General features: G+C 29.7%; 2 protein-coding genes across 4 annotated transcripts; one reads left to right on the forward strand and one right to left on the reverse strand.

The window, feature by feature from the left end:
• The first annotated feature begins 240 nt into the window (after positions 1-240).
• LOC113519113 (sodium/potassium/calcium exchanger 3-like) lies at positions 241-19,010 on the forward strand. Of its 2 annotated transcripts, none has more exons than XM_026904185.3 (10): positions 241-383; positions 6,553-6,666; positions 7,799-8,017; positions 9,431-9,567; positions 12,095-12,265; positions 12,587-12,803; positions 13,918-14,043; positions 14,122-14,346; positions 14,951-15,052; positions 15,911-19,010. In XM_026904185.3, exons 2-10 carry the CDS (start codon positions 6,585-6,587, stop codon positions 16,240-16,242), a joined length of 1,611 nt encoding a protein of 536 aa, XP_026759986.2. In that variant the 5' UTR covers positions 241-383; positions 6,553-6,584; the 3' UTR covers positions 16,243-19,010. The 2 variants fall into 2 exon arrangements, with proteins under 2 accessions (XP_026759986.2, XP_026759972.2); XM_026904171.3 differs by having other exon boundaries at positions 242-383; positions 14,119-14,346.
• Positions 19,011-19,844: 834 nt separating this feature from the next.
• Positions 19,845-60,398, reverse strand: LOC113517626 (calcitonin gene-related peptide type 1 receptor-like). Of its 2 annotated transcripts, none has more exons than XM_052896511.1 (13): positions 60,289-60,398; positions 53,447-53,740; positions 45,759-45,891; positions 38,975-39,065; positions 35,890-35,981; positions 34,044-34,170; positions 32,347-32,448; positions 30,724-30,842; positions 25,715-25,788; positions 24,870-24,976; positions 23,326-23,433; positions 21,657-21,765; positions 19,845-20,539 (listed from the first exon to the last, which is right to left on the reverse strand). In XM_052896511.1, the coding sequence occupies exons 2-13, from the start codon at positions 53,589-53,591 to the stop codon at positions 20,490-20,492; spliced, it is 1,257 nt and encodes a 418-aa protein (XP_052752471.1). In that variant the 5' UTR covers positions 53,592-53,740; positions 60,289-60,398; the 3' UTR covers positions 19,845-20,489. The 2 variants fall into 2 exon arrangements, with proteins under 2 accessions (XP_052752471.1, XP_031767530.2); XM_031911670.2 differs by having other exon boundaries at positions 53,447-53,673; positions 60,228-60,398.
• Between the last annotated feature and the right edge of the window lie 11,691 nt (positions 60,399-72,089).

Below are 72,089 nucleotides of genomic sequence, written 5' to 3' on the forward strand. Positions count from 1 at the left end.
AATTTGATGCTTGATTAAAAATCTTTTAGCATTAAATAATTTTGATTATACATCTATTTTTACTTTCATACATCTAGGTACATATTGAAATTTATATTTTAATACTTTATTTTAAATTTGCAGTATTTTTTATCAAAATGTCTTTACATGTAATGGTATTCATTAAATATAAAATTTTTGTCTACTAATCGGTATGTCTTATCAATTAAGATTATCTCTTTAAAAACCTCTGCATATGATATCAAACTTTCAGTATTGTGTACGAGATCTGATTGTAGAGTGTTACACTGGAATTAAATGTTGAATTACATTAATTAATGAAAATGTTCTTTTAAACGACACATTTTACTAAACATCGCTTGGAGTAATTATTTCAATAAAATGTAAGTATAAAATCGTATTTTGTGTTATTATTGTATTAATAGATATTATAAAGAATTAATATTTGTATAAATATCTACCTAGATGTAGGTTTTATTTAATATATAAAGTACTTATACTTTTTAAGTTTGCTGAATGTGAAATTATATGCTTTTATTTTATGTTTTTATGTGATATATAAAAGCGCAAGTATTCATTTTGTACCTATTTGTTATATATGTATTACTGATATTATTTGACTTAATTTTCATAATGATGATGTCTATATGCTGTTTCCGTCAGCTTGTTTGCCACTACAAATTGCATAAAAATGTTTAATACTTTTTGTAGTCTATTTAAATAAATATACGAGTCATTGGTATTTTTTATTATATATGGATATATTGGTGTATTTATTATATGAATATAATGTAACTTATTAATTTATTTTTATTACTAATTAACACTTTGTAATTTAAGCTAAAAATAAAAAAAGAGATATATATCAATGTGGTTGAATATCTTTTAGTATTTCTCAACAAATGTAATTTTGAAATATCGCATGTAAAACTATTTTGCAACTTACTAGCTATATATGTTACAAAGAGTAGACTCTTCTTCCACTACTCGTATTTTGTAACTTCTTATACTGTATTGGCATATGATTTTAGGACCTCTTCGATTAGTATTACGTTTAACTACTTCTTCATAATCGCGATCAAATTGTAAAAAAATATATATTGTTTGATTAACAGTTTGCTTCAATGATTTACACTTTTGTATTATACATTTAATATTATATATTAAGATATCAAATAGAGTATTTATTTAATGCATAATTATCTTTAACAATCGTAAAGGGCTAAGCAATATCATTATCTGTCTGTAATCTAAAGTTATTTGTCAACACGAAACATTACAAAACTTACATACCTACTGCCCCATTTTCATACATTCTTTTAACAACTTGGATAAATATAATCAATTGCTCTTTATGATGATAAGTAATAACTGTATACAAAATTGCAAATACAATGGAATTGTAATAATTTCTTTATCAGCTGTTAGTGTCCATTATCAGCTTTCGAGTACATAATTCATTATATTCAAGGCAATGAACTTAACACTGGTTTAATTGTAGTCGTTTTGAATAAACTACTATATATGGTAAACTAATAACGCATTGAAACAAAATAAATAAAAGAAATGAAAAATTTGATGCGAATTATTAATATTAAAGTAATTTTTTCACTCTGAAATATAACAGTCGGACACTCATCTTTATGTCGTAGGAGTACCGCACCATGTGGTTCTTTTCATCGTTTTTAATGCGAACTTCTTAGGAATGGAACGCTTTTCCTATATATGTGTGTTCTAGGATACAAACTGTCATGTCAGTGATATGTATTTTCTGAGTAAGCGTACGTACCATCTAATATTTTATTATTATTTACCATCAGATAAGGCAAGATTAAGGGCAAATACATTTAGGAATTAGCTCAATACTAAATACAAAAATTGATGTTAGTCACACAGTAAAAATTCTTAACTTATTAAAAACTTAGCTATTTTATAACTCCTGTTAAAAATATGAATAGTTTATTAGGTTTCAATGAATACCACAATTGTAAACGATCAAGTTAATAATTTTTCGACGATAAAAACAAAATTATTTTGGTCACTTACTAAAGTTGTGTTCTATCGACACCGTAGTAACAAAACAAATAATTCATTATTATATACGTACATTATCTAGAAGCTGAGTTAGATTGATTTGCCTTTCCTACCTAGATAGATACTTATGAAGTAGGTCCAATTTACAATAATGGATGTATTTGATATATATTTTAACGGGGAAGCTAGACTTCCTAAAAAGGCGTATGTGTAATATCGGTTATATCTTTGGGCATAGACGAAAGATAAGCTCCTGATAATTTCTCCTACTCTCTTCGGGATTGACGAAATGTGATCCTGGTATAGAATGGGCTAACCTTCTTTTTTCCGTAGGCGTTGTAAGTGATGATTAGGGAAACTTAGTGGTCAATGAATAGACATCCTATATTTCTATTGATTTCAAATTTGGTTTAGTTTTCATATTGTTGGTCCGCACATATTACAATGGAAATAATCGAAACATTACTATGAGCTCTATATAAATATTAGGTGTAAAGTTAATTTTATTTTTTATCTATCTATGTACAGAACCCTCAGCATGCGAGTTGAACTTGCACCTTATTTTTTTTAATAAATATGTAGGTAGGTATATTGACTGCTGTTTTTTGATAACATATGAATTAAATGTTTATTAGTAGAACGTTGAGTTCTGCGATTTGTATTCGAAATTAATTCTTTATTGATTACATTATTAAAAATAATTGAGATATAAACGATAACAACCGGATTTCTCTGCAATATCATTTCACGACATGTATATGATCAAATTCGGTGAAAAGAAGTCGATAATAACTATACATTGAACTCTTATTTACTTGCAGCGTATAAAGATAGCGTAGGCGATGTTACTATTTCTTTATCACCTTTTTATTATTTTTATTTTTATTATTACTGCTGGACATAAGTCCGTCCCCCGTAAGGGGAGTTTTACCAGTAGCTCCCATGATTGGCAGACGGGTTGGCAACTGCAGTTAGGCTTTTAGAGATGTTTTAAGAGGGACGCTGCCGCTCATCCGCTGCTACTCACCTTCCTTGAGATATTTCAAGAATAAGATTATTAAAAGATTTATTATTATTATTTCAAGATTTTCAGTATTAGATTAAGCTAACGTAGAAAGGGGAAAAATAAATATAATAAATATAAATATATACGGACAAATCACACAGATTGAGCTAGCCCCAAAGTAAGTTCGAGACTTGTGTTATGGGATACTAACTCAACGATACTATATTTATAATAGATACATATATAGATAAACATCCAAGACCCAGGACAATCAGGAAAAGATCGTTTTCTATCATGACCTGGCCGGGGATCGAACCCGGGGCCTCCACGTCGCAGGCAGGCGTGTTGACCGCTGCGCCATGGAGGACGACTAAATAATAAAAATAATGAAAATCATTGCTTTTTAATTGCATTAGATCAATGGATGTATCCTTACTAGTATTATTAATGTGAAAGTGAGATAGTTTATTGATTTATTACTTTTCAGCTAATAATGATTTACTAATCACTATATATATATATATATATATATATATATATATATATATATATATATATATATATATATATATATATATATATATATATATACTATATAGGATGGAGAAGGAGTTAGATAACCATTTTTTATCCCGGCATCTTTTATCAAGGTCTAGTCAAAGCAGGTAGGACTAAAAATATGAAGTATTACAGAAATTTTATTAATTTAAATTACAAAAGCGAAAACATTAAAGAATTTCTAAAAAGTCTCCGTAACAACCAATCTTGTGCGTGCAAAGCCGTGGGAAACAGCTAGCACTGATTACAGAAACAATCGTGCTGATTAATTTAAGCCCTACTATACAAATATGACAAATGACTGTTTTACAATTGTAATCTGCTAAGTAATATTAATAATTCTATTATAGTACTTATCGGTAAATGAAGTTCCTTTAATTAATGAATTTAGTACCTATGTATATGATAGTGATTTTCATGTTGTCTTTTTTTAGAGATCTCTAGCCAGTTTTATATTTCTGTAAGTCCTAATTACGAGAAGAGATTGTTAGTTTACAATATAGAACCTTTATAAAATAAAACATAAGAACATTATTAATTTTTAAACTTCTCGAAATAGTTCCATATTAAATGTGCAAGATTTTGAGAAAGAAACGACAACTATTATGTAGTTATAAAATGATGTATATTTTATTTTACCTTTAAAGTATTTTATTTATATTATTATTTGAGCCATTAACTCTCCACTACTGAACATAGTCTTCCTCATAAGGGAAGTTTTGCCAGTAGTTGCTACGCTTGTCAGGCGGGTTGGCAACTGCTTTTAGAGATGTTTTAAGAGGGACGCTGTTGTTCATCCTATGGGAAAGTAAGCGGTGGCCTATTCTATGCCGGGACCACATGGCAAAGACAACGACACACGTTACAATATATTAATGTCAGCTTTTAAGCACGATATTTTACGCGTGACCAGTGTTCGTTATTTTTTTAATGGATGATAATGGAATAATGGCTCCGCCTGCACTATCAGTATAGTGGGGCACCAGTGAGGGATGATAGGTGAAGATGAAGTAGGTCAATTAGCCCATCGTGACAAATTCACTAATGAATCAATCCCGATGGCATCCAGAGAAACCGTGAGGAGATCGACCTGATAGGGTATATTGCTAATAATAGGGTTACTAATCCCCATTTCTAACAATCCCTTTCCCCCACCGGTGTATGTTTATTGACCGGGATAAAAAATAACCTACATATACTCTTCTTCTTATATAATATATGTACACGTATTACATTCCGTATAATACGTGTATATCAAATTTCATAGTGATTGGTTAAAGCACTATAAGATAACAAACAAGTAATTTGTTTATTTTCTCACTTTTATGATTATAATATTAGTAAAGAAATCATTATGATAGAGTTAAATAATAAATCTATAAAACTCAGTCTAACTCATAGACGTGGTATAATGTTCTACATACTGACAAACTGGCAATAAAGTCTCAAAAAGGAGAATAGTTACATTGGTTTGCGTGTTTTATAATGGTATGTGTGTGACAGGTTTAAATTTATATGGAACTGAAATTGAAAAATAGCAAATATTTTACTTATTTTGTACAATTTTAATTTCAGTTCTTGGACGTTCAAAACTTTTTTGAGTCAAATTAGTTATATTTTTCTATCAATAATTATATAAAATATTTATGATTGTTCTATAACATTGCATTTAAAGAGATAAATGTTTAAAATGTAATTACGTAAAAAAAAAAAACAAATCAAAATGTAAAAATAATTAGAACTTGTTTTGTTCATACACGTACACCAAATACGATACTAATCAATACCAAATCAGCTTCGAGCTTGTATTGTGCAAAGAATATATAATTACTCTGTTTTTAGATGAATGCCCTATCTTTCTGTATATATGTACGTATCTCTATATATATTCTATTACGTGTGTTTTCTTTTACATTACCATCGTACATACTTGTGTATACTTTATAATCTAAAATCTAAGGCAAAAGTTTAGGTTAAGGATAGTATCTACCTAAGTGATTAGAGAGGAACGCTCATTTTTCAAAAAGAATATTCAGATCTGTTATTGCGAATTCAATCTTTAAAATTCGAATTCTAATTATCAGCTGGTATAAAAAAAAAAGACGGCCAAGGCTTTCATTATTAATATTTTACTCAGTAATTTGCGTCATAATTGATCGTATCGTATCTATCAGTTTAAAGACGTCAATGCTATAACATCTAGATCAGTTAGATATTTACGTACTTTGTTATCCAGTTAATGATTGTTTTCTATTTGATTGAGGTTGAAGATTGTTGTCAGTATTTAATTGACAATAGATATTACAGAGTCTTAAGAATTATCCAAATTAGCAGTGAGTAGATAAAGTCGCTTATAATTTCGACTAATTCTTTAGCGATGGTAAATATCACCCAGAAACCAAATTAATGCAATAGATGGATATTGCACCTTAATATAGAAGTATCGATTAAGCTCAGTGATATTATTAAGGCAATAGGTTTTTGTGATAAGTAGATATGTGTCATTCATTGCACTTGGCAACATGTACAGTTAAATATAGTTTTTATGCAGCCTAGAATGCATGAATGATCGATAGAAACGTACTAGAATACTTTATGGAAGCGGTAATCGGTGCCTACATATATGAATCTCATTCTCGTGCATTCTTGAGGGCGAAGATATTATATCTTACATTATAATATCTTTATTTTGTGTTTTGTGTAATTTCGCTGATTTATTTATTTAATTTAATATAAATAAGTATGGTATTTTAAATTAAATTAATTAAACTACTGAAGAGATGAAAACCTATCTTTCTTTATTTAATTTGAAATATATTTTTGCGTGCGTCTATGTACATATATAATGGAAAATTAATGACCATACCGTCATATAGATATCGCATTAAAAATGAATATACGTCTTAAAAATAATACAGATATATTTAATTATGAAATGTGACATTTTGTTTCAGTTTTGTAGATTAACAAATAGACCTGAGAGAGTATGTACGGGCATGGATCTAGCGTCATGTACGTGACATTAATGTTGCTGTGGGTCACTGGCAGTGGTGCTGTGGCACTATATAGTAAGTTTTTACTAGTCTGGATTATATTAATAACCGGAATAAAAGTAGCTAATGGGACCAATACTGAGGCGCCATTTTTCTAAAATTTCAATTTAATATAACGGCGAAATCTTTATATTGAGGACTAATTTTTTTCCTTTTTTTATTTTATTTTGGTATAAACAGTCATTACAAAAAAATATAGTTGTAATTTTTTTTTTGTTATATAAAAATAGACAACGAGTACCGAAATATGAATCACAATTAAACAACAATATTTTAAACATATAAATCCAAATTATTATAAATTTAGTTTATAACGGTCTATAAAAAAATAACATATAGATAAGTTTAAAGAAATGGAAACACACATTCGGCCCCATTGTCTTTCTCTTAAGTATAATGTGTATATCGTGTACTCTTTATTATGATTAAGTTGAGCAGTTAAGATGAAATAATAGACAAACAATTTTTTATACCTATAATATCAGTAAAGATAAGGATTATTATGGTGTTCCGAAAAACGGCAGAATGATTTCGTATGTATGTGTGTATGTATATAATGAACATCTAGATGGCGTATCAAGAGAAAAAATACTCGTAATTATAACAGATTTTGAGTTCACATCAGAAACACAACTGTGAAACCGCATCCAATTCGATGCAGTAGTTTTTGCGTGATTCCAGAACAACCACATAGACAGACAGATTGACAAAATTTGTTCTATTTTCTGTTGGTCTTATTAAGACCCCTAATATCAATATTTCTTAAGTATTTCCTATTTACAAGCATCGTCTAGTTACAATTTTATTGTATCAGAAATAATAAATAACACTAACGAAGATCTATTGAGGAAATTATTTACAACAAGTTTGGTTATGATAAAATTTAAGTACATATAAAATATAGTACTTTTTGATAGTGTTTTTTTGGAAATTGCTACTCTAACTTCTTTCGGACACTGTTTATTTTTATTTGTCACAGCTAATCAGTAATACAGTCTGGATTATTAATGGAATGTACGATAGATCCTTCGTTGGTTATCTGATTTTGCTATCTACGATATTTAGGTGTACATCAAATTTTCTATGACAATGTATAGATAGCTCGTGTTTATGATTTGTATTAAAGTTATCAAATGTTTTGTTACAGATGTAAGTGAAGAGCCTATTTATTCATCGATGGTCAACAAAAATGGTGAAACAGTGTATATATCCTACGAACTGATGAGCAAGTTAAGTTTGGAGCAGGAGACTTGGCATTTAAAGCCATGGTTAAGGACAAGGATTGAGGTATTGGATGGAGTTGTGAGGGAAGTTTCATGTATCGACGCGACTTCCAGTGAGAATTTTCCGGATGGAATATTTAATGGTAAGATGGCATTGATGTCTGTTTTTGTTGATTAATAAATATCAGGGTTTCCATTCTTCCAAATATTATATTATTAACTTAATTTTGTACATCATATGAATATTTTAATTGACGGGACCTAAAAGTTAAATACACTTATTTACCTATTACAGTATCCTTAAATAATTAATAAATAAATTTTTTAACCAGTGTTGGAGAAATGCGAATGCTTTCTTTTTTGAAGTCGGTTAAAATTATTAGCGTGTCTTTGTTATATTCGTACCTATTATATTTACACAACATAAAACAAAAAAGTACATAAACAAAAAAGCTAACTTGATTTGTCTTGATAATATTTGTGTAATATTAGTAAACTAATTTGGATTGAAATTATTACAAAAATAGGGCTTAATATAAATAACTAGATAATATGAATAATACCAATAATATTTACATTATCTTGTTTTTCTTTTTTTTTTAAACCAATGATTCTATTAATATATGTAACTTAATGTTTTTAAAAATTCTTTGGAATTAAATGGCAATAACATATTTGTAATTCTAGAACCGATATTGTAATCAAAGAATGCAAATATTAATTGAGTAACTAGGTACCTACATTTATTGTTTTTACTGGACGTAAACAAAATGAATGATGATATGATATACACCTACTTAGGTGTTGAAAAAATATTGAAACTAATTATGTACAACTTTATCTTTAAAAATTACAAAAAATATAAGTATAAATATAATAAAAAGAGGCAAATAACTTACTTAAAATTGTAATAAATAAAATATTTTTATTGAATGATTAATATCACAAATAGATAATATAATAATTGATTAAAACTTTAACCGTACTGCAGTATTACGATTAAAAAAATATTATTTGATTTAAATTCAGTAGTGTGGTGAAGCGCAGGATATTTTTCAATATAATTGCACTACGGCAATGTCGCCACATATGATAAGGCTTTCAAATTTGCAATTTGTGTTATTGTATATCATTTGATGAAAAAATTTTGAATATTGTAACACATATTTTTTAAATATCATTTTTTGCTTTTTTATTTCTCGCCTATTTGCAAAAGCTATTATAATTTCAAATTAAATTTATTTCGTCCATTTTATTAGATAACATATGAAATCAACTGAATTTTTATTGCGTCGTATTACACCTCTGTAGTACCTTGAGTATGTTCAGAAGGTGTCACGACACACCATTTTAGTGGAGTTTGAGCTTTATTATTAGTATATTTAGCTGAACATTTACCATTAAGAGCGACGAGAAAGCACATAGCAGTCATATTATTATTTAATATTAGACTTCTGTTATACTTTTCGTGATTTTATTATAATTACTGTTCATGACATTCTTCTATGCTTGATTGTTGCAAATAAATATATTTGTATAAACATAAATATTTTCAGAGGACCAGCTACGAAAGGGGGCGTTTTTATTATATGCATTATTTGGAATTTATACATTCACATTATTAGCAATTGTGTGCAATGACTACTTCATTCCGAGCGTAGAGTTCATATGTGAAGATTTGAAAATACCACAGGTTAGTTTTTGTCGATTTATTAATATGTCTCATTACACATTCATAATACAAGTAGTTTTCAAGATTCCATTGCAACTATAGTATATATTATTATACGATTTAAATATAAGTGTACATAATGCGAGACGGGTCTGATTTGCAAGCATTGCAGTCGCCTCTAAAATGATTTTTAAAATAACTTCATAAGTTTATTTTTAACCGATTTCAAAAAAGGAAAAGGTTATGCGTTTGGTGGGTAATTATTTTTTGGATGTGACATGTATAATGCATAAAGATTTCGACGATATTTCAGAGCAGAGTTGCGAGATTTTTTTTTATAATACTTTTACATAGATAACGGATAGGGTGTACTTTCTGATCAGTTTCGTTATAATGTTAATTGCACTTACACACATTACACGACGTTTGTATTAAATAAAAATAATATTCTTGATTAGTCATATTGTTGATTGTTAGAATTGTAGTGATAGAATACCTCTCTTTAACGTTTATTACATGAAGGTAATATTTATCTAAAGATAAGAAAACAAAATAGGAAAATGTTACAGTTACGTAAATCTATTAGATACATAGATTTCAAATGATTCATAGATGTTGATTCATCTATGTAATAATGACTGAAAACCAGCGCTGTGCAGCTGTTCACATTGCGCTGGGACGCTCACAGTATCAGCTGAGCCGGTTTATTATTGGGACATATTTTAATTCGTGAAAATGGAACGGTAACTCCATCTCCGCTATCGGTATACGCTGACGGGACACCTGACGAAGATGAAAACATGTCAGTTAGCCTATAGTGATGAATTTCACAAGAAATAACCACGATGATTCCCAGTAAGAACTGCGTGGAGGTCAACTTGACAGGGTATATTGCTAGCAACAGGGCTTCTAGAACCTATTACTAACAATCCCCCTTATTATTGGGACTTACCGCGGTGCGATTTTACGTATATAGTACACATACCCAAATAAAGTTGTCAACTTGGTCGAGATGTATTGCATCGGTTTGTGGCACGACAGGACTCAACTATGAGATTAAGTCTCGAAAAATGGGAATGCTACTTTGAACTTTATTTATTATCAATTAGAGTTAGAAATTTTGTTGTAAATTCGGTATATAAAGATAAGAAAACAAATGTTAGACATATTGTTATTGTAAATCGATATTTTTTTGGCTATTATTTTGAATATTAGATGAATCATATTTAATTAAGGAAAATCCCTTTTTATCGGTATCAGGGACTATTGATGAAGATAAGTAGTATGGGCCTATACAGGTTAGTTGTTATGAATATATCAAAACGGAATTCATTAATCTGAATTACTTGCTCAAACATGTATAGTGTAAATGTAAAGAAAATTTCCTTGACATTGAAATTGTACTACTCATATTAAATCGATCACCTCAGTTTATGGTTTCTTAGGGAATATTGTTTTATATTTTATATGCTATCACTGGATTTCGGTTTAGTACATATCCGTTATGACGAACCTTATATATTACCATCACTGTGCCTTCATGTAACCTTAGGGGGGAACTAAAACTGTCGTATAAATCTCAGAACGAATCCAATCAAATGAAAGTATAGAAGGAAAGAGAAACAATGTAAATTAATTGAATATTTTATTATAATACTTTGAAGTTTGAAGACAGGTGTTTGTAACACCATGCTCTCCTTAAATCCTTTATTGACAGTATTACACACTATAAATACCATCCGTTTCTATACTGGACATATTTCCTTGAATTATATTGATTGAATGTGCCACATCATTATGCAGTTTGACCTACTTTTGTTTTTAATCATACCACATCATAATGAGAGCGTCGTAGCCCAGTGATGTACTACACGGATTATATACGATAAAGGCTGTAATTTTGAATCTAACTGATACCAAAAACTTTGTGTATCTAGTTCACTCTTCGGTTATTAAGAACACCGATAACAAACTAAATTAATCCGGATGATGGCGGTAGGCTCGCTCTCTTCCTCGTTGGATTCAAATATGCTCAGTGTGAAATGTGTGCATGCCAATACATTAATGCAACTAATACGCAGTGAAATTTTACCAATATAAAAAAAAATGTTACTAGATGATGTATAGACATAGGAGATATTTAAGAAAAAATAATATTAGGAGTCTTAACAGAACCAATAGATGTCAAAACAATAATTTAAAAATGTTTTTTTTTTCTGTCAATATATTTATTCCGGCATCACGTAAAAACTACTGCATCGAATTGAAAACGTTTTCACAGTTGTATTATGGAAGGTTTATCTTAAAATCTAGTATACATGTTATTTGGATGCTTTAAGATTTATGCCATCTAAAAGAAGTCTACTTTTTTTAGTTTTCCTATTTCTGACATTAAGTACCGAGCAAAAAACCAGTGTTTAAATAAAATGAAGTACTCGTAGCTATATGTATTACCGGGCTGTTATTTTTAGATTAAATGATTTTTAATTATAAATTTAATTATGGTAAAAGAATAAATAAATTATTAAAATTTGTTATTGATTTGCAGAATGTGGCAGCGGCTACTTTCATGTCTGTGGCCACTTCGTTCCCAGAGTTTTTTGTTAACGTGATATCAACATTCATTACTGAATCTGATATGGGAATAGGGACTATCATTGGATCTGCTATATTTAACGCACTCGGTGTAGGCGCTATTGGTGGATTAGCTGCAGTACAAGTAAGTACAAATTTTTTTAATGCGCAAATTCGACTAGAAAATTTTGCCTATAGGAATTTTTGGGGATTTTGTACTTAGAATTTAAGTTACTTTCGAATGGAATATTATTTTCTAAATGGAATATTATTATAAGTGCATTGGTATATTATAAAAAAAAACTTAGATTTTAAAATTAGGCGTGAATGTACTAGTATATTTATTTATTTTATTTATTTATAAATGTAGCTATTGTCAACAATTAGAATGTACGAGAGCCACTGTTGGTGATTTTCTGGTTTTAGAAAATATAAATCCTTTATATTTTTGTTTTTTTTTTTACAGTCAATTACAATAGAACCTGGACCGGTAACTAGAGATGTTATTATCTATATGGTTAATGTCGGTGTCCTGGTAGCTTTCGTGTGGGATGGACAAATAGATTGGTATGAAGCAGTGGTATTGGGCATCCTCTACGTAATTTACTTTGTGATAATGTTTAATAGCCTAAGAATGTTTGCTCTTTTTGGCAGACTTTTTGGAAATTGTACCAAAGGTGCTAGTAAGTACCGCATTTATTTTTTACTGACTTTTTCTTTTATTAAAAAAACTCGTGTGGTATTTAATAATGAGGTTTATACATAAAAAAAACATTAAAATTAATTAATTACCTTACAATCATTTTTTCTAGGGGAATATGTGGCTTAAGAGGTTTACCACTTTCCCTAAATATTGTTGTTAAATTGGTGTCAGCTTTAGCTAGAAGTAACCATAATGAACAATAATGCTTATGGTCTTCATATAAAACAGTAGTCATGCATGCATGCAAAACATATTACACAAAGGTGTAATATGTTTTGCATTATTTATTTAATAAATTTTAATTTACTAAAAAGGGGATATTTTGATAAAAATGATTGAGATCTCACATTCATTTTTATCAAAATTTTTATTGCTTTTATTTGCATTGCCATTGAGATTAGTAGCAGTTATTTAGCTATTATTATGGGAGTATAAAATGGGGCCTGAGATGATATTTTGGAATGACATATTATAGAGAAAATATTAATTTCGAGAGAAAGATAAATTTTATCTACAGAGCTAAATAAATAATAGAAATTCAATGGCAATTTTTCCTGCAATACATTTATGTTTTTTTTTTTATACTACTTAGAATGGCAAACAAGCTGACGGCCCACCTGATAGAAAGTGGTAACCGTCGCCTATAGACATGAGCAGTACCATGGACATAACAGAGTATACTGTTTCGCCCATGATATCCCCCATGCGTTGCCATTCCTGAGGACTTAGGTGTTATTCCTCTGTACCCTGTAAATTCACGCCATATCCCACCCTTCAAACCGAAACACGGCCATGTAAATACAACTGCTTCACGGTTGAAACACGAATGGGACAGAGGTACCCAAGCAATCGACTTTTGTACAAAGTCTCCCTCTGGTAAAATGTTAATTAATATGGCTGTATCTATATTTATACTCGTATATATCTTGCTATGTATAATTATACTTACTAAATAGTTTCATAAAAGCATAACATATTACTGTAAGGTATTAAGTTTATAGTAGATTTAGTCAATAGAGCTTCCAGTACAAGGACGTTATTGTACATGTAAGTTTAATGCGATTGTATGTAAATATAATAAATGCTTGTTTTAGCCTCAAGCGACATTATTAATGATGGCGGCAAACCTGTAGAGGAAGGAATTGATAATAAGGCTTGCAATGAAGCTAGTAAAACAGTTGATGTGTCTTCTATTGACAAAGTGTTAGTTGTTGAAAATGGTAATGATAGTATTAATAATAATGTGTTCATTTCAATTTGCTTTAAATTAAAGATATGAATATTTTTATTTTTAGTAGATGAAACTGAATTGAAACCACCAAAAAGTATATGGCGATTCCCTAAAGAAAAAACGTTATTTAAAAAAATATGGTGGATTTACACTTGGCCACTGAAGTTAATTCTTGGAGTAACAATTCCGTCTCCGATAAAATACAGGAAATTATATCCATTGGCTTTTATCATGTGCATAGTATGGATTGGAGTAAATTCATATTTCGTTACTTGGAGCATGACTGTTATAGGTTTGTTTTGCATATTTAAATTAAATAAATTTTTAGTATCAAGGATAGCACGTTTTCTATTTTCACGTTATTAAGTGTATGAACTTGTATTGTAGTCCTATTAATATTATAAATGCGAAAGTTTGTAAGGGTTGATGCAGGGATGGATGTTTGTTATTTTTTTACGTAATAATTATTATAATTGAATGAATGGATCAATAGAAATTCGTCGTGTGGTATCGGCATAGAATAGGCCACTTCTTCCTTTCCCGTGGGCGTCGTAAGAAGCGACTAAGGGAAAGCGAGGGATGGGCAGTAGCGATTCTCTTAAAACATCCCCAAATCTAACTGCGGTTTTCAATCCACCTACCAAGCGTGACAATTGCTGGAAAATACCACGAAAGGAAGAGGCTTATGTTCAGCAGCGGGCAGTTAAAGGCTAATATTATGGTGATGATATAAAAGTGAATGATTGTATATGTAATCTAGTTTATTTAAAGCTATGTACGTAAAACATAAAATCTATCAATTTTATCATTTATATTAGATTTCTAAATAAATTGATAAATAGATAATACTTGGCAATAACGATATGTTTATGTTTAAAGTTTCATCGTGATTTTAGGTGAAACCTTCTTTATACCTGAGTCAGTGATGGGAATGACATTCTTGGCATTCGGTGGCTGTTTGCCTGAGGCTTGTTCTATTTTCATCATGTCTCGACGAGGTAATTACATTTTATTATTTTAATTTTACTTAATATATAAGTTATTAATTACATGCAAATGCTTAATGCGAATTTACTATGTATTTTGTGTTCTCATTTTGTTACATAATTTTTTTAAAATAGGTAAACTTTCCTATAATTTCTATAAACGATCATGTGCCAAGTTCTCATGTTCATATAATCTTTTTACAGTAAAATCCAGATTGTTTGTACTTTAATATCACAGTTACAATATGGGAACTTAAAAGCTAATTTAATAAATTATTATAAAGGTCTTTAGTCATTATAACGAAGGCAGATGTTTGACATAATGTCTCAAATTTGTTTTTTAAAACCCGTCATGTGGCAGTCTATAAAGTGCGAAATATGGAAGTGCGATGCTACTGAATCGCGAGTGTATAGCTTGCAATTATGTATAGTTTATTATTATAAATATATTAATATATTTTAAGTTTGAAATTTTGTGCTTTATGTTTTTTTTTTTATAACGCTGAGCAATAAAAATATACGTCCATCTAACAAGATGGACTGACTATCCAATTTAGTGTAATCTTTATTCATTCTTGTTTTAAATTATGGAGTTTATGGAATCTAATTTCATATCACACAAATTGCTTTTTAGTGCAGATGTATAGATAAAATAAGTATTTATCTATGTTTAACATTGCTTTCTATTATAAATTATATCAAATAATGAATTGTTTGGTTTTAATATGCTAAATTATTTTATTATCTGCGAAGTTAATTTGTAACTTATGATGTTATGAAACTTGTTAATTGACATTTTAACATACGTAATAATTATAAAACATTTAAAAATCTCAGAAACATTAACACCTACTTGATCGATTATTTCAGGCGAAGGTGGCATTGGAGTATCAAATGCTTTGGGCGCAAACTCGTTGGCGATATTGTTCGCATTAGGGCTTCCATGGCTGATCAAAACTTTAGTTAACATCGCCCGAGGTGCTGATGAGACAGCTATACTAATCAATTCGGCTGGAATTGACTTCATTGTGGGGTCATTGTTGGTGGCTGTCGTATGTTTATGGATCACTTTGTTCTTTGGGAAGTTTAAATTAAGAAAATCTATTGGATTCGCGTTATCGGTACTCTACATTATATTTATCACTTTTGCGATTCTTGTCGAGATGGGTGTAATTTTGGATAGAGGATTCGAAGCTTGTTGACCCAAGGTATTTATTTTGTATTAGTGCATCGCTGAACTCAAATCTCTATGATGAGTAATATGATTTACAAGATTACATTGTAGAAACAAATCATTTCTCAAATGTAATTACAAGAAGTTTGGTCGCGACGTAAAACCATGTCGAATTTTAGAGACGTTGGTCATTAAAAATAGTACAGGTAGGTTGAAGAAAGAGATATTATCTATCTTCACGACACACGAAATATATGAATTAAAATTTCTTTAAGTGACACAAAATGTTAAATAAACAGTATCGATTAATAGAAACAGTATGGATCAGTAAAATACATATAAGAATAATGTTATTAAAAAGTCTCATGTAGATGTTGTTGACTTTATGCATTTTTACTATTATTAATTCTTTAATTTTTATTAAACGTATGTTTTCACTTATCACAGCAAGACTTACATACAGAAGTTATATATATATTTGGGTACCTTGTCCCATTCGCATTTCTGCCAATAAGCAGCCATGTTTCAGTTGAAAGGGTGAGATGGATGAATTTATACGTTACGGAGGCATAACCTTAGTCTTTAGGAATGGTTACGTATTAGCTAAACTATGGGTATCATAATGTATTATGTGGTATATCAGTTATCAAAGATGAGTGGTAATATTATAATGGATATCTCTGTGATGTTTGTACAATGTGACATGATCCTGAGGCCGTCAGCTTCCTATTAAGTACAAGTTGTATAAAAAATCAACAGAAATGTTTCAGAAAAAAGTATGAAATGTTTTTGTGTATAACAAAATGACAATAAAGAGAGTGCCAATAATGTCTGTGATGTTAGAAAATAAATTAGATCTGAAATGCGATAGGCATCGTATACATGAAACATGCATCAGCATGTGTGAACATAATGTACTTATTTGTAGGTTGCGTTATAATATATTCCGTACAGTTGCGTTAAAAATATTTTGTTACCTATTAGTTTTAATTTACATATTTTTGTACGTAAATAAGTGAGTGAGCCAAGTTGATGTATGTGTATATTGAGTTACATAGACAGGCTGGTATATATACTCCTTTGGAAAAAATGAGTACGTTAGCAGTAAGACCAAGGACGTTGAAAATAGTTTATATTAATAATATCAATAGAGTTGTAAATGGCGTAAAAAATTGTAAATAAACATTAAAACCAATCTATATATATTATCTTTTATATATACGTACTCTTGGACTAGTGAAAGAAAGTTATGGAGTTATAAATAACCAAAGACTAGGTCCTAAGTAACTCCGTTACTATTTTGCAAGGATGTGGTTTGACCAAAATTGTGTTATATCAACCCTTATTTTTAGCTCTAATTTAAAAAGATTAAAGTTATTCACTTTAATGAAATAAATAAAATAATGAAATAATTAATCACATATTATTTTATTGCGCAGAATATATTTTTAATTAATATTTAACATATCGCACCGCTCACAATCGATAGGGAATTCATCCTTACACGCTTAAACCTAAATGGTGACGTACAATGTGGTTTCAAAGAAAATTTCTCCTGCGAACGCTTAGGCTAGGTAGATAGAGTCAGGTAGATAGAGCTCCCTGCTGAGGTTTCTCCTAGAGACTATAGTATATAAGAGTTTCTTCAGAGACGGCAAAGCGCACGTGACACCCCTGGTTTTGCAGGCGTCCATAGGCTACAGTAACCGTTTACCATCAGACGGGCTGTAGGCTTGTTTACAACTCTCATGAAATAAAAAAAAAGTAATTTCCCGTTTCTTGATGAATATTGAACAATTTATAACTAAATAAATGATAAATGCAAAAAAGTCAAAGCCAAAGAATAAAACACAGACTGTGTTTTATTCTTTAAAACTGTTTGACATAACGACAAAACTATATCTTGAGGCCTGGACTCTCATAAGTTATACTTACGTCTATTTCTTTAATGTAAAATAATTTCGTTTATTTTTTACATTTTCTACCAAACTTCGCATATAAATTCACCTTTTTGCTTGTTTATCTTATTTGCCTTTTGTCGTTATGTCACCAGATGATCTTCATTATACTTAACATGAAACTGTATTTAAATTAATTTCTTAAGGATATTAGGTATAAGAATAACACTTAAAAAAATTTAATATATTTAAACACCTATTTTTATAACAATTTACTGAAATAGGTTGTTTACCTAAATAATATTACATACTGTAGAACTCTACATGAGGTACATATGAAATATAGAAACAAACTTAAGTTATAGTTTGGACCCCAGACATATTAGCGTCAATATGAATAGCATCTGATATGAACAAAATAATACTAATAAATAAGCTTATGAATTCCTGTATTCGATTCGAAAGATGAAACAGTAAATTTGTAATTAAGTACAGACATTTTTCTATAACACTTAACACCCAAACAACAATGTATAATTAGAAACCTCATTTCACTACAAATACCTTAATAATATAGGTGACGAATAATTTTCATTAACATTATTAAATCGATTTTAACATAAACTGTCTTACGTAGGTACCTAAAGGGCGTTTATTTACAATTCAGTTTGTCCCATTTTAATGACCTTACGAATTGTGGTGTGGAAAGCTAGTACAACATATCTGGACATCAAAGCATTCGTCACATTACAAGTTCGTTAAAAATGTTTCAAAAGAATATATTGTTACATCTCCTCAAAAATATATGTCGGTAACGAATGTTCTTTATGTATTTTTCTTCATACTTGTGTAATCGGAAATAAGATGAATAAATTTCACAATAAGATATGCTTTTAAATTGGTAAATGTATACATAGCTCTTATAGGTTCCTACTTACCTATACATATAGATAAGATATTATAGAACTTACAATTATCATCATCATTTGAGCCGTTAGGTGTTCACGGTTGAACATGGGAATATTCCCCATAGCCTACCATAAGGAACGGTCCTTTAGCATCCACTGATTCCTTTCAATGCATTTGATGTTGCTGCGCCATGCAGTGGGTCGTCATGCACTCTGTACTTACTTACAACATAAATGTAGAACTTACAATATAAATATTATTTATATAAGTATGATACATGCACAAAACCTATATAGCGAAATGTAACGATTCATTGTTTAACTTATCAATTTAAAAGTTTACTTCATCATTCACATCATTTCAGCTGTTAATTGTCCACTGCTGATTGACTGCACCATAAATGGCCATAAGAAACGATTCTAGGTCACCTGATCTATATAGTTCAAGTTTATCCTAAAATTTTGTTAGTTAGTTTAAAGATAGATAACTAATGATTTATATACATGCACTGTTTTGATAAATAAAAAAGACATGCAAATAAAAATTAATTAAAACTAAAATCAGAGAGAGAGAGAGTGGCGTTTCAGAATTGTCTCTGTATTTGGTTCTTGATAATGCATTGTATAGTATAATAATTTATAAGATAAAAAAAATAAAGATAAAATGATCTAATAAAACAACATCTAGTGAAACAACATTTCTTCTAAGAACATGAGCCTTTGAACGTTTCATAGAAACTACATACGAGTATTTAATATAGTTATATATAATAAACACAGACATACATATATATGTGTATGTATACACACACACACACACACACACACACACACACACACACACACACACACACACACACACACACACACACACACACACACACACACACACACACATATATATATATATATATATATATATATATATATATATATATATAATTATATTTTCATCAAATTAACAGGGCATCAGATATCAGATATATACTTAACATGATTGGAATAGAACGGATACTTAACTAGAATACACTTTTTTCTAGTTTTTGTATAAATTTTTCAGCATTAATGTCTAACATCATATTTTTATGTCTTTTTGACCAATTTCGATAAAAGTGGCAAAACTATTTACTCAATATACCATGTATAAATCAAACAGATGATACATAAATTATTATAGACTATTATTATAATAATTGTTGCTAATGCTATTACATAATATCTTCTTAGAGAGAATTCGTTCAGTTCCATAGTAACAAAAGTTGGTTTACAGTTAAATATATAATTTCTGTTACGCCTTATCAGTATATATATATATATATATATATATATATATATATATTTTAAAGTTTTACTGCTTATGACAGTATACATTTAAGCTACTAATGAACATATCTTTCCTGGGAGTATTAAAATTTATCTCAGAAAGCATAATATTAATATTTATACACTACCGTTTAGAGTTGGATATTTTAAACTGCGTTTTCTCTCGTATTTACTAAGCTATCTCCACCAGTTATTCCTGGAACAAGTTTAGAGCATACATGTAAATAGTGGATTACTATTTACAACTGACCATTGTATAATTTACAGTAGAAATTATCAAGAAGCATCTCTATGTATTTCATGAAGGTTAGTGTATTTGCATATCTCAAATAGTAAGAAACTGACTTTAGTATAGTTCCATTAGTTTATATAAATATTTTTATGTATTATTAAAGGTACAATAAATACTATAAAGAGAGCAATATTTGCTAATAAAGTGTAATGGAATTTTGCAGCTGTTTAACATTAAAAACTGCGGTTATTGTTTTTAAAAAAGTTATTTCATTTCTATGATGTATGAATGCCAAATTATATATATAAGAGGAAATATTAAAATACTCCTTTTGTACCAAAAGATTATAAATATATGCCAACATATTTGTCAAATTATAGTAGACTACTTCTTGATAAAAGATAAAATATATTCCAGATTTTAAGTTACACCTTCAGAAATATAACTGCGAAACCTGCATCCATGCATGCATTTTGTTATTTATTGGTCTTATTAAGAACCCTAATATTTTTACTTAAATATCTCTAATGCACAGATATTGTCTATTTATAATCCATATCTATGCTATATTATAAAGTAAAATTTCCTGACGTCATCAATATATAGATTTTTTTTAATTTACACATGTCTTAGAAAAGGGATGAAAGTTAATGTAAAGAATAATTTTCTACATTGATTTAACAGTAAAACTAAGAAAGTAATAATAATTATGAAGTCAGACCAAAATTAAATGTTATGATGATTTCGATTACTTTCTTAACAAAAGATCTGATCAAGTTAAGGGGGGAGAGGAAGAGTTGTAAATTAGGGGATGAAAATTAATATGGGGTATAGTGTTTAGAGCTGATTATATAAAATCAATTAAATCGGTCTAGAGAAAACATAAATATAATTACCTATACATGTATGTATTAGTATGTATAGTAAATGTCATACATAATAATTGTTATTCTCACAATAAAGAAATAAATATGAAATATGCTACATAGATAAGCTTAATCCTAACTTAACATAGTGGTAGGATAATCTATATATTAATTAACGCGAGTAAAACCGCGGAGTGCATCTATTTTTGTATTACCTGTCATAGCTATGACATCGCTGGTTCTCAGGATCTTAGTTAGTGCAGCTTTGGTAGTGGTCAACACGTCGTGGTTAGTAAAGCAGAACAGGACGGCGACGCAGAGGCCCTGTATGTACAATAGAACGGTAAAATAAACACTAAAATTAAAAATTTGTTATACTGGGACATATATTTAACATTTAATTCTAAATAGTTACTTTTTTATGAAAAAACAAGACCCAATATGAATAAGATATAAATAAGCTTTTGATTATTATTCATCTATATTTATTAAATTGTATGTCCTGGCTGACTTCCAACACAGCCAAAATTATCAAGTCTAGAAAGGTGAAATTTGGAACATAGTTTTGTTATAGATAGTATGTATATACATATCGATAGGAAATTCACCATTCACCTAGATTCGCGACGACATAGTAAACAAAAAGAGACTCCACCAGAAATTTCTTTTAAAATAATTTTGAAACTTTCTTCCTAAATAAAAATAAAAAAAAGTTATTTATGTATATAGAAAACCATATATTAGGTAGTTACCTTTAAAACTCATTTTGTTAATTTATTTATAAAAAATTTATTAACATGAAATTACGTTACGAGAGGTATATAAATGGGTTCTATGTTGGTTCTGATGGTATATTGTAGGGGCTAATTTGTGAAACTTGAATAAATTCAACACGTATCGAGAAGTTAGCTAGGTAGTGATCGGAAAATCCAGCCACATTTTTATTTAGAATAGTAGAATAGTTTAGTAAGTGAGCCAGCAGCACCAACCACTGAGAGTAGAAAAATTTTTTTCCTGTTGATCGCATTCATGAAGCATATTGTTCCTGTGTTCACTTAGGATGTTCGGGTCATAGGTTGTACTATTATAAAAAAAAAGCAAATTAAAGTGATCGATACAATGTGCTCAATAAACTAAAGTGACAATGGGCTGGGCTCAGGGAATAGACAACTGGCATAGCCGAAGGGACTCGAATATACTCGTACAAACAAACGCAGCATAATGGTGGCCTTCCAAGAAAAGGAGTTATTAGCTTAAAATTGTTGTAGGTTGAATCGTGGTCGTAATTTGTGATAAAATATTGGGAAAAGATATGTTCAGCAGTGGAGTGATGTTGATGATATTTATTTATCTATTAAGTTCACCAACGACTATAAATACAGTATATTAAAATATTATAATAACATTTTTGAATATTATTCTAGTCCTTGAATGTAATTTGTGTTTAAAAAAAGTAATAATATTGGTATATATTTTGTAGTTTCTTTATAAGGTTGAGCATTTTATCATTTATTTATTGACGTAAATTATTGAAATAAGTATTGTCAAATATTTAAATATCGTTATCACTATTTCTATCATGTTTTCGATCTAAATTATATTAATTATTATTGATGACTGATACGATATATTTTGAATTTGTATTAAATATTTAGTATGATAAAATTTTGAATGTTATTAATTAATAACTATTTTTATTTTGCTGAAATCTATATAAAATTGTCACTATTATGAATATCATTAATATTTCTAGACAAAATTTTGACAGAAACTCTATCAATTTTTTTTATAATTTAATCTAAAATTGTGAAGCTTATAAGGTGATATGTACAAAAAAATTTCTTAATACAATGTTAAACAATTAAATAGTAGTAATCGCCTCACCTGTAAACTAGTAAGAAATGCAGAAACTATCTGATAGACCCTCTCTTCCTGAGTACCAGAGGGTGGCCGCAATGGTATAAGCACGAAATGAAGTCCGAAAAGAGGTATCTGTGTAGGAAAAAAGAATGTGAATTATAATTTAAAACATTTACATCTAGTATAACATATTTTCATATAATGATTTCATATACTGTCAAAGATCGAGACTAGGCTAACCTATCGTGCCCAGATAGAGGTTAGTTTCCTACATATATTTCTTGATAAACCAAAATATATATAGAAATAGAATTCTTTGACACTTGGTTGTTTATAAATACCTCGTAAGAAAATCTGGTATAAATAGAGAGCTAATGAAATAAATATATAATAATAATAATAATAATAATGGAAAGAGAAGGAGTTGCACGGAAGGTTCTTCAAAGCCCTTCACGGGCCGTACGTAAACACGAAGACCTCCGTGCACTGGCTACAGTTCGGTGATCTCTTCGGAGAGACCGAGGGTTTTGTCTGTGCAATACAGGATCAGGTGGTTAAGACGAACAATTACCGAAAGCACATTCTGAAGAATGGCACTGAGGACATCTGTCGGGCATGTCGCCATCCCGGAGAGTCACTCAGACATGTGCTTTCGGGTTGTTCAGCTCTTGCCAACACTGAGTACTTGCACAGGCACAACCAGGTAGCCAAAATACTCCATCAAGAGCTAGCTCTGAAGTACGGCCTCGCGAATGAGAGGTTGCCGTACTATAAGTACGAGCCCCAGCCGGTCCTCGAAAGCGACAGCGTAAGGCTCTACTGGGACCGATCCATCATCACGGACAGGACCGTTCTTGCGAACAAACCTGATATCGTGGTGATGGATCGGGCACTCTCGAGGGTGTTTTTGGTGGATGTCACCATACCGCATGACGAGAACCTCGTGAAAGCCGAAACCGAGAAGAAGAGAAAATATCTCGACCTGGCTCACGAGGCGACCGAAATGTGGGGGGTGACATCTACCGAAATCATCCCAATCGTTATGTCGGTGAACGGTCTTATCCCAACCAGTCTGGAACAACATCTCAGACGGTTGGGATTCCGAGGCGGCTCACTCCCGGGAAAGATGCAGAAAGCGGTGCTCTTAGATTCTGCCCGCATTGTACGCCGGTTTCTCTCCCTGGGGCCCTGAACCCCGGCCGACTGTGCTTCTGCCGGGGGTTAGTTGCCATCTCCTCTCCTTAAGAGGGGAGATGAGAATTTTAGTGAAATTTAAAAAATAATAATAAAGAGAGAAATACTAGCTTAATGTTTCAAATTATATGAAACTTACGTAACTTAGCAATTGAGTATTCAGTATTAAATTATTTACTTTGATAATTAAAAAGCTATTTATTATTAACAAATCTCCTTTGAAAAAATTACGTCTGTGATTCTGTTTTCATTTATTTCTTATAGTTCTGTTGCCGAACTCAAAGAGGTTCTTTTAAGCCTAATTTAAGATTAAAAATTTAATAATATATAAATATCTATTAATATTAAATTATTAAAAAATTAATATTACTAACCAGTATAAGTGCAGCTCTCGTTGCTTTTCTAGCAGCTAATGAAGCATGTTGGTTCGGGACCGGGTGTAGTTTGGTGAGCAAAACTCGAACCACGTTGATCAAAAATACTGTAAATTATAATTGTTTAACTTGAATTAAAATAAATATTGTATTGTTATTTACAGTTACTCCGCCCCTTCCCCTACCTTTTAATCCCCTGATTCCTTAGCTTATTTATTTGGGAAGATTATGAATTTCCTTATTTTCGGACCTACTAAACGGTAGATATCATAGCATGATTCATTTATAAAATTTTACAAAGTTTTCTTTTACTCCTCTTATATATGTTTGTAGTAGTGAGATTAATGGTATTCAAAATTAATAAATAAATATACACATTGGAAGAAATATCCAAGTTATTATTTACATATATTAAGTACAAGGAAGTGAAAAACACTAGAAAAATTAGTTCGGAATGCTATTTATTGTACCATAGATTTTACCCAGATTGAAGCTTATATTGTTACACGAAAAGTAATGGCGGGAGTCCTATACTATTGTGATATAGATAGGCGACGCACGTGACCTTTATTCCTCCTTCGTCGTCCTTTGGAAGTCAGCCTAATCTCTAAATTCGCCATCTACGTGATGGCTGAAATACAAATTACTCATGTATGTTAACTGATTCTTTCCGTGATAAAAGTGTAGTTTTTAAAACGTAGCGATAGGGGACAAAACAAAATTCGTCGGGTTAGCTAGTTATAAAACATAATTTAAATCTTTCACAGAAATACCCAGAACTATTAACTCGTAAATTAACCACATTGTTCTCCATTAACTGATTATATTCTGGAGCGTACACTTACCAAACGAAGCCACGAGCGATAGGAGCACAGGTACTATAATAATCCAGAAAGCGTCGCTTTGGTCCATCCAGCATCTTTAAGAGCAGAATAATAATTGCCTTAATAATTCATATTTCAGTTATGGGATGGCCAGAAACTAATGTTTGTGATATACATTGAAGATAGAAATCTGAACATGATCTCGTACAAGTGTATTGGCGTACATATTATGACTATTTTATTCCTTTTGAGTCACCTATCAGCTTTACCAACACTAATTAATATGTATTCATGGAGTCACGACTAAAGTTACTGTAGGAAGATAGCAAAGGTTTAAAATCATCATCATCATCATCACAGTCGTTAATTGTCCACTAAGGAACATAGGTCTCATCCATGAGGGTTGGTTTCCCACCAGTTGTCACACTTGACAGCTATTTGTAATGTTTTAAGAGGGTCGCTGCTTGCCATCCCTCGGCCATTCAGTTTTTTAGTCGTCTCTTACGACACCCACAGGAAAAGTAGGGATGGCTTATTCTATGCTGGAAATGATTTTATATACTAATATAAAATGTCTATTTCCTTGTAGAAGAGTATACGTATTAATTATGAATACCATTTTTAGAACACGTGAGTGCTCAGCCACTGGCTATGGCTAGTATATATATAATACATATTGTTAGTTATATTTTTATATCATCGTGAGCATAATTAGTTTTATTTTGTAAAGAACGTAAAGGAATATTTACATAAAGGAGTTAAGTACATTAGACCTTTAATATTCAACTTAGATTTCCCTATGGGCCTTAACGTAAATATTTCATGTTTTGCTCTTTGCTACAGCTCGATAAAAGGGACACTCGGTGTTGCGACCTATTTGAATTAAATCATATAAATAAAAAAGCGATTATTTTATGCAACAGTCAGCAGCTAACAAGATGATAGAAATGAAATATGCTTTATTTTGCTAAATTACATTAATACAGGTGGTGGGAACCTCATATTAAGTATAAAGAATTTTCGAGAAATCTGCAAAAATAGGTTTCTCTAAATGTATAGAAATACATTTTTGTATATTCTTACAGGTGTAATTCTTACAGGAGTATAAATATGACTAATAAATTCTATTTGTTGCACTGCGATTTCATAAAACGTATATAGGTATATACAGATAAATGTTGAAGAGGGAGACTTTGTACAAAAGTTGATTGCTTGGGTACCTCTGTCCCATTCGTGTTTCTACCGTGAAGCAGTTATGTTTGCAGGGCTGTGTTTCGGCTTGAAGAGTAGGATATGGCGTGAATTTACAGGGTACAGAGGAATAACATCTGAGTCATCAGGAATGGCAACGCATGGGGGTATCATGGGCGAAACAGTGTACTTTGTTATGTCCGTGGTACTGCTCATGTCTATAGGCGACGGTTACCACTTTCTATCAGGTGGGCCGTCAGCTTGTTTGCCATTCTAAGCTGTATAAAAAAAAGTAGGTACAGCGTGTATCAAGTTTCATACCTGTATTGTATTTATTACTTCTATAAATATCTCGACAATAGTTTTCATTAACAAGTAAATACAATAATTTTCAACCGACTTTAAAAAGGACGAAGTTTCTAATTCGATTGCATATTTCTTTTATGTTTGTTACCTTATAACTCTGTCAGTTATAAACCGATTTGTAAAATTCTTTTATCTAAAAGGATAGGAGGATACTTTCAGATTGGCTCCATGGAGATTTTATCAAAATTGGTTTTAGTTGGTTAAGTAGTTTAGTTTTTAAATAAAATAACTTGTTTTACCATAATTTAAGTCGGTTTTTGTGGAACACAATTTTAAATTATTAAAATAACAAAAATTCAACACGTTTTGCGACATGTTATTTTGTAGAAACTGATTGAATTAGTACTGCATAATTATGCTTTATTAATTAATTGTATATATCCTATACTATGTAATTACTAAAACTAATTGAATATATTGTATACTCTCAAATAGAAATTCCATTAGAGAATAGTTTTAACTGTGGGTAATCCACTTTATAAAACAGATTTGCATAGTTTCAAAATACCTAACCATTCTCGAGAAATTTATTCTAAACTAAATTACTCGTATTTGTAATAATCAGCACAAATATATTTACTTTAAAGAATATAAAATTAATATATTAAGGCTTTTTACAGTGCTATTTATTAAAATATTCACCAATATGACCAATTTGTAGCTATTATTTGTAGATAAAATTATTTTCTACCTTGAAATTCAAATAAAATGTAATTATTGATTACGACTTTTTAAAGTAAGCATTTGTAATTAACTTGCTATGGTAACCATGTTGTATTTGTGGATATATGCCATTGCGTGGAATGTTCATGTTACAAAACTGATATACATATAATGTTTTTCTTTTGGCCTGGTATTATTTGTTTTTGTCGTGTAATGTTTTGGTGTAATTACACGTTCATGAATTTAAATAGATACATTTTTATGAATATAATATAATATTTAATAAAATACTCGTGCCTATATTGTTACAACTAGTTTGTGTATACGTAAATATACGCATGTATGTAGGTGACGATTACCATAATTTGCTTGAAGAAATGATTCCATTACACTTTCTTTATACTATAGGTATAGTTGTATAGACAAACTAGCATTCGTTTGCTCCTTCGAGCACGTGGATTTTTGAGGTAAGTGCCTATCTACGAGGTTTGTCCGGAAAGTACGTATAAAAGTTTTTTAAAAATTTTATTTTACAATTATTCAGGTAAATCAATTTTATCCCCTTCAAAGTACTCCCCCTGTGACATAATGCACTTGTGCCAACGCCGTTTCCACTGTGAGAAGGCTCCTTGAAAGTCCTCTGGTTGTAGGTTTCTCAGCTGCCCCGTCGTAGCTTTTTTTATCTCATTTATGTCCCCCAAATGCCGCCCCCGAAGTACCAATTTGGTTTTTGGGAACAAGAAGAAGTCACACGGGGCCAAATCCGGCGAATAGGGGGGGTGTTCGGTCACCGTAATGGAATTTTTACTCAAAAACTCACGGACAACAAGAGAGGTGTGGGCAGGGGCATTGTCGTGGTGAAGAATCCAACGCCCCTCTCGCGCCAATTCTGGACGAACTCGTGCCACACGAGCTTTGAGGCGTCTGAGCACATCGACGTAGAATTTTCCATCAACTGTCTGGCCTGGAGGGACGAATTCTTGATGGACAATCCCCCGAACATCGAACTCTTTCTCGGCCCTCTCTGAATCTTTTTAGCCACTTGTGGACGGTTGGTTCCTTCACAGCATCATCCCCATAAACTGTTCTGAGATCGGCAAAAATTTCACGGCCATTCTTGCCGAGTTTCGAGAGAAACTTGATTACGACGCGCTGCTCTTCAACGGAAGCGGGCTCCATGCCGACGGGGTTTCGTTAAGAGGTAACTTCACAGATGGCGTGACAAGCCAGTTCGCACCGCACGGCGGTCAGACCAGAACTGAAGCATTGTTAGGGACATAAGGAAGGGGTCCTGCGCTTACCTGGCCTCCCCACTCCTCTTTCTCGCATTCCAGAACACTTTTATACGAACTTTCCGGACAGACCTCGTATATACAAAATCCACGCGCTCGAAAGTATAATTTACTTACCTTTATTTAAAATATATTTTTCGTTTACACATATAATACCGACCCGATTAAACACATAATAAATGACATAATAAATCACATAAATAAATATATTTACTACTAACTGACAAAGACTGCGCATCGAGTGATTTCCTATAACAGCAAATAATGCACGAACACTTTGGAAACAAAATACATAATGTTATTGTGCAATAGCTAGATGGATTAAAACCGCTTGCACTAGCAGAATCAACTTTCCGCTTGCTAACGTATTAACAAAATGGTACCTATTATGTAATATAACTATTAATATTTAGATTTTCATAATGCAGTATGGTTTACATTTTATAAAAGTCAGTAATTAACGCGATAATTTAAGTAAACTATGATAACTTACCTGAGTTATCACAACGTTTAGACCAAGTTCATCGGCCGCAGTCACGAGTGTAACGCTGTCATACTTCCGCTTCGCTCCCTCCCTCCGGCGGTAGAAGCTTTTTTCTTCTACCCACTTATTGTCTCATATCACACATATATCGCATTAATTTTGGCCTCTTATAAACCATACTGCTTAATATTGCCGAGTACATCAAATCTAATCTATCTAAACTATTATAAATTTTGACAGTTAAGAATTTAACCGATAATCGACTATCTATTTTTATGTGCACCGTCAAATATAATATGTGTGTGTGTGTTTTTAAGTTAGAATCTTAGAAATACGACAATGGAAACCGCATACAATTTGGTGTAGAAGTTTTTGTGTGATGCTAGAACAAAGATACAGATGGACAGACAAATAGAGAGAAGAAAATTCTAAAAAATTCTTTTGGCTTTTATTGTCCTTATATTTTTATGGAAATTGGTAACCGTCATCTATAGACATATACACTACTATGGACAACAGAGTATACTGTGTCGTCCATTATACCTTTCATGCGCTAGCTCTCGCCTACGACTTCGAAAAAGTGGATATTGAAAGATTTACCCCCTTAGAGATTAAGTTTTTAGAATCCTTTTTTGTGATGTAGACACACTCATAAATTTCGATACATTACATCTAAAGTCAAAATATACAAAATTTTAATTGTGTTCAACTTTTAAATAATAATTGCTAATAGACTTAATTAGTTATCATGGTCTAACTAAATAAAGATAACATAAAAATAAAACATATACAATGATTAATAATAAAAATTATGAACGAAATACATACGCAGCTATTTATTATTCTATAAATATTTCTATTTTCATTCGCATAAGCTAAAATTAGTAATATTGGTAACATTCGCAAATAACAAGCGTAGTAATAACAATTCGCATGTGCTGCAAAAATAATAAAGTCCGTAGGTGTCCATGTGCACGCGATTAATCAAATTGGTAATACTAAATTAAATAAACAAATTGTGATTATATCCAAACCTTTCTGTGTCTTCGGGTGTATTATATCTGACGATAGCGTAAACCATGACGATGATTAGAGACAGTCCCCAACCGACCGCTAGGAACCATCGCATTGCTATGTCTTCCTTCACAAAAACCTATAAAGAATTATATTTATTTTTTATTTGAAACATTTTTTAGCAACAAATCGCACGAGCGCTTAAGGCATAATTATTATATTGGATACAAAACTTCTAAAATTCCATAAATCTGTTTATAAACAAAGTAATATTTTTTTATTTAGTTATAATGTAAATTATACTAGTACTTTGTAACCACAGAATAAAAATATGTTGGCATGCATTACACATAAATGTAAAAATATCTAGGTAAATAATAATATATAATCTTATTACAACTTTAAATTAAATTATTAAATAAAATTAATTGGTAATACTATTTAAATCAATGAAAATTTTTATGAAGGATTTGACTTAACAATGATTAAAGTACATAATTTACCTTGTTCTTCAAATTCCTACCAGTATTCGTTTATATTATACATGACTACTTCTAAGCGAACCTTGAATTTTGTTCATATTTGCCAAACCGAGATTAAACTGGAACCTACATACTAGCTAAGGAATATATGGTTAAGTCGTAGATGTATATCTAAATAATAATTATTCAGCTAAGGTTAACAGTTCATTTAAGAAAAATACCAACTTTTTATTCAATATTATAGCTTAAGAGGGTTACATATTCCAATGAGATTTTTCCAGTTTACATTATTTTTTTTTAATTATCAAAGTCTAAAATATAATCAATGGATTTCATTGCTGGAGTAATATAACATTTTTAGATGTAACTTTCATGCAAATTAGATATTTATTAAGATAATTTTTAATTTAGGATAAATTTAGTAAACAGTTTAAGATGTTTTTACAAGTTATTTTTAATAAAATCTAATTATTAAGAATTTATTATATGAAGTTTAAGCTTATATATTGTATGTAATATAAAAATAAATTAAGTACACGAATAAAATATAATAAAAGTTGGTTGATTTAGCTTAGCATAATCGTGAGATAACAATAGTGCAAAAAATATAGGAATATTAAAATAATCTTATTTTAAAATACTTCACTAATTTAAACGTGAAAGTGAGTTTATTTAGGTACCTTTGAGCATCATAAAGCTACATTTTATCTCTTAAGTTGTGGGTGTAACGAGAAATGTAATAATTATTTCAACTTACTTACAAAGCACTTCACAGAATGTGTTTATCTTAGTAAATATACTCATATATATGTATGTATTTGCATGCCAGTGATGTGGCATCTAGCATATGTGAGAGCTAGGAAAACTAGGAATATGTTGACTATTTAGTAAAGCAAAGATATATGCGATAAGTGTAAAAGATTAATAACCAGCAAGAAAATCTAGCCGAAACCGACGTTAAGAAAAATAAATAATAAAAAAAACATAAAAAAATCTCTCACTGATGTTCTTTCGACGTCTGTTCTGTATATGTATACAAAATAAAAAATAAATGTATGGGTATATTTAGGTAACTAGTATTATAATAAATATACAGTATGTATTACGTTTATAAATTTCAAAAGAGTTTATAATATAATAAATTTGTAAAGCAGTACTCACTACTACAAGAGCAATGTGCAAATGTAGACCTTCACAAAACATCCATATGTAACTGGAGACCATGAAGAAGTTTGTTATGACGTGAAGAACTTGACACCAAGCCTGAAGAACATATAAATGTTGTAATAAATTGCTTATCTTTGGTAAAATGTTGACAACGTAAAATTGACAAATTTAGTTTCAGTAAAATAGCCATGCATTTAAAAAGGAACAGTTTGCACAACCTAGGTGAAAAAAAAACACATTAAAGTTATTAGGATTATATAATATATTGTTGATATTTCATAATATTATATATATATCTGTTTTTGTTTGATACCGCTTTAAATAAATTTTATACATGTTCGAACATTGATAGGTTGGTAGGTAAAACATTAGAAAGCAAAACAAATGGAAGATCTAAAATCTATTATTTTAATTATTTAATATGTAAACCTACTTGGTTGTCAATAATTGCTATTTAATTATTCTCTATACAATAGACACCTAGAAATTATAGGTACTGAAGTCTTTTCAGAGTATGTTATTTTTATCATTTGTTGATATCTAATCTTTTCCGAGAAATAATGTATTTCTTTCTTATTTATTTTTTATATCCTGTATTATATACAGAGTATTTATATTAGGGTCCCACAATATTTTAATAAATAAATAAAATTGTTTCATGAGACGACATTTATAAATTTAAAGCATTATATAATACTAAATGCCTTCTAGGTACTCCTTCTTAGGCCTTTTAATTAAGATTTGAGATTGTCGATATTTTATTTCAAGATTGAAATATAAAAACATTGTAATTTGACTATAAAATATTAATAAAATTTATCTTGTAATATTATATTTGAAAATGAAAAGTCTGGAAATAAATTAGTTGTTTCTATTAATTTGTTGACATTATGGAGTCATTTGGGATAATTTCAGTATTATGTTTGGATATGATTCTATCTTAAACTATTCATGTATAATAAAATAAAATAAAATCATTGAAAGTATTTATGAAACTGAATAATTTTCTACAAGGAATATTCCTGAATTGTAACAATGCAATAATGTGATTTATATATAGGAAAAATATGAAATATTATTTTTACAATCCATGTGAACATGTGAATGAGTGGTTCAAAAATTCAAAAATATTTTATAAATTCCAAATAGCTGTACAATCTCGGATTTAGCTTGTTAGGTATTTCCGCTGCAGTGCACGTAGCATAGTGTATACTCCACTGTATAGTTCAACTGATATTCCCTCTGACAATATGTTGGGTAATATCATAGAATATACAATAATATCTTAATAAATATTAATATGGCACAGTAATAGATAAGATTTTAGAAGTAGGAAAAGTAATGATTTGGACCATTTCTAGATGACGTGTCACGATAAAACATACGATACAACCTTTAGAAACAAATCTATGGTAACTGCATCTAATTTGATGCAGTAGTTTTTGCATGATGCCGGAATAAACAACTTACAAAACAGATAGAGAGATAGATAGACAGACATAGCTAGACAACATTTCTTTTAAATTTTTGTTAAATATCTTTTATGTACAAACATGATGAGTTGAAAATAAACAAATATAGAAAAATGCCCCTAAATTAATTATAATTAATAAATATTATAAAGATTAGTCAGGTACTTTCATATTACAGTATAGATACTTTTTACACTTACAATGAAATTAAAATATTACCTCATTATTTTGGACAACATCAACTTGATGGACAACCGTCTTGTACCACACGATCCACAGGATGTTGTTCAGTGCGACGGAAGTGAAGAGGTGTATGTGAATACGTATACGCGTACATTGAAGTGTTCTAAAATAGAGATCTAGGTTAATGTATCAAATTAGATATGTATCTAGGAGCTGATGAGATCGAAATGGTAACGGTAATAGCATCGTCTGTAGCCTGTATAGCAGTGTATGCAAATTGAAATTCCATAGACATTTTCATCTCTTACGGAACATATTGTAGGAGATCAATTGTTATTAATTATATACATTTATATGCACACGTGATTAAAAAAGTTCCTTTATAAAATTACGTGCTAGTATAATATGCTGTGCGTTTTGTGTCATTAATAGAATGGTTTGAGTTTTATTAAATATATAATATATAGGCATATATACAATATGGATTCAAAATATACGTACTTTTTTTAAAGTAAAAATTTTAGCCAATAATGGTTTTATTGAAATTCTAAGATATTGAGACGTAGAGTAAAAATGCTCGCTCATGATAGTCCATTATTGAAATTGCCTTTCTTTTACTAATAGCTACGACAGTAATTTTGCAATTGCGAATGGCAACATAATTAGTATGTTGTACAAATGTATATTTTAAAACTTGCAATAAATTATAGAAATTTAATAACTAAAGCATTATCTTTACAGTAATGTACAGTAGAAATGGCGTAATAATATAATAAAAATTCGAACCGTAGAACGAATAACTGAGAATTTTACACTCTTTTTTTTTCCTGAATATCATCACTTTTATGTTGTTCGATAAAAAACCACAGTAAGTTATTAACATGTTACTAAAATGCTTCTTACCTTGATAGGTGAGGAGCGTATAGTAATATTGAGAACATATTTTTTTTCCCTAATAATTAGATTAATCATACATATACTTATTTGCTTTAAATCAAATATAAGTGCACTATTATTCTAATGAATGTGATGGTTTACAACTTATCAGTATTAAAGCAGTCAAATAATTTGGTTCATTAGATATTGATTACGATTTATAATATTAATTACAATTTTAGAATTGAAGAAAACACAATTTTCAGTCGATGTCAAAAAGAAGGAGGTTCTGAATTCGGTTGTATTTTTTTATATTTGTTACCTCATAATATTATTTGCAAGTATGCACTTATAGATTGGCCCTATGGAAATTTTATTAAAATTGGGTTAGTAGTTTACTTCTTAAATCACAATAACTTGTTTTGCCATAATCAAACTTGGTGGTTTTTAGGTAACACAATCTGAAATTATTTTACATTAAGTTTGCTCCTTTCTTTAGATCAACGTTCATGTTAATGCTTTACCATAACAGCTCATTAACATATCATTACTGATTATGGAGATCTTTTTATGAGAAGAGAATATTAGACCATTGTTACCACACTGGACAAGCGGCTTGGGATAGTGTTTTGTTTTTTATTATTTATTTAAAAATTTCTATTTAATTATTTTATTTCACAATATATAAATTATAAGTTAACAAAGATTAAATATAGATTCCGTTGAGCACAGCAAGTAGGTATACATTTTTATAAAAGAGAATGATAAATACTCATACTTATATATTTTTTATTCAATTAAACAAAGCATTTTAAATAGTATTTTTTTATGAATTTAACGCTTAATTTGGAATTAAATTTTCAGCTCAGTAGAAAATTAATTATTGATGCATAAAAGATTAAATATTTTTTCTTGCGTTATCTGGAAGTTGAAAAAAGTGATAACATTGTAATAATACAATATCGTAGCAATGATACCAGAAAAATTGAATATGAATTATACTTACTTGAAATATAGGAAAATAAATATAGACAGCAACAGTGCGACAACAGAAATCGAGTATCCTCCGATGTAAATATTGTTAACGATGTTTCGGAACTGTAACAAGACAATAGGTACTAATATCTAGAATATTTTCTGTGTTTAGTTTATCCATATATTACTCAATTTCAGTAGTACATTATTCATAAGGTAGTTTATAGAACTCATTTTCAAAAATTTTTAAAAATGATTTACGAATTTAATTGGAATGTAACTACCATTGTTTTATTAATAAGTGTGATTAAAATGTTTTAATCTTAGTCATAGAGATAATTTTTTTTAAAATGCTAGTAATATATAACTGAATTCAAAAGTATCCAAAGAGTAAGAAATATGCTTACAAAGAATATACTCTGTTATGTCCATGATAACAGTACGAGTACATGAAGAGTCATGTCTATATGCTATGATTAAAATTCAAAAATAATAATATTCAAAAACTATCTCCTAATACTTGAGTGATTATGAATAAATTACTTTATTGTTAAAATTTGTCAAAAATAATGAAAACAAGTTGGTATGAAACCAACATATTGCATAGAAAATAATGTAAATCTAAATAATGTTCATATGCCAAACCTAAAATCATGAAATCAAAAGTAAAATATACATTTACATGTTTTATATTTATATTATTCGTACAATTCCTAATAAAACCTTTTGCGTTGCGGCGTTATTGGTAATTTGATATTGATTTTGTTACTGAATGTAAAATTTTGTTTTTTTTAATGAAGTACTCTACTACTAAAAGTTGAAATCTTATCTACATTGCTTACACTAGAACAAAGAAGGCTAGTTAGTAACTTTAAATAAGAAAGGCAATTTTGAATTAGAAACTTTCACAAGTTAGGTGTAACAAGTTTCAAATTATAATAAATATCTGTTCAGATGGATTTCAAGGCAACGTGATGAACTATTAATTAGAAGCAGTAGATCAAAGTATAGACTATGTTATCCATAAATCCGTGCTTGTTTGTCTTTTATAACCTATTGAGTACTCTGACCTTGAAAGTTACACCAACAAATCCTTCTCAATTAAAACGAAAGCTCATCGTTTCGTTATTGGGATATTGTAATAGGTTTTGCGTTATATCAACATTTGGCTTGTGGAATTTTTTTGTTTAATTAAATGTAACAATATCTATATATCTTATTGCCTCCAATTTCTCTAATATACTTGTTTCTGTGCAAACTAAAATTATCCTACATCAGTAACGGTTTATTTCTACTTAAGATTATTTCTTATTTTATTATAATTTTTCTATCAACTGATAAAAAATTATAACTTTTATATTAAAATTTATAATGTAGTCACACATTAATATAAGTTTTTATAACTGATGTGAAAATATTTGACGACATTTTTTTTAAGCTTGCCATATTATCATTTTGAATTATAAAACATTAATTACGAGTAGCACTTATCGTGGAAAAAATAACGCGTTACAGTCGACAAATGACCACAATTAAAAATAAAGCTTTTTTTTAATGTTATACTTACTCGTATTTTTAAAATGCTTTCATAACTAATTGTAGAATAACATTAGCTGCATCGTTTTGTACTTATATTTTATTGAATTAACAATTCCGTTAGCAATTGGTATACATACGATTATATCAGGAACTGTAGGTACACTGGCTTGGATTTAAAAAGTGGAACGTTTTTATACATATGTAAAACTATCTGGAGCTTCATGTTTTACTGTTTTTATTTACTGTTTACGCTAACTTAGAGTGTTCAGGATATGAAAAGTAGTGACTACTTATTGTGTTCTTTCTTCGTATAGCAGTAAGATGGTTATGATAACTAAATATCTTCATCATCAATATTATTTCAGATATTCATTGTTTTGCAGATGGCTACATTTTATTGAAATTTGTCTTTGTGTTAATATCTAACATATAAAATCGATCTATTGGTAATATTTATATATAGAAAATATAAAATGTTTAATATACTTGTTAGTAGACCAACCTCTCTTATTTTTTTACATAAAGAAATAATATCGTTTGTGTTGTGATGTAGTTATTTGGTTGAAATATTGTAGGAAAATAGATTCTGTCTTTTTATCTGACATTATCATTAGAGTTTGTTTTATACATTATATGCTTTTATATCAGAGTCAGGTAAACCGAGTGGAATAATTAATATTCTTTGAAAATTTTGACAAATATTTGGAGGCTCACTAACATTCGTTTGATTTAAAGTAATGACTAACACAGTACCTACCCAATATAAACCTACATTTAAAATATCATATTAAGTGTTTTACAAGGCATGAATGTTTCACATAAGAAATATTAAATTCTTATTTTATAGTCACTAAAAATAAAAAGCAGCGAGAATTATTGGATGATTGATAGTTTACTAGAAAAATGCTCAGGGGGAGTGTAAGTGACACTAATGTTGTTCCTAGAACCGGTAACGTCATGTAGCGGGTGTCATGATATCCAGTGTAGTAAAACATTTTCACATTTACTGTTTGACAGTGTTCTGAGTATTTACATAATCATGCTTGGCAGAGTAAAAACAGAAGTCCTTTTACACAAACGATTCAATAAAGAACGATATATTGTTTTATTGGATCCGGCTGTTTTTCCAGTTTCGTTTTCGTTTGAAAATACGAGCGTGATTAATAAAATGCCCTATAAATCTATGTAGATATTATATTTACTTATGTATATGTTTTTAAAGTTGTAAAATATATGAATAATATGCAAGTATATATAGTTCTCTGCAATATGTACAGTTATTTTATATATTCATCATTACAATACAGCCTATTAATTTTCTATTGCTGGGCGTGGGTCTCTCCCCAAAAAAAGGAGGATATTTTTTTACTACTATTGTGCTGGGCAGACAGCTTGTACAAAGTTTAATTTCGTGTTTGCTTTTCTAGCAGCGATTATCATGTTTATTTTCCTAGTTGTTTCATTCTAGAGATAATGAGAGCGATGATGTTTAATATTTTTAATTTACTCAGAAACGGAGTTAGAATACATTAAGAATAATATTTATAAAAAATAACAATTGGGGGTTAGATACTTACGTTTAAGTCTTCAATATCAACGCAGGTTGTATAGTTGGTCCAAGACCTATCAGTCACTGGGTGCCTGTACCAAGTGCCATTTTCTGTACATCTGAAAAAAATAATTCGTATGTAGCATGCTTTTTAAATATAGCCAATATAAGATCTCTACTGCCTTAAGTTTTTGTATAATATTTTTCAATTCTGAATATTAGAAAAATTTATTTACTTAACGAAATTATATTAAAAAAAAATCTACAGTCGCTTGTCAAAGGACTACTCTTTTAGAAATGAAGGCTACAATGTAGAAATATACAACATATATATTGCATGATGTTTTTTTGGTTTATTTACAATTAGGTAGAAAGCTTAAAGAATATAAATATATAAATTTAATTAGTATTTAAAAAGTACATAATATACGTTTCCGTGATGTTTTATTTATACACACAACTATATTAGGGTACTAGTACTGTCGAATAATTCGATACTACTAAGACAAATAGCGTACGCGAAATGAAGTTACAATGTTACAAAGTTAAAGGTTATTTTATACCTATAATAAAGTTGCTATAGTTTTCTTGTCTCTTAATAGATGTAACAAATAGACAAAAAGTCAGTTCAGACTTCAGTGTATCGATATTAGTTTAAATTATGAAAAAAAGTTAAATGTATCTGAAGCTAACATGTCTACATTGTTTTTGTCAAAACTTAAAATATTTTATAACTTTTTTCAACAAAGATAATTTTGTATAGTAGTTGATTGATTTTTTAATATATATTTATTTTAATATATATTATTTCTATTGCACCTAAATTCAAGTAAAAAATGGATAAGCATAGTACATCTATCGATGGGCTTTTATATTTATTAAATATGCTATTGTAAAATTATTATTATATATATATACAAATTTATATACAATGGAGTCAAATACCGAAACTCAATGTGCTTGTATTGAGACTATCCAATTACAAATGTCTTCCATTAGACAGAGTCAGTGATAAGAAAATTTAAGCAGAAGCCCAAATAATAATTTATTATCGTCAATGGTGCTGAACAAATAATTATTCTTCTTTATCTCTTTTTTAGAACGTTTATCACAAAACTTTTTGTTTGGTATTTATCAAGAAAGTTTTAAATTATCACATAAAACAATCTCGGAAATGTTTTTTTTTGATCAATTAATAATTTTTAACATAATATATGCTAATTACATTTAAAAAATATTGAAGAAAATATACTTATCTACCCTGCTGGGTTAATTTCGTTAAAGGATGAATTATTATCTTGTAGTAAAAAAACAATTTCTAATTATGTTTACGTTTTGAAGTTAAATTAATTTAAAATGATTTAGTTGGTTAGAAATGAGTGTATTGTAATCTGGTAATGATATAAATAAGAAAAAAGAACCACAAAATTACATATTTTTCACATAATTACTTATACATGTATATATTTATCTCTTTAAATAAAATTATATAGAACAATGAGAAATATTTTGTACAAGGATTTCTAGAAAAACTATAATATCTAATTTACCTCGAATAAAGTCTTGAATGTTTACAAAAGGAATTTAAAATTATAACAAATATATGCGTTTTGCTATTTTTGAAATTTCAATTTATATTAATATTATAAAGAGGAAAGAAAACTACTCAAACGATTTCAACAATTATTTCAGCTATAGAAATATATTATTTAAAAAAATCTATTTACCTGTGTGAAGCCGAGCCGGATCACTAGTGTGACATATCCCATTAGTGATCCAGTTCGGCTTAACTTTCCTTTAATATCTTTTCTTAAATATCTTTAAGAAATAAAATGTGATGAGTTTGTCTGTCTGTTAGTTTGTTTGTTCCGGTATCATACAAAAATTACTATATTAAACTGGAATTATACTGGAGTAATATGCCAAAAGATCGATGTTAAATACTGTAATAGATAGGTATTCTGAGATCATAGGTACTATTACTTGGTCTATGTTAGTGATGTAACTTATCTTGGTAAATTTAATTCTAGTTTCCATGACTACTGTCCTTGTTGAAATTGAGACATAGAAAATAAAGTTTTTTAAATTTTATCTCTTTTTAATTATTAAGTTAAACGCTTTAGAGTGCATGAATGATCTTATAATCCACTGCGTCTACCTTTGCGAAGTTCTAAACTTCAAATACTGATATATGTTTTATCGCCGTGTGGTCCCGGCATAGAATATGCCACCCCTTCCTTTCCCGTGGGTGTCGTAAGAAGCGACTAAGGGAAGGCGAGGAATGGGCAGCAGCGTCCCACTTAAAACATCTCTAAAAGCCTACCTGCGGTTGCCAACCCGCCTGCCAAGCGTGGCAGCTACTGACAAAACTCCCCTTATGGGGAAGGCTTATGTTTAGCAGTGGACAGTTGACGGCTGAAATAATAATATGTTTTATCTTGATACGTTATCTTGAAGAGATCTATTTGATTGCTTTTCTTTTTATATCCACGCATATGAAATAACGTGCAAACAGCCGGCCGCTAATAAAAATATACCAAGTAAGTTGTTGTCTATGATTTAAAGTAATAGAGTCATAGGGATCATAAACTTAACGCAAAAGACATTTTAATTCATGTAACGCAAAAGTAACGCCATAGAGTCAAAAGTAACGCAAAATGTTAACTAAAGTACTGTGACGCAAAACGCTGATTATTGGACACTTCATTGTCTTACAAGGGATAATAGCTACATGCTTGTCTCAAGCGACTTGACCGTTTACGGGGTCCATTAAATGACTACTCGTTTATTCTCCACGAAACCTTAATAATGGCGTAATATTTTCAACGTTCAATGGAGTAATGATCTAGTAGATGTTGTAACTACTTACAGATACTCGGTAAGTTACCGATGTAAATATTTATTATCAGATATAATCTTACGTTTACGTTATCATATTGTCGTATTAAGCGTTTATCATAATATATATTTCTAAATATAAATATACAGAGAGTTTATCAGAGCCTGATTTAGCTATCTCTTTAGACATCTATAATATGAAATTATTTATTATTAGAGTGCTTCGCTCTTCTATGGTTGCGCTATAAGGAAAATAAATGTATAAAGAATAAATAATATTTTGGCTTTTAAATTTAGTTTTTATTTTAGGGGTTATGTCAATTATTTTACTTCGGATGAATTTTATGTGCGAAAAGCTGAAAGAACTTTTATAGTTATAGCCAAAATAAAACACATAACAAAAATAGGTGGGCAACGTGCACGTGATCCCCGATCTGTTATAGGCGTCCATAGGCTATAGCGATCGTTTACTATCAAATGGGATATAGCCCATTCAATGGTAAACAGTCATTGTTTTCAATCTTCGTAGTATAAAAAATCAGTACTTAATATTAAAATGTTTAATGCGGTAGTTCAATTCTGTATAAAGAAACTTAATTTTTGCGATATGCACACAAAAAGAATAAAAAATTAAGTTTAACTCTTCGGAATTGAACTATCGCAATTAAGAGTATAATACTAGTTAATAGAAAGATGATATTAGGCTTAAGGAAGTTCGAAATAAATAGATATCAAAGCTGCTGTCAATACGACAGAAATAATGTCATGCCTCCTGTCTCTTTTGAGGTAACGTATCTTTTAAATTAAACTTTTCGAGTTGAATATCTTAGATGCCTGTTAACCACTTGTTCTGGCAGTAATGGTTTCAGCTGGGATTGAAACCAGGCGCGAAAAAACAAATATATTGAGCACTCGACCTGCTGCGCATCCATTAAATTTGCTTTCTAAATAAACATCAAGAATATTCAGTGGATTATTTTATACGCACATATATATGCATATATATTTACCGCTGATTTTTTGACGGGTGATTTACTGTAAAAGCCGACCGAGAGCGTATTAGTCACACATAATTAGGGTACTGTAGCTGTTGAAATTTTTAACCAGGTTGGTTATTATATCTTCAAATTATTAATGTTCTCTTGGCATTCTCTACCAGTCAACCATTACGTTAAATAGAGTGAGTAGTATTAGCCTCTTATTATATAATATCTTGGAGCTCTGAAAAAGCAGTAAAAGGTCATATGTGTCGAAAAGATGACTCGTCGATTTATATAAAAACTGGTGCGCATTTACTAGTGGCCATGTTAGGTGGAAACAGTTGAGGGAGGGGTTTACTCAAAAGTGATATCACTTTTTAGTACTAACAGTGATATCACAAGGCTTTGAACGACTGAATGAATAAATGAATAAATAATAATACCGGTTCTTTATGTTAGTGTCATGACTCTTGCAACTGAATAGAAATATTAGTGTGTTCAAATAATGTGGTAAATTAATGTACTTAGAACGCACTAGTAGTAGTTACCTATACAAAACAAATTTAAACAACCGTAAAAATTTAAAAAGTATATTTTAATTTTCATTTTACGTTTAACACTTAACGCGACGCGATTGCAGGTTAATTAGTACCTACATACCTGACTTTTATTGTCGATGTTTCGTCATGGGTCACCAGAATATAACACTGTCCATTTCACTCCTACCGTAACCATGATGTGGTGTAAACCTATGTCGTATTTTTGCGTTGTTTTCACATAAAGTTAAAATCGTGAATTTAAAATATGTGTAAACAACTAGAAAATTTATTATATATTTTGTTGATATACTGATATGTACGAAAATTTATATTCATAGTCGTTTTAAATTGTACCGATGTTATAACAAACATTGTATTATTAATTATATTAACATTGTAAATTGTTAACATAATTGCTACTTAATGACAAAATTGCTTGAACATCTACTTGAAATGGAATAAGATGAATCATTTCGACGTTTGTTTATTACTCTCAGTAATCAGTAGTCTACATAAAATAAAGAAATTGAGAAAAGTGCTCATATTTTTTTCAGTTTCGTAATCGAATTTATGTCTTGCAATTTAAAACAAAATGTATTCATCTATTATGACCTTTAAAGCGTAAAAAATGTCTCAGTTTCTGCTTTAGAAGGTTAAATTAGAATTCCTACTATACCACAAATATTACTTATTCAATCTATGGTAGTACTTATGTGAAGTATGTGAGGTCAAACTTGAATAATAAATGAAATTTACCGGACAATTTCTAAGAATGTGTAATGAAAATATGAAACAGCAAATTAATATTCTGTTCATACATACGAGTATTGTATATAATATTTCAATTAGTTTTAATACATTGGAGATGCGAATAATTTAAAACAATTGTAAATTGTTTATGCTACTCTCTGAAACAGCTCCAACTTGAGTGATAATATCTAATTTTTATTAACCTATAGGGCTCAAAACAAAGTTTGTCGCGTCAATATGGTAAATCTAGTACAATATAAAACAATAAAAACTATGCAAGTAAGTATTGTTTCTAAGATTTAGGTACACAGAACTATATATATTCACTTAAAGTAGTTGTATTCTAGTTTGTTTAGAGCGTTCTTACTGGTCGTATTATCGATAAAAAATTATAAACAATTCTTAATATTTAATTGTTTTTTGATTAGATGAATAGAGTACTGTAAATAAATAAATATATATAATAAATAGATAGTGCAGTAAATGATAATTATGAAAAACAATTTCACATAAACCTAGCTCAGAAAATTTTAGTATTATTGTATATTGGTTTATTTTTGAAATTTTTAAGTACTTAGCATCAAAATTTATATATTTAATGTAATTTAATAAGAATATTATTGCATGATTAACGTTTTAAATAAATGTATGAACATTTTTTTATATTTATTCATTTAAAAATATTGAATATGATTTGTTCTTGAAAATTAACATATAATGTAACTGTTGTCAGATTTAGATTTTAATGCTCTTAAAGCGTGGAGAATAAGGTTAAGCTTAACTGCTAATTCTTGACCACACCAAGCACAGATTCGCTATCAAGCGTAATTTAAAATAACTATGTAGTTATTACATTTAACAAGTATCTAATGAAGAATCGCTGTTACTGTTATTACTCAATCTTTAAAAAAAACTTTCATCTATAGAAAGTTGTATTATACCAGCGAGTAACAGAATATATATTATTTTTGAAAATTTTGTAAAATTCGAGTAGCTTACCCATGAGCAACTGAGCCGGATTACTAGTATCTTATAAATATTTATAGTACAGACCTGGTAGTAATATTATTCGCAACAATTACTGGTTTATTATCCTTTTAAATGGTTGAGGTAAAACAATTATAAGGATTAAGCCCATTAAAAAAATATAAATGTCGCAATTAATTGCGACATTATATAAACACATTAAAATATATGAACGAAGATAGAAAAATAGAGTATGGGATAAGAGGAGAGCGTAAAATAAGTTGAAAAAACTGAAAGACGACACAAATTTGTAATTGGACAAGAGTTGAAGTTGACAAAAATTGTATCGTCCTAAAAATTAGAAAACAATTATTTAATATTATATATATTTAATATTTGGCCAAAAATCAAAATTCGCATCTGGCGACTCTGAGTGACTTCGACGTAGTGCAATCCATGTTGAAACTTTAGCAATAAAAATCAGGTATATTTACCTCGTCGTATTAAGTACCGACCGTGAATTGAAATATTATATACTTATCTTTAATAATAAATACAAAAAAATGTTGCATATATTTGGTATTCCACCACTGTATTCCTATTACTAAAAGCTGTACTATGACCTAGGTTATAAAGGTTAAAAATAGTAGGTAATGTTGAATGAAATTTCCATAAGAATGAAAGATAATTAATTAACGTTGTTGTTAATGTTGCAAGTTAAAAAAATACAATAACTTGCCTTTTAAAAGCATAGCGGTTTGGATCAAATCCAATGACAAACTCCGGGCAGTATTGGAATGATGTAGAGCTGGCAGGTACGGCATCCCAGCATGCAAATCCATCAAATGTTCGTGGACACCATAAATCATCATCTGCAAATATATAATATAAATTATTATCCTGGACTTTGTCTGTATCATCGAGATAAATTGATTGACCAAAATAAAATCTAATATGTATGTTTTTATTTTTGATTCTAAATACTATGTGTATAACAAATTTCATTATAATTTGTCTATTCGTTAACTAATTAAGTTATAACAAACTTTTTTTTTATAGTTGGAGGTACATTTGTTCGGTATCCTGTCCTCGCTATTAGATACCTACGGGTGGCGGGATGCCTGCTGTATTGGATACACTGAGTATATAAATTTGGGGATAGAGCGCAAATTAAGGGACATAAAGTAAGATTAATAAATGAACAAATTCACATTTATATTATTAGTATTATAAGTATAGAGAGGGCTATATTAGAAGTTTCTTTGCATATTAAAATCCGAAATGAGGATATCTGTAGAAGAAGCAAAGTGATTGACAATGGTTGAAGGATAAGCAAGTTAAAGTGGCAATAGGATGCTCACATAGCTCAAAGAAGCGACAATCAATGTCGAAGAAAGGTTTTTGAGTTGGGACCTGAATATCAAACGTAAAAACAAATAGGTGAAGCGAGAACCTTAAATGCGTTGTAGGAAATCAGTGGATAGCTCGGACCCGTTTCTTATGGCAGTCAGACGTATACACATGCTTTTGTGTACGGTAGGTGAATTATAATATTTTTAAAATTTATTTAAAAATAAGATACCACTTTTATCACAAAAATATTATTATGAAATCAATAGTAGAGGGTTTAATCAATGGTAAAAAGATATTACTAAAATTTCTTCAGAATTGTTGAACATGCATACAAAAAAATTGGCAAATTGATAAACTTCTGCTTTATGAAGTCGCTTAAAAAGAAGTTCAATCATGTGAAAACGGATATGGGACACTATCGATCGTAAATAGCTACTAACGGAAATAGTCTTGTGATTGCTCAAGGAATTATATGTTTACAGAACCAATGAATTTCCCGAAATTCGTGCGAATAATAACAAATATTAATTAAACTTTCTTAATATGAAGTGTTAATTAACTGATAGATACGTATATAGTCGATAACAGGAGTATTTTAACCAAGTCAAAGACCACTGAAAACAAATTTGAATGTAAAAACACGTGGAAATTGTTCATCACTTCAGGAAATATATATATATATATATATATATATTTATATATATATATATATATATGTACAATTTTTATGTTGTAATAAAATAAACCAAGAAATAATTTTGTTTGTAGACGTCTACAAGGGAAATTTTATTTTACCTAGGTTATATTTAAAGTCTGCTAAATAAGTTTTCTCTTTACCTATAAAGACCTAATTATTGTTTCATTTTCATAAATTATGTTAATTTAGATAGGCACTACATTAAGCGTAATTTATTCATTGCAAAATTAGTTGAACAAAACAAACTTGTTTGATGACAGTACTTTCGAAAACAGGCTCTAGTTTAAACTTCACATTTCATAGCATGCATTAGTTTTATGAAAGTAAAACGGTACGGTCCCGTATTCCGTATATTTTTTTATCTTTTGGAATTTGCTTAATTTTTTTTTTTATAATCGTTCTAAAAAGGTGATATGAAATAGCATTGTGAATGATTTGATGTTGATAAAAGACTCAAGAAACTAATAAATTTTCAGTGGTATATGATTGATCAAGGAAATTGCTTAGAAGAAAAGTCTTCCGTGAGTTCTTGAAAAATTTTGTATAAATGCGATAGTTTCAAAATAGCTGAGAATGTCGGTCCTCCTGGTTGAAAGTGGTAATCATCGACTATACACATGGATCGTTACATTATAGTACGTAGTATTTATATATATTTATAATATAGTACGTATTATTAATGTCTATGAACATAATAGAGTATATTTGTCACCCATGATACCCTTCAAATGCCGCCATTCCCGAGGACTAAGGTGTTAGGTCTCATATACCCTGTAACTTTATTACCATATCCCACCCTTCAAATCGAAAGATGTAAACACTACTGCTTGATGACAAAAACCCGAATGAGACAGAAGTACCCAAGCAGATGACTTTAAGACAGTCTTTTTTTAAATATGCCTCCCAATAACGTATACAATGAGTTCAAGAAAGATTTAGTACTAAAGGCTACTTAAACGTAAAGCAAGAAGTATTTATTACCACTATGCAAGCGTAGTTTCAAGGCCAATTTAGTATAGTTACTTACTAAATATAGCAAACAGGACAATTGGGTATTTGAGAGTTGTAACAATAAAATATGAAATATGTTGGATATTATAGGTAAACAATAACTATAAAGTTTTTTTGATTAATGTAAATTCTGATTATTTAATTTTCCCAAAATATAATTTTAATTTTTATCTGTGGAGTCAAGACACGAAATGTGGTTGGCCATGATTGAGCCTCGTATAACATCACAACTTAGAGTATCGCAGTACATATATTTTCGTGTATATATTTAAATATCAAAATAAACGAAGCAACACAACATACAGAATTTACTTAGAAAACTTGATGTGAATAAATCTTGTTATAAAAAGTCCTCACATAGTTATAAAGTTATTTATCGACATGGAATGGATTATTATATAGTATTAAACGTAATTTTACATGTTATTAGGCAGCTAAAAAGTTTTACAGTTACAAATGTTTACCATAGGGGGAAATTGTACAAAAGTCGTTTGTCAATCGTGTTTCTACCGTGAAGCAGTTGCATTTGCATGACTGTGTTTTGGTTTGAACGGTGGGATATGGCAGTGAATTTTTAGGGTACAGAGGAATAACACTTGAGTCCTCAGGAATGGCAACGCATGGGGGGGGGGGGATCATGGGCGAAACAGTATACTCTGTTATGTTCTTGGTACTGCTTATGTTTATAGGCGATGGTTACCACTGTTTCGTTTTTCGACAAAAGTAAATCATAGATTTATCCAATGTAAACTTCGGAATTCAACGTATTAACATTAACCACTGCTTTCACTTTTTTGGCCATTAAGATACTTGTATAAATAATTTCTGAGCATATTTAATGATTATACTTCTACATACTGGCACGGTACATTGCTTGCAGCTAGAAGTTATATAAATATTTTTAAACTTTCCTCTTAAATACGGTTAGCTTTTAGAAAATAAAGTCGCAGTTTAATGAATGATAACATCACGATCCGAAATGAAAAAATTAATGAAGCGAAAATGTTTTTTTTTTTTATTTTCACGTGGCAGTCGAGGTTCATGGCTTATATGAAAGGTTGAGAACTCCTGTTAATAAGAATAGAAGTCAATCTTAGAGTGTGGTAGTCACACAGATCCTAATGGTAGCGGTATTAAACAAAGTAATTCTAATCGAATAACCAGCGATAAGGAGTTGATCAAGTTTAGTAAAATAATTTATAATATAGTAAGTAAAGTAATTTAAGTCATAATTTAAATCTATTAGAATTTGAATTCATATTGCTTTTTAGAATAAATATTTCGCTGCGAAATCCCCCCTTAGTGTCTACTTGCTAAATATCGATAGCTATTTATAAAAAAAAAATATTTGTATTCATCAGGCCAGTTACGTTTCCTATTACTGTAAAATAAAATAAAATCTGTCCATTGTTGCCGCGGTCAAATACGCCGTAAACCGTGAATTCACGATGGATTGTTTACCCGTAAACCCCTAGAGAGGCGCACTTACACTGCAAGCACGAGGTTTTGCGTATTTGATGTTAAAAAAGGGAGTTATAAAGAATATTTAGTATATCCACAAATTTTACCGAGATTGTTTAAAGGTCGCCGCTTCATATGAAATATGGCGGTTTAAAATTTAATTCTGGTAATTTTTTCAAATTTTATAAAATATCAATTAAAACTTTTTACGAACTTTATTCAATCCTGGAACGATTATATTTTTTTCTAAAAAGTTTAAATGAAGTGCATTCGCTTAGAAGGGAGGTGGCAAATTTCGTTCCATAGATTTATATTTATATTTTTATTATGATTTTATTTAATGAACTTTTTTAATTCGTTATAATTTTATTCTTACATGTATAAATTTGTTCATTACATGCATCAGTAACAGATGTGGTTTAAAGGACCGATTGGCTACTTTTTCCTAATTTTGAATAAATGAAGAATTTTTTTCGGAAAAACGAATGAATCTGGAGAAATTGGGGAAATTTTTGTAATAATTTTGGTATTTGTAAACCAATATAGTAATACGTCGACCGAGAGATTAACTGATGAATCCAACTCGGCTAGGCAGCAAAAATAGGAAGAAATCCTAGTTTTGATTTTATTTGCAAAATGAATAGAAATAATCATTATTCAAAGAGACTTGTTTACAAGCTTTGTAAAATCGTCATTTTTTTATGATTTTACTGCTGGGTTGGAATAACCCGAAGGAAATTCAATAGTTACTCCTTTCAAATTATTAAGTATAAGATAATTTTTCATTTGTATTGGTACTGTGACAATAATTAGTATTAAATTGTATTTATATGTATCATTAAATGTAAACTATATAAGCAAACCTGACCAGATCAGTACCATTCACAAGCAGCACCCATTCACGAGTATGACGGATGAGCCAGCCATCATTGCGTTCACCCATATTTTAGTGAACTCAATAACCCGACCGATCACGCCGCCACCAGTCAGGACCTTGTACTGAGCATAACGTACATGTCATATGTCACAATTGAACATCTCATGTTACAAGTGAAATTTTGAATCATACGTCATTCCAGCAACGTCCCTTCACAAAAACTGCTTTATAGTAGTATAATTTGTTGATACAAAAATTTATGTACTATTTCATTAAAGAAATAGCAAATAATCATTGCGTTTGGATTTATTCGTAAGCATCAGCTGCATTCGCTTAGCAGTGAAGCAAAATCGAATCGGATGATCGACTATGCCGTATAGTAAGAACAGACCTTATCACACTGTGTTAAAATATCTATTCGATCTCTCTTATTGTAAAAATCATAATGAATATTCACTTTCATTATATCATCATAGTAACATTAAGTTATTGCTAGTGAAAATGACTTTTTGGTTTTTGTCACTTGCGATATAATCTATACTTATAATAAATCTGTAGAGAGGTCAATTCTGTACATGAAATATATTTCCAAAATAACTATCAGGGGGTGATTAGTGATCGATACTGATGCCAAAAATGTAAGCAGTAAAATTTTTGTCTGTCTGTGTGTATGTTCGTTATAGAAACAAAAACTACTCGAAGGATTTTAACAAAATTTGGTACACTTATTCTTTATACTCTAAGGCAGGTTTTAGTATACTTTTCATCACACTACGATCAATAGGAGCAGAGCAGTGAAGGGAAATGTGTCTGTCTATTTTATAAAAAACGACGGAAACGCGGACGAAGTCGCAGGCAACAGCTTGTAGTGAATAAAAATATTAATTCCACTAAATGATAATGAAATAAATTTTGCAATAATATTCATGACTACCTCGAACTCACCATTGCTTCAAAATATATTTAGAAAAAGAAAATATTTTTATTTTCTTTTTTAGGGGTCTAAAGTCAACTCCGAATGTCGAAATGGACTTACTAGTCCAAGTGAAGTATTAAACCAAAGGGCTCCATTTGTATATTTAAAAAAAAATTACTTATTTCAATGCTGTATAATTTTTTATTTATAATCGTAAAATACCTTTGAGAAAAAACTTTCCTTGGTTTTGGTCTTGGTTATTTTGACACCTTTTTAGTCTACTTTTAAATCTCTTACGACTCTCACACATTTCTTTATACATAACTCCCTCAGTTTGTTTATCGTATAGTTTTCACATCAAAAACCTAATTCTAGCCTCATTATGTGCCTTTCTAACATTTATTCCAACCAGATACACGTCTTCGCCGCTCACAGCTCTTTTATGAATTCTAACTGTAGCTTCTGCTAATATATTCACTATATTACTATATAATCGGTTTATTATGGTCTTATGAATAGGATCACTACACTTTCCGTCACAACAGTTACCGAGCTCAAATGGGAAATCAATTTCTCTTAACTTTTTATTACAATAATTCTTATATAATTTTATCTATTTATGGTCTCTAATCCCCCACAATAATATTTTATAATATTTTTTTAACATTATTTTTTTATATTATTTTAATAAATTTATGTAACCTTTTATTTGAATAGGGAAATGGTCAGACCAATGTATGTATCATAAAGTATTTATATTTATTTCGGCAATAGACATTCGAGAAGTTTGTTATTAAAATATGATCGAACCATTTTTTGTCCCATATACATCGTTAATAAAAGTATAGTTGTCTGATTTCAAATCTAATTTCTCTATATCCGCACAAATCAGTTGTTGTTATGTACAGAAATGTAAAAGCTGAATACCGAATTTTTCATCTGGGTGTGCATTGTAGTTACCAAGAATAAATACATAGAATATATAAGTCAATATTGATAGGTTGACTGAATCATGGCGGAATCTAATGTCCATGTCATACTTACACCGGTTATTATTGTGAACAATACGCTCGCAGTTGTCGACGAGCATGTATACTTGGGACAATTTGTCCGATTAGGTAAGTCCAACTTCGACCGAGTGGTCAACCGATGAATCCATTTCGGTTGGGCTGCGTTCGGAAAACTACGTTACATCTTCTCTAGAGAGGGCTATGCTTTATTTGCGTGACAGAATCCGATTGATAGCCGCAAAAGAACAAAAGTGACCGACATAAACTGTAGATGACTTATGAGAATAGCAAATATGAGTTAATTAATTTAAATTAAGTTGATTAAAGTGTGAATATTATTTAAAACCACATTAATACTTTTATCACTTTAAATAAAAATAGCGGCTATTTTAATTAATTCTGACAATGAATACATATTTGAAGTGTATACGGATCTTCAGGTTTCGATTTAGAAAGCAATCGGTTCGAATAACAAAGATCCTTTTGATAAAATATACACAGACGAATTTAAGACTTCTTTCTTTTTGAAGTTACTTGAAAATGGTGGCTGTTTTATTAATTATTCGAGTAAATATGTGATAACAATATAATTTAATTTAATATGAATAATATTAAATACCATACACAATATTCAATAATATCTCTATGTTATGTATACACAGAGATATTATTACACAAACTACATAAAAATTATATTTATATATTGTAAGAAAATATCATAGACATACAAATTTATAATTGAAAATAATTCAATTCATATTGATAAAGAAATACCACCTCATTTTGGGAATTTTAAATCAATTGTAGGATTTTTTCGGATACTTGCAACACTAAAAAAAATAGCGCGAATATTTATTTTTAAAAGAAATGTGAATATTTACAATTGTATTTATGCTTAAAATGAAAGATATTTACCACCAATAAATGGCTCATTTATGAGTTATTTTTTTGTCTTATAATATTTGCACCTTTTTAATGCGTAAAAATTTATTAAATTCAATATAGATATGTCGTATAATATATTATATATAATATTACATAATATGTTATATAATGTAATATTATATAATGTAAGTAATAGAATTATTGCAAATTCTCTTACCTTGGGGTTCCATTTTGTCCAGTGTCAATATTTTGCTGTAACTGGCATTTCCTAGAAAGCACTCTTTTATTAATTTGTCTAATAATTGTAACCTGGAGTCCTTAGAGATATCCACGATACTAGTATTATTATGCATTTTATCCATTAGTCGAACATTTTGTAATCACATTTTAAAATTTGCATCACTAGTATATAGTTTTTTTGATGTATATAAGCACTTTTCACTTCTATTTATTACATATTGGGAACATCAAAAAGGTTTCAAGCTTTATCTTAAAATGCTTTATTTTACTGCTGTTGTATTGTCAAGTTGTAGTAATACAATGAAATTATACAATTTGAGAATTGTGTGCAAAAACACATTATTTGGTCTTATTTTTTTTATACAACTTAGAATGGCAAACAAGCTGACGGCCCACCTGATGGAAAGTGAACCATGCAAATACAACTGCTTCACGGTTGAAACAAGGATGGGACATCATAATCCTAAACATAATTTGGCACTGCGGTATCCTTGCATTATTGTTATTAAACATAATCGTCTTAGTTAATTAATGAACATAAATTTAACTAATGAATGAGAATACATTTATTTAATTGATGAGGTATATCGATGTTATGTTTCCAGAACACTTGAGTTTTTCATTTCAATATTAAATAAAGAAAATATAAAATTCAGAAAAGACATCTGTTTATTTTACTTACTGTTTTCTTACCATATTAAAATGTAATGTGTTTACTTATTCGAGTTTAATATTGTATTGTATACTTATTCTCTCATTTTGATATTAATCAATAACAATTCTGGACTATTTAATGCACAAACTGAAAATAGAGGTGAGAAATTTACATTGGGATATTATAGGATCGTCTGAAATTTGAAAACAATGGAAAGAAAGACATCTGGAATTTTTTACCACACTTCCATCTCACCTCATTTATTTACCTCGAATACGGTAACTTTTTCTACCTCCCGGAGGGCGACCATCCGTCCTAAGGGGTACATTGTTCGTGAGTTCTTTGTCTTAAAGGTCAAGTATGTCGAAATGACTGACAGCCTGAAGAATAAGAAAGCAGAAGTGATAATGGGCTGGTCACATAACTCGAAGAACGAACAAACGATAGGGAAGAACAGTTCTAGAGTGGCAATAAGGCAAAAATAGTGGAAGATGTCCCTCTCTCTTTATTTCCAAAGATTGTAAAGTGAAAAATCTGAATTAAATCCAGTTTATAAAGGTATGTGTGAATAATACAAAAAAAGCATAATAAAGATAAAACGATGTTCTTAATTTGCAGAAATTATTAAAAAATTTTCAAAAACAAACTTAGTTATGTGGTCCAATTTTTAACCATAGCCCAAAATAAGAAATTACGAATCACAGTATCAATATTAATAACTATTAGTTGCCTAATATATATATATATATATATATATATATATATATATATATATATATATATATATATATATATATATATATATATATATATATATATATATATATATATATATATATATATATATATATATATATATATATATATAATTATATTTGATATTCTTGTATCTCAGGACAAAGTTTTAGAAACATCCTAAACTATATTTTGGAACTATTTTTAAATCGTTTCAGTTAGAGATTTTCGTAAATAAACACTGAATAATAGTTACAAATTTACGAAAATGAATGAAATAATAAAAAATATTTTAATAAACGAATGAAGTATTATCAATGTTTATAAAGACACGATTTCCCATATATTATATCAAAACAGCCAGCGTTGAAAATACTAAGTACATCAAAGATAACATGCCGCAAGTAAGTGATTCATTCTAGAGGCATGGGCAATACCATACCAGAGTAAACAGTAAACGAAAAACATTATTTGTTCAATGAAAGTTTAATAGCGTATCTATAACATTTTATGAAGTTCTTTGTACTGGTTAAATAATTTTGTTAATTATTAATGATTTAGTTTATTTCTTTTGAGTGTGTTTGTGTATTCTATAGTTTCTATAAATAATAGAAAAATACAAAGATGTGTAATATATAATATTATAAAAACTACGTGTAGAAGAATACAATTATATAGATAGATAGTCTTTATTGTTTCCTCCAAAATATTACAATAGAAAACTTATTATAGATATAAACAATTACAAGATTATATATTTTTGTTCGTCGCGCAACACGCGAAATCTTAGTTAGGTAATTCTGTCGTTGGTCCTATATTATTAATTTAAGCGGTTGGTCCTATATTATTAATTTAATTTTCCTTTTTTGTAATCTTATTACGCTGTGTAATCTTATTATGTTACTAATTATGAACTGTTTTTTAAATTATTTTTACAATCGATAAGGTCTAATTTCGTATCGGGCTTTTAATAATTTGGAAACAAAAATAGCAAGTTTAAAAGAATCTATTTTTTTTGCGGAACAAAAATTACTCTTTCTGAAGCTAAATCTATCTACCAAGGAAATGTTTTTTAATACTAGATCTTTGATGCTATAAACTCGTAATTAAGTAGTTTTTATTCTATAAATTAATTTCATATTTTGTTTTATCCACTAATTTATTATTCAACCATATTAAGTAAAATATGTCAGATACGTAATCATTCTTTTGAATAAATTCTTGAGACAAAAATTGAAAGTTAATAGAATAAAATATCGTAACTTTATACTGTAATATAATGCAGGAATTTTAAAAGGTGATTCAGCAAAACCCTCATCTCGAGGGTCAAGATTTAAAGCTAACGTGTTCATGTAATATACATCATGTTCTCATATATATTATTATTCCATAATTGTGTCACATTTTTATCAATCGTTCTGAATTGAATATTTAGAACACAGAAGAATTCTTATGTAAAAACCAATGTATCATTGTAGTTTTTTAATAAAAATTAAAAAGAAATTTCGTTCCAATTTATAGTTAGTGGCATGTGTACTGTGCCAATATTCATTATATTGAATATATACATTCTGTCGATCATAGTTGAATCGAACGTGGCGACTCTATTCTAGTTAGAGTTATTAATCAGAGTCGTGAATTGAATATAGTTTCGATAATTATAATAGAGTGTTCAGACTCACCACATCGAGGTTTGTAACCATAAGCATAATTGTGAGCATATTTAATTTTAATTATTTTATATAAGAATATACCTACTTGTTTGTTGTTGACTATGTGGTTCCGGCATAGAATAGGTTACCCTTCCTTTCCCATAGGTGTCGTAAGAGGCGACTAAAGGAGGGCGATGGATGGGCAATAGCGTTCCTCTTAAAACATCTCTAAACGCTAACTGCGGTTGCCAATCCGTTTGCTAAGCATGGCAACTGCTTGCAAAATCCCTCAAGAGGGGGGAGGGAGCTTATGTTCACCAGTAGACAGTCAAAGGTTGATATGATGATGATGATGATGATACCTACGTGTTTAGTCGCTTTTACAGAAAGTATCAACCATATGATTTTTATAACAGTTCTTTAACAAATGAGGAAGTGTAGTTTTCAAATGATTACAACAGAATTAAAAGAAAATATTTACTATGATGATGTCATTATTATTAATAGATCGTTTATAAGTTATCCCATGTTGATACAGACATCATCGGATGAGTGACACACGTACATACACACCCAACAAAGTTTATAAAGAAAACATCTGCTATTTAGAAATCAGAAAAATGTTTTTGATAGAATCACTATTTTGAACCGAAAGAAAATTTAAGATTTTGACATTTATATAATATATATAAAACGAATTCTGCTTCACTAAGTGCTAATAATGAAAGATTGGTAAAATAACACAAACATTTATTAAAGTAAGACAAATATACAAACAGATCATGTTCAAGGATAGGATGTAAGGTGCTTTTTTATCTTAAATCATAAGAAAACTTATTGCCCGTTATGATATAAAATGAAATAAACAATGATCGTTAATTATGAAGCAAGTTATATTTTTTTAGATTATATTTTTATTAAATAAATTTAATGTAACATAAGAATGTTACTATTATTATCGTAGATCACGTTGTATAATTTTATTATTTGGAATTTTCCGACATCCGTAAGTTATGTTCAAATAAAGTATAAAGTCTGGTTTGCGTCACAGATTGGGATGTTTGGTGAGCTATATAAAAATAAATGCCGTAACCTAAACCTAAACATCTTATCACGGATAGAGGTGTAACGATTTTAATTAAAAGAATGTATTGATTATGAATACTTTTCTATTCTATTCTTATCCTCAGTTTATAATTGATTGATATCTAGGATGTAGTGAGATGCTATATGCGAATAATGTCATTGTAAAAGAAGGAGAACTGAACGAAAAGACTGTAACTGTTTTTTTTTACGTACTTCCACATAAAAATGTGGGTGTACTCTGTTGTACATATATTATAAATATGAATGGATAATGCAATTGCGATTACTGGTTTCTATTGCTCTTCTTAAAACTACCTATATATATATATATATATATATATATATATATATATATATATATATATATATATATATATATATATATAGCAAAATTTAAAAAGATATCTACTTTAAAAAGTCTCATTTAAAATTCCTTTTGTGATCAACTACATATTTATACAATTATGTCTTGTACCTGAAATCGAAACTTCACTCGATCAAGTTTCGATCTGGGGTGAACAAAATCTTGTCCAATTTAACCTTAAGAAGACACAAGTCTGCGCATTCGCCGCAAAAAAGACGCCGTTTGTCGTATCTTCTCACTTTCAGGGTACTTTCTTTGATAAAAATTCGAGTCTAGGAGTTCTGGGCGTTAATATATTTAGCGACGTCCAGTTTTGCGGTCATCTGGAAGAAAAAGCTAAGATAGCTTCCAAAAAGTTAGGAGTGCTCAATAGAGTGAGGTGGTATTTCATGTCGGAACACCGCCTGAAATTGTATAAAGCTCAAGTCAGGTCGCATATTGAATACTGTTTTCACCTATGGGCAGGAGCGCTACAGTAACAGATCCTACCGTTAGACCACATTCAAAGTCGGGCGGCTCGAATTATTGATAGTCAGCGCTTTACTGTCCGACTCGACCCACTGAAACTGCGCAGAGATGTTGCATCTCTGTGCATCTTCTACCGAATTTATCATGGAGAGTGCTCTGAGGAATTGTTCGGATTAATACCTGCTGCTAATTTTCACCATTGTACAACCCGCCATAAACTAAAATTTCATCCCAACCATCTGGACGAGTGGTGGTCTTCCACCGTACGTTTTTCAAGGCACTTTCTTCCATTCACAACCACTCTTTGGAATCAACTTCCAGCAGCAGTATTTCCGAACCGATATGACATCATAACCTTCAAGTAAAGAGCATATTCCTTTTTAAAAGGACGGCAGCACACCTGCAATACAGTTGGTGTTGTAGGTGATCATAGGCAACGGTAGTCATTTACAATCAGGTGAGCCAGATGCTCGTTTGCCCCCTGTGTTGTAAAAAATAGTAATGCGGGCGATGTCGAGTTGAGGGCGAGTACAGATAGTTTCTAAATCTATTATATTAGTATAATAAAAAAATAAATAACTTTCAATGGAAAGGCAATTTCCAGAAGTAAGGGATTATAATAACGATTTATTTTATTTGGAATTTCAGAGGCATCTGAATATTGAAGATAAGGAGCAAAGAAAAGATGGCTTATGTATTGATAAGTTACAAATCAACTCTTAAACCACAGGATTTTCCTAATATTAAAAGCAACTTTGCCAATTGGATGCCTTTTACTCAAATATAAGGCAATATAAGCTTAATTTATCGCTTTATAACATTCAGCAAAAGGCTATGTATATAATATTAAGGATATGTACACAATTTTAAGGACCTTAAAAATATTTCTATATTTAATAATCTAGAACAGTACCAGACGAGCTAAGGTACATATTTTAGTTTTTATTTTAGTTTCGCCTACTTAGTTTTCTGCTTGCCTCATGGTTAACTGGTAGAGAACGCCATTATGTATTAAATCCGCCATACGTAGTGTAAATATGGCAGATTTAACACCGAATAGCGTGTATTTATATTATACATTTGTGCATTGAAGTTTAAATAAATATATAAATATAACCATATATACAATAGAAACAGTTATTAATTTATTTTTAATTTTATTTGCAAGTTCATCGGCTACTTGGAATTACTTATTTTTTTAAAAAGAAAATATAAAAAAGTTTCTATTTACAAGTGACAGATAAAAATGTGGAACTTAATTTTCTATTTCATAATTAATTTAAATTTGTTCTTGTTTATAGTTACCTTAGTAAACAATATATAATGGCTGTAAACATTACTGAAAAGTATCGTGTCGATAGTTAAATCACTCATCAGTCATCTATTAGAGCCAGTACTCATCCTACTGACGTCTAGTTAACAGAATCTTCTAAAGACGTTGCATTATACGAAATAAGATAAAAATAATGTTTTATAAACTTTTTGAAGTAAAATGAAAACTTTTATGCTTATCTATAAAAAGTGATACAATTTTTTATTAATAGAGAAAATGAAATCAAGGTATTATATGACGTAAACCGAAATTAATTACATTCATCATCATCTCAGCTGTTATCCGCCCACTGCTGAGCATAGGTCTCCCCCACTGCCATAAAGGATGATCCTGAGCCACCTGTACGCTGTACGCTTGCATGCCTTAATTACATTAGATATACGTAAATTGATATACCTCATCTTCATTTTATTTGTGTCTAATTACTAAATAATAAATTATGAATGCACATTTGGTTAAAAATACCTATAATCAAAACAACACAAACAAAACAATTTCTCAAATAAAGAATTTTTCCAAATTTTACATTGATTTGTTGAATGTATCATTAATAAGTTATTTGTTTCAAAACTTTTACGCTGACGCTTTAACACGAATCGCGATATAAGAGCGGCTTTAGTGAGTACCGCGCTCTGAGACGACAGGGAACAGACTGAAGTTATCCGTCGTAGTAGATTTATCTCAATTCAGAAATGCAGGGCTGTGCCTCTCATAAGCTTCCGTGAGTTTAATCTTTAATTTTATTGCTGTTTCGGTTGTGGATTCGTTATATGTAATGACATAAATTTATATGTTATCTGATTTTTATATTTAATTACTTTCAATTTGATCGAGTTTCAAACGTCATGAATTGAACCCGCTGTTTAACTTTCGGAACTTACTGTGAAGATGAAGCCTGTATACAAAATTTTATTAAAATCAGTTCAAACGTTAAAGCATGTATGAGTAACTAAAACCCAAATATATTTACAAAATTTATATATACTCGTACATATGTATGCACAATAATATTGGTAGAATTTCTTCTAATAAAATTGAGTAAGTATTTTATAGTTATTTACATGAAATTGAAAGACTATTTTTTACTTACTGACTATTTTATGTTCTTATTTTATTATTTATGCCTGTAGTTCTGAAGTTGGTAAGGATGCAGCGATATTTTTTAGGTCAATAAAGGGAATTCATAATAACATTTCTTTAATAACATAAATTTATATATTTTGAATGTACAATATTTATAGAAGGCTGAAAGCGAATTAAAAAAAGTGAAAACCATTCATTGCATAACATTTCTTTACCTACAGATAGGTAGGCGGTATAATGTTTGGATATTTCTGTAACAGAATTTTATGTTGTCTAAAGTAATCACAAGTTCCCTGTAAGAAAAATTGCAAAAATATACAATTTTATTGTTGTTCTCTAATTGTACAAATTGATTTTTTAATACAACTTAGAATGACAAACAAGCTACGGTCCACCTGATAGAAAGTGGTAACCGTCGCCTATAGACAAGAACAGTACTATGGGCATAACAGAGCATACTGGTTCATTCATGATATCCCTCATATGCTGCTATTCCCGAGGACTACAGGCAAACACAACTGCTTCACGGTAGAAACACGAATGGGTCAGAGGTACCCAAGTAAACGACTTTTGTACAAAATCTCCCTCTGATAATATTTAGTGTATTATTTATCTCTTTTAAAATGACAATTAACGGTTTCGTCTAATTAACAAGAACTAGGATGGCGCCTAATCCTTTTAAAATCACTTGGGAAATACTAGACTTCGCCTTGTTCCGCTAATACTTACCCACTCGTAAATTGCTTTATTCTCGAACTTGCAGTTACATGACTTTTTTCATTTGATACACGAAAATGTTCTATTTAAACTATATTGTATTCATAATACTACTATCTTAATATAAATAGATAGTTTTTTTTAATAAGATTAATTGAAAATAACTATAACTTTTTAATTATTTTCGTTTTTTTTTGGATTTGAGTTTGAAGTCTTGCTTTTAATTGTGTCAAATACCCCAGAAAACTCAATTTTAAACGTAGTAATTTTAGCACATGTTGAATGAGATAATTTATATCTAGGTATTATGTCTAAAATTAATTTAATCCTACTTAGCATACTGCATTGCAGCAGTATGCCATTACAAAGGAGCATTGTCTCATTGCTAATAAACAATTACTAACTTAGATAATTGTTTAATTATTAGTTACTAGATTAAAATTTAATATGAACTCTTATAAATTGGAGGTAGTTATTATTAGTTAGAAAATGCACTATCTTATCAACACGTTATAAGAGATGGCTGTTTTCTGCATAACTAGCCTCAAATAAAGTAAATAAAATATTTTAGAGGATAACATTTTCGATGTATATTATATCATATGATTAGTATAACTACCTAGAGTATTTCTATACTTCATAATCTAAGTTGTAAACATTATTGAATAGCTAGTAAAGGAAGGGGTAGCCTATTCTATGACGGGACATACATAGCCTATAATGAGTGATAATTCTAATTGTTTTAATGCTTTATTAAAAAAAGGAATAAACGTATTAGATATTTTTAATATGCTTTGTCAGTTTTTGTTTGGAAACCATTGGCGTGACAATCGATTTAGTTAAAGCATTTTTATCTATGCCGTCAGGAAGTCAAAACTACTAAAAAAATTTATGTTGGGACGATGAAAACTTAACAATGATAGTAGCTTATAGACATCATTGTATAGTATTTAACCATGTAATTTTTTATTGTTTATTCCTCGAAAAGGTAGTTGGCAAATTTTAAGGACGGCTCAACGGTTAAGAAAATAATTTTATGTAGACAACAGAGTAACGAGCTTAGATACAGAAAAGGAGATATAAATTTATTGAAGAGTTTAAACTTTTTATGGAGAAGATTAAATTCAATATTAGAATGTAGGTAACCTTACTATTAGTCTTAAATTGAACAGATATACAAGTTATATGTGTGTTAGGCCTTTATTGGGATATAAACTCAGACAAATTATATTGTAATTATGATAATATGCCAAAACCGCAGAAACGTTTCTAAAAGTAAGAAAACGGGATTTATTAATATATTATTATTGACACGAAGAGTATTTGATCCCACTGGGTTATATTGCGCTAACTAGGTATGTTAATTCCTAAACAAATTTTACAAGAAATATGGCGTCGTGATTTGCTATGGGATGAAGAGTTACCATCCAACTTAGTTCCTAAGTTTCAAAATTGGTGTACCTAAATACATCGAATACCTACTGACGCGTCGTTAATAAATTGGTATTTTGAATGGATACCAGGTAAGTTTTTATTTATTTTGTGATCTGACGTCACATGGTTGTGTCTTATTAAGAGCGGAAGATAGTAACGGCTTGGCTCATCTCCTATATTTACGAAGTGGAGAAAAGTACTGAATAGTGCTTTAACTTGCACAGTATATGCAGCATATTTACAGCGCAGTGCACCTTGAGTTAACCAGGATATTGTCAACTGAAGTATTTATGATGACGCTATGCCGATTTATAGCGCAGCAAGGTAAAATGAACATGTTAGTTTCACATAAAAGCAGTAAGCGGACTAAAAATTTACTTGCAGTTACAGATTTGAAGGAGATTTAGAGTATTAAATACTTAACGTATTTTTTTGTAATAATTTTAATTGTAATATATTTTCATTTGCATCAGATTATATTTGAGCAAAATAAATTGTCTTAAACAATTTACTATTTAGATACTTATTCAATATCTATAAAAACTGTTAAATGTACTATTAGGTATTAGTAGGAATTTGTACATGATGATTATCATACTCGTAGAATTATTAATTTCATAAAAGTTAGTCATTGTTTCCTTGCCGTGGTTGTGTATTTCGTTGTAATTTGATTATGAACACGAAAAAATATGTGAAATGGCGCGAAATCGAAATATGTTCTTAAAATAATAAACGTGTTCCAAATTCAAAATAATTAAAAAGTTGAAAAAAAAAGAAAAGTTTTTATGTAACAGTATTTATGGTCAGAGTAGTTAATAGTGCATAAACATAATATATGTATATATCGAGGTAATGAGGACATGTAAATATATTAAATATATTGAGGTAAATCACATATAAACATAAACATCAAGGCAAATTAGAAAGATAGGTAATGAGATTTTATCTGTCTCTTGAACGAGGCAAGAGATTGCGCTGATCTAATGGAAAGAGGTTAGGTGTTTCAGAGACACATAGCTTGGATTATATGGATTATTATACTCCTGAGTCTACCTATAGCGAAGTACATTTTATAATTAAAATCTTAACAGATAAATTACAATCCATATTGATTCCGAATCCTTGTATAATACCATCTAGTTAATATAAATACCATTATAAGAAAATGAATTAAATATATTGATTAAAGAGTTACCTAAATATTACTGATATTGAGGGTTTGCAGGACGTGTGTATTATTTATAGTTGTAAACAGTACGGGAAATAAAACACCAGCTCTATGAGCTTTCCAATGACATGTTTATTTTTTATCATCTATATTCTAAACATCTACAAATGGCCAGTACGAAATCTAACGTAATCCACCTGCGGTACGGTTTAAAAAAAATATTAAAACCTTTCTTTAAGAAATTGGTCACTGCATAAATATCATCGTAGGATTGTAAATTGTAAATTGTACACTAATTTATAATCTGCATAATGAAAACTAATGTGACAGTAGTTTCGTTACTATAATTATATAATAAATATAAAAAAATATAGCTATTGTACCAACTTTATTAAATGTATCTGCCTTTTATATCTATATCTCTTAGCTAGATCTTTATAATATTATAAAGAGGAAAGGTTTGAAATATTTTATTTTTGTTTGTTTGTAATGGATAAAGTTAAAAACTATTCAACTGATTTTAAAAAAGCTACTATATTAGCGAATAAGGCTATATATTATTTTGATAAATTCAATCTACCTGTACGTACATTTTTAAATATGTTGTTTGCCTACAGCATTTTCTGATAAAAATTCTTAATTATTCAACATAATTGTTATAAGGAATTACGACGTACGTTGCATCGATTTTGGCGCCTCAGTAGATTCTTATGTGTTTGTGCTATTTTTGTCTATCAATATGTAAACAACCATACATCAATATATTTATCTACACGTTGAAAATGTAAACAACAATAATAAAAACAACATGAATTGCATTTTGTAGTAAAAAAATGGGGGTAAGGGTAAGGTATTCTTAGTTATGGGATTAGCAGTCCTATCTTTAATAATATACCCGGTCAGAGCGTCCTACAGGCGGTCGCCTCTGAAATGTAATTGGTAAATTCGTCACGATAAGTCAACTAGAGTAACTTCATTCTCATCCATAATCACTATTTTTTTTTAATAGATGATAATGGAATGGTAACCCCACCCGCGCTATCGGTATACACCGGCGGGGTACCAGTGAAGGATGATAGGTGAGGATGAAGTAGATCAATTAGCCCATTGTGACGAATTCAACAAGAATTGTTCACGATGGTTTCCAGAAGAAACCACGTGGAGGTCGACCTAATAAGGCATATTGCTAGCAATGGGGCTGTCAAACTCCATTGCTAACAATCCCTTTCCCTCCTACCCATAATCCCTATTATCCCGTAGTACGTATACCAATATAGTAGGTGGCGTTAGTCACCTTCCATTTTTAACCGATTATATAAATATCAACATGTTCAATGATAACATCTTTATTAATGGGTGATAATGGAATGGTAACTCCATATACGCTATCGGTATACCCTGGCGATAATGATTGCCAGCGCATACAGTATATTAATAGCGTAGGCGGGGCATCAGTGAGTGATGATAGATGAGGAAGAAAACAGGTTAGTTAGTCCATCGTGACGAATTCAACAAGAATTCATCACGAGGATTTCTAGGGGGAATCGCGTGGAGGTCGACCTGAGGAATGGTAACTATAAAGTTGAGTCTACATGGTAGCGCTGCTTAGTGCTAATGTTTACGTTTAAAGTTGTCGGCAATCAATGCCGCTGACATGTGAATTCGGCTTTTGTTCTGTTGTCAATTAATTCAGAAGGTTGGTTAATGTAAAAATTATGTTATTTATATTACTCTGCAGGAAAGTTAAAAAAAATGGCGACTTACATCTCTTAAAATAAAGTAATCAAAACCATTTTGTATTAAGCATGTACTTATTGTAGTTACTTGCACTGAAAGTAGATATATTGGTTTTTATTAATTTATTTATACAAAAAGTAAATAATGGGGGTGAGAATGAGGCGAAAAGCGAGACCTATGTTTAGCAGTGGACAGTTATGGCTGATATGATTAGACGAGGGTATAGGCATATACTCACATTGGATTATTTTCCATTTGGTAATCTTATTGTTGAGGTAACAAATCATGCTATCTCAGCATAGAAACGGAAAAAAGCCTTTTTGTTCTGTTTTTGTGTTTTAATGGGGAATGAGAAACAGTATTATTGCAATTACACTAATATCGTTATAAGGTAAAAATAGAATAAATTGCTGAAAGTCTGAAATTTGGCACGGTTTTTTATTGAGTTTTTTTTATGCAACTTAGAATGGCAAACAAGCTAACGGTCGACCTGATGGAAAGCAATAACCATCCCCTATAGACATGAGCAGAAGTACCATGAACATAACATGATACCCCCCATGCGTTGCCATTCCTGAGGACTCAGGTGTTATTTCTCTGTACCCTGTAAATTCACTGCCCTTCAAGCAGAAATACAGCCATGCAAACATAACTACTTCACGGTAGAAACACGAATGGGACAGAGGTGCTCAAGCAAACGACTATTGTACAAATTCTTCCTCTGGTATATTAATTTTTATAAAACCTAGATTTGTTAGGTACAAACGATTTAACGGACCTAACATATAATCTAAGATATAGCATAATTATAACAAGTGTCAAGTTTACAGCAAGATTTTCTACTTTTATTTTACTTATTTTGTCCTATATGTTTAACATTGATGAATATTCAAATATTGACGTATATTTAAAAATAACTGAATATCATACTGCTATTGAGCATACAGGCGATTCAATTAAAAGAAATGTTGTATGTAATACTATTTTTTTCATTTCATCAATGTCATCATCATTTCTTTATTAAAATTTTATTTGAAATCGCAGGTACTATTTATGAATTAACTGTATCTATAATCTGTCTTAACGCGTTCAACCATATAATGCAATCGAGTAACAAATATTTTTGAATTTAAACTTTGAAAACTTTCATTAATATTAACTTAAATAACGCGAAGCTTAGTCATCAATATCTGAATCCAGTTTTCTCTGGAATATCCTTTATAACCCTTGTTCTTTATTAGATATAGAATTCATACGTGTTTACCGATACAATGGAGAATGTGAAGATTTTACTCTTTCAAATAAAATAACAAAAGAACAATGATATAATTTATACAATACAGTGTTTCGATAATAATATACTTATCATCTAAAAAATCGACAGACCAGTAATCCCACAATAACGTCAGTAACTGCATTCGCTTTGAGGCAGCCGACATACAATCATAATATTTAACACTATCTGACAGACATGTCTGATTGTCTGCCGCCCCTCCGATAAAAGCTTATAAATGTATATACCTACTTATGTAAACAGCATGTTGTGAAAATAGATCAAATGGGATTTATTATCTACGAGTAGTTAGTGGCGATTTATTCACGTCTAAGAAAATTTACCTAAGGAAGGTATATTTATATAGTTCAGAGGATCAAAAATACACTTTCCGATAGAGTATACTAAATAAATAACGTTACTTTAACATACGTTATTAATTATTATGTCATAAGGACATCACTTGACAGTGACTAGATACAATTCAATGAACGACTGGTAACTAGAAGAATTCTATTACATGATTACTTTAGTAGTCTATTACCACAAATGAATATAAGGTATTGAGGCAATTTGTACTACGTTAGTACGTAATAATATTAACTAAATTATATAAGAGTGGTTTCACAAGAAGCACAAAGTTATTAGATTCTGTACACATATATTAAAACTAATTGTGAGAATATAATGTGGATAGAAATCCAGATATATTTATGGGAACTCCCGAACTTCTATAAAACATGAATAGACACTAAAACCAAGAAGTATGTTTTTACATCATCTTATAAGGGGGGTTTTGCTAGTAGTTGCTACACTTGGCAGGTGGATTAGCAACCGCAGGTAGGTTTTGCTGATGTTTAAAGAGGGACGCTGCTGTCCATCCCTCGCCTTTCCATAGTTGCCCTTTACTATACTTCATCGGATTAGTATAAATAAGTGTTTGATTTATAATAAATATATTAATTTTTAAAAATAGCATACATAAGATTATTCTCAGGGACAGGATTTTCAATTAAATCTTTTCAATTGTAAAAATAATTATTACTGAATTTAGTTTCATGTCAGTTCATTTCATCTAGTGATCCATCAAATTCAGTCTGGTTTAAATTTTCCATAAATATACATGAGAATATATACACAAATGGATTTTCCAGAGTCCATAATCAATGTATGTTAATTGTAGTAGTTAATCTAAGCATATTCTATATTATATTTATATATTCGCCGTGTGATACTGGCATAGAATAGGTCACCTCTTCCTATCTTGTGGGTGTAGTAAGAGGCAACTAAGGGAAGGTGAGGGCTAGGCAGCAGCGACCCTCTTAAAACATTTTCAAAGCCTAACTGCGGTTACTAATCCACCTGCCAAGTGATAGACCACGTATATCTTTGCTAATTTATTTATTTATTATTGTCCGTTGTAAAACTTCGATTTGATAGGTTTAAGATTTTGTTATGAAACTTCACAGATGAAGTTTCTTTTCATAATATTATAGTCGAGAAACTTTGTGAGATTGATTTTATGTTTATCACCTACTTAAATACATTTAAATTTAAAGACACTCAACGTGTCAGAAAAGGAGATAATAACTTTTCGATTCTTTTTTTTTCTTGTATACACGACCCACCGAAAATAAAATGTAATTAAACCTTTTATTTCAGTATCTAATTCAAATTTGTTATTGTTTATTCTTACCTTCATAACCGACCAACCACCAGCTCGTCCTAATGACGTCTAGATTGCAGTGCCTTCTAAAGACGCTGCATTAACCGTAAGCAGTAGCGACTTCGTGATTTAACAATTAGAGGATTTTATTATTGTAGCTACAATGTTGCGTCGCTATATCCATGTAATCCTCATACCGTCATAGTCGTAGAATACTGACGGATCTATATATGTAATATTTGTCAGATCCGTCAGTATTCTACGACTATGACGATATGAGTGAATGCATATAATCCTCTAAGAGCATCCCCATGAGTAATAACCGTATATGTGCCGGCACTTGTGCTCTAACCACTATAATTGTTTTCTAGTAGTTCTGAGATTCGGCTGTTGCTATCTCAACTACTAATTATCGGTTAAGTTAAGAAAATCATGACTTTTTTTATAAACTTTTAAAAGTAAGATTAAAACTTTAACGCTTATTTATAAAAAGCGATATGAGTTTTTGTTAATAGAAAGTTTGAGTGAAATTAAGATAGTATGTGATGTAAACCAAAGTTAATTATAGTAAATACACGTAAATCGATATACCTTATCTTCATTATGTCTGTATCTAGTTATTAAATAATAAATTATAAATGCACATTTGGTCGAAAAATACCTATAAACAAAAAAGCACAACCAAAAGAATTTCTCAAACAATGAGTTTTTTCCAGATATAATGTCGATTTGTTGAACGTGTTATAAATAAGTTATTTGTGTTAAAACTTTTACGTTTACGCTGAAGTGTTAACACGAGTCGCGAAGTAATAGCGGGCTTAGCGAGTACCGCGCTCTGCGACGGCAAGGAATAGACTGAAATTATACTTCGTAGTGATTTCATCTCAATTTGGAGATGCAGGGCTGTGCCTTTCATAAACGTCCGCGAGTCTAATCTTTAATATTACTGTTGTTTCAGTTGTGGTCTTATTATAGTGTAACGATATAAATTTGACACTATTGTACTTAATTATTTTTCATTTTATCAAATTTGAACTTATTAATAAAAAATAAGATTTACAAATGATGTAAATTATATTAATCAAAATTAGAAAATATAACAAAATAATTACTTTTATTAAAAATAAATGTAGAAAAAAGCTCTGTACGTTAGACAACATAATATGCGTGTCAAAGCTCTAATGTTAATATTTGTCTGAAGCTTGTTAAAACGAACATGAAAAGTGGGGCAAGAATTAATAACAAGCAATTATTTTTTAGAAAATATTATTAATCATAAATATACAGTCGACATTTTATAAGGGTTATAATGACATTTCTATCTACTTTATTTTTTTATTAATAAAAATCTAAAACATCGCATATCAGAGCAAAGGTAGCGAAGTAATGGCACATGGTCTCATATTTAAAAAATGTGCAATAAATACATATACATCTTCACTGTGAATAATCAAAACACATTTCTTTTAGTTCAGTTACAGTTTAAGATTTCCTTTCCTCACGTTCGTGTCCACTAAATATTGAATTTAATTATTTTATAATATTTTTTTTTTTATTTTCAGTTACACTTGCGTAATTGTATTTGTAAATCGGTAGTCGCTAGAATGATGGATGAAAGTGGATTTACTTATTCCTGATAGAAGGATATTATTTTTTGTATATGCATTTCATTAAATATGTTTTTTTTTTTTATTTTCCGATAGAGAATAATTATATTGAGAAATATAATGATAATGAGGTAATCTGTAAGTAACTGTGTAACATGCACATCCAAGAATATATGAGTTATAGAGTTTGTTACACTGAGTATATATACATATATAGTAAATAACAGAACTATTGTAAACCCACTTACCTTGGTGTTCGATTTCGTCCGAAGCCATTATCATTTTGCTGTGACTGGCATTTCCTAGGAAGCACTCTTTTATTATGTTGTTTAAAAATTGTAACTTAGGGTCCTCAAAGTTATCCTTGTTATTAGTATTAGTTTGCATCTTTTCTTTTAGTGGAACATTTTATAATCACTTTTTATCAATCGTATCTTGTTTTTTATCTATATATGAGAACTTTTCACTTCAGGTTTTGAGATTATCTAAATAAATCGATGCCTTTTTATTAAATGTCTTATAGTATCGCTATTGTATTTTTTTAGTTGCAGTACTATAATGTAACAATTTATACTGTAGTATTTATATAAATAAATAAATAAAGATTACAGTAAATAATGTACGTGAAATGATTGATACAAAATGCAGCAACGTTATTAAACAATCTCTTCTAAATCAATTTTTTGGTAGAGGATTTCGAGAAAAAAGATAAAGGAAAGATTTTTATTAAGTTATTACCGCAACCGAGGACCATTTTCATTTCAAAAAATTGCGCAAAAATACGTTAATTGGTATTAGTCATAATTTGACACCGAGCTGTCCTTAATGTTGTTTTTATTAAACACAATCGTCTTAATAATTGAGAGAAATTAAATTAAAGAATGAATGAGTATTTTTAATTTAATTAAAATAATTTTAAAGTTTTATTTAATTGATGAGGTATATCGATATAATGTTTTCACATTACTTATTTGAGAGTTTCAATTTAATACTAAATATGAATTTATGAAAAGAGATCACCGTTATTTTACTTATTGTTTTCTTACCATTTTAAAATGTAATGGGTCTACGCAAACAAGGTCGATATTTTATTGTGTCTGCATATGTATTTTTTCATTACGATTTCAACTAGTCATATGATAGGTACATATACCGCACGGTAAAATATTTTTTATTTTATAAATGTGACCGATTCTGAAACATCATCTTGTAGGTCATGAGAGTTCTGTACGCAAATATTTTATATTATATCGTATACTATACTATAGTGTAATTATTTTTTTCTCGAGACAAATTTTAAAAAATTTGTTAAGCGAGAGAGATTCTTGCGAAATAAACAGACATAATGTAGCTACAAGTTTACGAAAATGAATATTACAAAAAGCAACGAAATCAGAAATATTTGTTGTTATTGTAATAAACGATTTAAGGATTATCCTTAATTATAAATCCCATATATTATATCTGAAAGACCAACTTTGTACCTATATATCAAGTACACCAAACATAATGTGCCTCAAGTAAGTGATTCATTCTTGAGGCATAGGCTATACCGTATCAGAATAAATAGGAAACGAAAAACATTATTTGTTCAATGAAAGTGTAATAGCGTACCTATTACGTTTTGTTAACTCCTCTGGGC

The sequence above is a fragment of the Galleria mellonella genome, unplaced genomic scaffold (genome assembly GCF_026898425.1).
Source record: "Galleria mellonella isolate WM207_F2 unplaced genomic scaffold, CSIRO_AGI_GalMel_v1 utg33, whole genome shotgun sequence".
Taxonomy (NCBI): domain Eukaryota; kingdom Metazoa; phylum Arthropoda; class Insecta; order Lepidoptera; family Pyralidae; genus Galleria; species Galleria mellonella.

Coding starts and splice junctions, on each gene's coding strand:
- LOC113517626 (XM_052896511.1), bottom strand. CDS start 53,591: ATGGATAAAATGCATAATAATACTAGTATCGTGGATATCTCTAAGGAC. Junction 45,892..53,446: donor GGACAAAATGGAACCCCAAG/GTAAGAGAATTT, acceptor ATATATTTGCAG/ATGATGATTTATGGTGTCCA. Junction 24,977..25,714: donor ATCGCTCGTGGCTTCGTTTG/GTAAGTGTACGC, acceptor TATAATTTACAG/TATTTTTGATCAACGTGGTT.
- LOC113519113 (XM_026904171.3), top strand. CDS start 6,585: ATGTACGGGCATGGATCTAGCGTCATGTACGTGACATTAATGTTGCTG. Junction 14,044..14,118: donor AGTGTTAGTTGTTGAAAATG/GTAATGATAGTA, acceptor TTTTATTTTTAG/TAGATGAAACTGAATTGAAA. Junction 14,347..14,950: donor TTGGAGCATGACTGTTATAG/GTTTGTTTTGCA, acceptor TCGTGATTTTAG/GTGAAACCTTCTTTATACCT.